Raw genomic sequence first — 72,089 nt, forward strand, 5'->3', positions numbered from 1 at the left:
TCCCCGAGGCAGGAAGAGGATTAGTGCCAATTAACTGCCTGTTAATAGGTAGTTAACAGGCAGTTTTTAGCCTAATCCCTATTTTCATTAGTGAAATGTGGGATTCCCGACAGCTCCAAACCACGCCAAGTTAGCGAGGAGGGCCGTCGGGCTGAAGGGCTTGGAGGGGTCGAGATGTCCGGTGTTCAGGTGAGTGATGGGTGCATGACTGCAGAGGTAAGTGTGTTTGGTGTGTGTAAAGTGTTTAAAGAAGTTTTACTCACCTTTACAGCCTTCCTTCCTTCAGGTCTTGGGAGTCCCTCATCTTACCGGCACAGAAAGCAGAATGGCCGCGATCTGTCAAAAATTGCAGCATTCAGCTTTCTGTTCCGGAGAGATCTCTAAATCATCCTGAGAGGAAGGAATTAACTTGGAGTACAGATTGTCAGTGTTTGACAGCTTCAAACAGCTGTCAAATGCTGATATTTCACCTGTCAAAAGGCCTTGACAAATGAAATGTCAATCTGTGACGTCACCTGTTGCCGGGTGGCCCTTAATTGGCCTGCTGAGCCCGCTGGGCAGGCTCAACAAGGTAAATCAAGTCAAAATCGCATGGGTTGGTTAGAACTCGATGGAGGCAGGACTACAACCCCAAAAGTTGTAGTCCCGCCTCCTACCCACCTCCTCAATGAAAGGGTCCACTGGTTAGTTAAGCACACAAGAGTACCTGGTAGGGTTTAATCGAATAATTCTGCACGCCTCACATACACCAGTGGCATTATTAATAAAGGAACAAATTAAGGGAGTGTCCATGGTGCGATGGAGTAGATGTGATTATGGAGTTACAGAGTAAAGACATTACTACTGTGCAATCTCATGACTAGCAATGGGCTAGTGTGCTGCAGTGTGAAGGAGCCCCACCTACTTGCAAGCTAGAAGAGGCCGTATCCAGCGGGCCTATTCAAGCCACATCACTGTCAGACTCCACTAAGGTTTGTGTGGATGGGTCTCGGTTCTATCAAGAGGGACGGTGTCATACTGGTGCTGCGTATTGGATACCATGTGATGACCATAGTATCCTCATCAAATGCCCACCACAATATTCAGCCCAAAAGGCTGAGCTTATTGCTTGCTCACAGCCCTTCAAACTGTCACCAATAACATCACCATCTATTCTGACAGCTCCTTTGATTGTAATTCCCTCACGGAATGTCGCCCTACCTGGCAAAAAGGCGGCTTCTGCACAGCAGAAGGGAAACTGCACACCCACCGCTCAGAACTCCAAATGATTTGGCACATCGCTGTGTCCTAGGCCCAACCATCTTCAGCTGCTTCATCAATGACCTTCCCTCCAACATAAGGTCAGAAATGGGGATGTTCGCTGATGACTGCACAGTGTTCAGCGCCATTCACAACTCCTCAGATAATGAAGCAGTCCATGCCCGCATGCAACAAGACCTGGAAGACGTTCAGGTTTGGGCTGATAAGTGGCAGGTAACATTCGCGCTGCAGAAGTGCCAGGCAATGACTATCTCCAACAAGTGAGAGTCTAACCATCTCCCCTTGACATTCAACGGCATTACCATCACCAGATCTCCTACCATCAACATCCTGGGGGTCACCATGAACCAGAAACTTAACTGGACCAGCCACATAAATACTGTGGCATCGAGCAGGTCAGAGGCTAGGTATTCTGCGGTGAGTGTCTCACCTCCTGACTCCCCAAAGCCTTTCCACCATCTACAAGGCACAAGTAAGGAGTGTGATAGAATACTCTCCACTTGCCTGGATGAGTGCAGCTCCAACAACACTCAAGAAGCTCAACACCATCCAGGACAAAGTAGCCAATTTGATTGGCACCCCATCCACCACCTTAAACATTCACTCCCTCCACCACTGGCATACCGTGGCTGCAGTGTGTACCATCTACAAGATGCACTACAGCAACTCGCCAAGGCTTCTTGGGCAGCATCTCCCAAACCCGCAACCTCTTCCACCTAGAAGGACATGTAAGATTTGCAAAATTTCTACATTTCCCCAAAGGTTGTTATTAATAAACGGGACTCTGCGTGGACATTTTAAATCAAAAAGGGTACCCAAGATGGCGTCCGTGCCTCGTAGCAGAAAGCCTGTGAGATTTTAAAATGGACTCTGCAATGCAGACAGCTTGTGGATCGAAACCAAAGCTGCAGTGTCTGTGAAGAGACCAAACAGGACTCTGAATTATGCATTAGACCGAATTGGAGACAAATCTAAAATCAGTTTTGGGCCTATAGTTAAGGCCATCAAGCAGTCTACATATATAATTGGAAACAGATTAAGAGAGCCATCGAGGCTGGACAGGCCCATCAAGGAACTTTCATGACAATACAAGTCGATTATCGGGCCAGTAGATGCGATTACCGGCCATCTAAAAGCAGTTAATATGGATTGCTACCATTATTTAAAATAGCCCGCCAAGATTAAGACAAAGAACTAACCAGATTTGGCGCGCAGATAAGGGTTTTCGAAAAGAGTATAATTGAAGGCCCCCGGGTAGCAATCGCTCTCTTCTCTTCTCTTCTCTCTCCGCTCTTCGACCCCTCGCCCTCGTGGCTGTCGCTCTTTCCCCGTCCCGCGCTTACCCCCTGGCCTTTGCCCGTGCCTTTCCCCACTCCATCTGGAATCGTCCTGGCACCGGGTCGGGCGAACACGGACAATTCAGGCCAGGCGAGGTGGGATGCAACGAGCGGAGGAGGGAAGACCAGCTGAGGAAGACCAACTGAGGAGACGAACTGAGGAGATGGGCTGAGGGTAGGCTTCAAATTATTGGGCTTTCAGCCTTGGCCGACCTGCGAATATCTGCACACCAACTCAAACTGTCGGCTGGCGACGAAGAACCATCCCTGCAAGGTAAAGTACCCAAACAGAGTTTAACTTTGGGGTACTTGAACCTGGACAACGCCCTTGCAGTGCCCGGAGACCACGTGACGACGGCAGGCTCCAGAGAACACCAAGAGCGAACCCCGTACCCCGCTGCTGTTTTGAGTCCAACAAACCCTTTTGATTGGTGAGCATGAAGTTCTGACCCCTCATAGCTGAACCTAGTTAGGTATAGCGGGTGGGATAAGGATAAGGGGATTGTTAAGATAGTTGTTTTCCCTCGATGTGCCATGTGTTCCCCATTCCCTGTATAAGTATATTATTCTTTTGTATTTTTTTTTGCCTGTAGAAGTGTACACGAGTAATTTTCCATAAGATTGTATCCATTTTTCCTCTTCAATAAAATCTTGTTTTTTGTTTACATCCAATCACCTGTCTACTCGAGTCTTCTCTGTACCGCCGCCTTGTACCCAAGTCCGGTGTCTAGAACCCAGGGGCGTGGGAGTGATTCGAACCGCTCACAACACAGTCAGAGGCATAACTGACTGCAGGCCACCCCCTACAGACAAGGGCAGCAGGTGCATGGGAACACCACCACCTCCAAGTTCCCCTCCAAGTCACACACCATCCTGACTTAGAAATTTATCGCCGATCCTTCATCGTCGCTGGATCAAAATTCTGGAACTCCCTCCCTAACTGCACTGTGGGAGCACCTTCACCACACGGACTGCAGCGGTTCAAGAAGGCAGCTCACCACCAGCTTCTCAAGGGCAACTAGGGATGGGCAATAAATGCTGGCATTGTCAGCGATGCCCAGATCCGATAAGTGAATTTTTAAAAAGCGCCCAGGACAAATTGCCGTTTGTAAGGGGAAGGCCCATCAGCGGGCAGAGGGCGATGGTACTAACCAGACAGACTTACTAGCCAGAGAAGCTGCTGTAGAGGGGGTCCCATGGGATCCACTCACAGCACAACTGGTGGCACCGGTACGACAGACTCCGGTTATACCTGATTTAAAACCCTGTCAGGACACTGACCCTGAGGTGGTGCTGGCCAAACAGGCCACACGCCAAGGGATAGATTTTCCTCCCTCCCTCGCTTCAAATAAGGACTCACTTGTCCTACATGAGGAGGTCCTGTATCATAAGGACGGCCCTAATTTGACTTGGGTTGCACCTCCATTCCTCAGAGAAGAATTGATTTTGTATATGCATCAAATTGGGGGGGGCCATACCTCCGCTTCCCGGGTAACTGATATGCTACGTAGCTGTTATTGGTGGCCAATGATGCAACAGGCTGTCCAGCACCACCTGGAACTGTGTCTCATCTGTGCCCAAACAAAAGGCCCCGATGGGCACGCCCCATCAGAATGATGGCCCGTGGGAAACATTGCAGATTGATTATACAGAACCCCTACCCACAGCAAAAGGAGGGTATCGGTATACCCTGGTACTCATAGATATGTTTACCCGGTGGAGTGAAGCTTTCCCAACCCGCAAAAAATGATGCGCTGAACAGGGCTAAAGTTTTGTCGGAACGGATCTTTAGTAGATGGGGCTTTCCAAAAAGAATAGAGAGCGATAACGGCTCGCAATGTGCGGCATATGCAATGCAACAGCTCTGCCATCTTGTCGGGGTGAAACATCCCCTCGCACCCGGAGTCCAGTGGGATGGTGGAGCGTTTTAATTGCTCTATTAAAACAGCCCTGAAAAAAGCCTTCTTGAAGGAAGCTGATGAGCTGGTCAAAATCTCAGCCTATTACCATCTCGTCTAGCTTCTAATCTCTTTTACTTCTTTTGTTTCTTTTATTCTTTTGTCCGATCGCAGCCCTGCCTTCGATCTAGTTTCTTTTCTTTCCAGTTTTGAAGAAGGGTTCGACCAGAAACGTCAACTCAAATTTCTCTCCACGGATGTTGCCTGACCTGCTGAGTTTTTCCAGCATTTTCTGTTGTTATTTTGGTCAAAATTAATGATTGGGTCACTGCTTTACCCGGTGTCTTAATGGCCATTCATGCCACGCCTGTTCGCTCCACCGGTCACAGCCCATTTGAACTCATGATAGGTCGATAAATGTAGATTGCCCACCCCACTGGGGTCCCACTCCCCACTGCCACCCGTCAGACTCACGACCAGTTCCTCCAGAATCTCCAACAAACCTCGGAATCCTCCCTGCTACATGCAGCGGAGACGATGGGGGCTGCCCATCTTAACACCACCAGGGACAACCACCCCACCCGTTATGTAATTGGCGATCGGGTCATGCTTAAATTATTTTTCAGAGTGGGTGCCTGGGAGGCTAATTGGGAAGGTCCGTACGAAATCATGGACAAGTATGGAGAAACAAACCTTAAATTGGCCATTCCGAAACGTGGGGTGAAACCGCAATATGTGCGGTATCATGGAGATCAGTGCAAACTGTACAGGAAAAAGAGGTCAGATAAATCGACAGAGAATAAACGCTGCATTCGATTTTATTTCCACAGGAACAGGGTGTGGATAGTCGTTGTACGACTGCTGATCTCTGCTAGTGCGAGACAACGACCGGAGAGAAGATGGAACTGGGTAACATACCCAGTCGGTCTGGATGGAACCAGCGATGAAAGCAGCTGGATGGCGCAAGTACCAGATGGGTACGCCCCATCTGAATGATGGCCCGTGGGAAACATTGCAGATTGATCATACAGAACCCCTACAGAACCCATTTCCTAATGGGTTACAAATACGATGTCATTGTCTGGGAATTAATACTCTCGGTGTAACTGAGATCACTTTTAAATGGATTAAAACTCAAGGACCTATCAGCAGCAAAATAAGGAACTTGGGGATCCCGTATAAGGGAGCCTTAATAATTAATGATAATTACAGTAAGTTGAAGCAAACACTGAACAGGCCGAGAATCTGGAAACATATCTTTTCTGAGGACGCAGTAGGAGCGGGACACTCCGTGATGGACAGCACACACCGTTTAACTGCAGTAACCGGAAACTTTGTCTATATTAATGTAACAGGTGTTGAGGAAAAGCCTGAACACTTGCCCAGCTCACGCCCACCTCAACGACCAAACCGAAATAAAAACGGACTCAAAGTAATCGAATCCGGGACTGTACTCTATAATGATGTCCGTTTTGAGATTGTACAGGAAATTCTCATTTAAACGGAATTCTCTATTAACCGGCAAAATTCATACTCCGAAAACAACACCTCAATAACCGGAAATGTTGCTGAGTCCGACTCCTGCGGTGGTCCAGTTAGTCAGTGGGGGTAGTTCTCCAAACTGCCACTACTCGGCTTCTTGGCGCTGTCGGAAGTCCAAACGCCTCAATAACAGGAGTCTGACTCTCCCGCGCTGTATACAGTCCTTTACTGTATAAGTTTTGTTTTACTGTTAAGTAATTAAAGAGTTATGGATTACCCTCAACTGGCAGTACTGTACTTAATCAAGCATCATCCACCATCCATTTAACACAACATTCTGTAGGTGAGTACCCAATTACTGTATATGGCACATTTCTTGATTTTTTTATTTTTGTTTGTTAAAAATAGCCTCAGTAGATAACCCTCTCCGTCATCCGGAATTTTTAATCAACCGGCACCATCCCGGTCCCGTCGCTGCCGGATACCAAAGCGTTTCCTGTACCAGTGTTATTGAATATGAAATTGGACATAGCCAAAAAGCTCTGTCATTGTAGTTATTCACATACGTTGCATAGAATGTTGCAAGCCTTAGTGGAGAAGGAGGGAGAGGAGCGCAAGGGATTAGAAGAGTCAGATTGGTGGGAAGGTCGGCACAAGGAGGATAAGAAACGAAGGAAGAGGGGGCTAATGGAATGGATGGGCATCGGGGCAACAGCAACTTTGTCTGGGAGGAACCGAGCCAATATAGAGGGAATGTGGGAACATGATGAGGTGATGAGAAAGCAATTGAAAGACATTTTATCCAAAATGAACCAAGAGAGAGATGATTTAGTTAAACAACAAGGCACCTGATTATCTACTGAGGAGTTAGTGAGAGAATTGGGCACCGTACAGAAGAGAATTAATGAATGAATAGATAATAATAGAGGCCAATGAAAAGCAGGAGACAACGAGAGGTATTATGTGTAGCCTGTGTGCGGCTTTTGTGATGAACTTAATCCAGAAAGGAATGGACCAAATAAGGAGATGTGAGGTGCCCCTGTTTATTCATGAGAAACAATTGAAAAGGTGCTTTAACAACAAGAATTCAGAGGATGAATTAGACTGTGGTATGATGCAACAAATGGGAGTGGCGTTTCTGGCCCCTGGGGAAGGGGAAAACAATGAAGATATCCGACCGGTGATTTTGGTTTTACCCTTGTTAAAGAAAAATGGAAATGAAACGAAACTTTGGAGGGTGTATAGGGTCGAATCGATTGGAATGTTGGAAGACTCTGAGTTGGGTCCGATCCATAAACAGTAGGAGGAATATCCGTGATATCTGATTAAGAAGGGAGGGACTTGGATAATGTCAGATATGCAGTGTTGTACTCTGAAAGGGATAACATGGGTTTGTAGATGTGACGTAATCCATCAACGTACTGTTCCAGCTTGTGGGTTCACCCTCGACAAGGAATTACCAAAATGCCAGGTTGGTGGCAAAAACAGGAAGACAGATTATTATCTGAACGGCAATAGATTGGGAGAAGGGGAAGTGCAACGAGACCTGGACGTCCTTGTGCACCAGTCGCTGAAGGTGAGCATGCAGGTGCAGCAGGCGGTTAAGAAGGCAAATGGTATGTTGGCCTTCATAGCGAGAGGATTTGAGCACAGGAGCAAGGATGTCTTGCTGCAGTTGTACAGGGCCTTGGTGCGACCACACCTTGAGTATTGTGTGCAGTTTTGGTCGCCTTATCTGAGGAAGGATGTTCTTGCCATGAAGGGAGTGCAGCGAAGATTCACCAGACTGATACCTGGGATGGCAGGAATGACGTATGAAGAGAGATTGGGTCGATTGGGCTTATACTCGCTGGAGTTTAGAAGAATGAGAGGGGATCTCATTGAAACTTATAAAATTCTAACAGGACTAGACAGACTAGATGCAGGAAGGCTGTTCCTGATGGCGGGGGAGTCCAGAACCAGGGATCACAGTCTAAGGATAAGGGGTAAGCCATTTAGGACTGAGATGAGCCAGAGGTGTGCCAGAGATGCATCCATCTGCAGCTACTAGCAGACCGCATTGAGGCGCTGGAGCTGCGGGTGGATGGGTTGTTGAGCATTCACGATGCTGAGAGGGTCGTGGATAGCACGTTTAGTGAGTTGGTCACACCGCAGGGAAGGGCTGCACAGGAAGACAGGAAATGGGTGACCACCAGGTGGAGCAATAGAAGCAGGCAGGTAGTGCAGGAGACCCCTGTGACCATTCCCCTCTCAAACAAGTATACCGCTTTGGATACTGTTGAGGGGGATGACTCACCAGGGGAAGGCAGCAGCAGCCAACTTCCTGGCACTGGGGGTGCTCCTGCTGCCCAGGAAGGGGGGAAAAAGAGTGGGAGAGCAATAGTGGTAGGGGATTCTATAGTAAGGGGAACAGACAGGCGTTTCTGTGGCCGTAGACGTGAATCCAGGATGGTTTGTTGCCTCCCTGGTGCCAGGGTCAAGGATATCACTGAGCGGCTGCAGGGCATTCTGGAGGGGGAGGGTGAACAGCCAGAGGTCGTGGTCCACATTGGTACCAACGACATAGGTAAAAAGAGGGATGAGGTCCTGCAGCAAGAATTTAGGGAGCTAGGTGAAGGATTAAAGAGCAGGACCTCAAAGGTTGTAATCTCTGGATTACTCCCGGTGCCACGTGCTAGTGAGTATAGAAATAGGAAGATAGAACAGATGAATGCATGGCTAAAGGGATGGTGCAGGAGGGAGGGCTTTAGTTTCCTGGATCACTGGGTCTGCTTCTGGGAAAGGTGGGACTTGTACAAGTCGGACGGTTTACACCTGAACCAGAGGGGAACCAATATCCTTGCGGGGAGGTTTGCTAGCACTGCTGGGGGAGGTTTAAACTAACTTGGCAGGGGGATGGGGTACAGAGTGGAGCTATAGTAGGGGGTGATTTACAGCCAAATACAGAGGAAAAAACAAGTCAGCTGGGAAGGCAGAGCAAATATGTGAAGGCAAAAGGGAGTATGGCAGGGCTGGAAGGCATTTATTTTAATGCAAGGAGTCTTGCAAATAAGGTGGATGAACTGAAGTTGTTGTTGAACACATGGGAGTACGATATTGTTGCCATCACGGAGACATGGTTGAGGGAGGGTCAGGACTGGCAGCTCAATATTCCGGGGTATAGAATCTTCAGGCGAGACAGAGGGGGGTGTAAAAGGGGAGGGGGTGTTGCAATATTAATTAAGGAGTCAATTGCTGCTGTAAGGAGGGATGATATATTAGCGGGTTCCTCAAATGAGGCCATATGGGTAGAACTTAAAAACAAAAAGGGGGCAAGCACTTTGCTGGGAGTGTACTATCGGCCCCCAAACAGTCAGGGGGAGATAGAGGAACAGATATGTAGGCAAATCTCAGAGAAGTGTGAAAATAATAGTGGGGGATTTCAACTTCCCCAATATAAATTGGGATAGTCAGAGTGTGAAAGGCTTAGAGGGTGCAGAATTCTTAAAGTGCATCCAGGAGAGCTTTTTGAGCCAACATGTAGAAAGTCCTACAAGAGAGGGGGTGGTACTGGACCTAATTCTGGGGAATGTAGCCGGGCAAGTGGTGGAAGTATCAGTAGGAGAGCATTTTGGCGACAGTGACCATAATTCGGTGAAATTTAAGGTGGTCATGGAAAAAGACAAAGACGGCCCGGAAATAAGGGTTCTAAATTGGGGGAAGGCCGATTTTAATATGATAAGGCAGGATCTGGCCAAAGTGGACTGGGAGCAGCTACTTATAGGAAAATCCACATCAAAACAGTGGGAGACTTTCAGAAGGGAAATAGAGAGAGTACAGCGCCAACATGTTCCTGTAAAGGTCAAGGGTGGGACCAACAAGCAAAGGGAACCTTGGATGACAAGGGAGATACAAAAATGCATTAGAAATAAAAGGGGGGCTTTTGGCAGTTACAAAAGACTAAAGACGGAAGAAGCCCTAGAGGAGTATAAAAAGTGCAGGGGCATACTTAAAAAAGAAATTAGGAGGGCGAGGAGGGGCCATGAAATAATACTGGCGAGCAAAATAAAGGAAAATCCTAAGATGTTTTATAAGTATATTAAGGGCAAGAGGATAACCAGGGAAAGGGTAGGGCCCATTAGGGACCAAAGTGGCAATCTGTGTGTAGAGCCAGATGATGTAGGCGGGGTTTTAAATGAATTTTTTGCATCTGTGTTCACTATGGAGAAAGACGATGCAGACATAGAAATCGGGCAAGGGGACTGTGACATACTTGAACATATTAGCATCGAGAGGGAGGAGGTGCTAGCGGTTTTAGCAGGCCATAAAGTGGATAAATCCCCAGGCCCGGACGAGATGTATCCCAGGCTGCTGTGGGAGGCAAAGGAGGAGATTGCAGGGGCTCTGACACAAATTTTCAGAACCTCTCTGGCCACAGGGGATGTACCAGAGGACTGGAGGACAGCTAATGTAGTACCATTATACAAGAAGGGTAGCAGGGATAAACCAGGGAATTACAGGCCAGTGAGCCTAACATCTGTGGTAGGGAAATTATTGGAAAAAATTCTGAGGGACAAAATTAGTCTCCACTTGGAGAGGCAAGGATTAATCGGGGATAGTCAGCATGGCTTTGTCAAGGGTAAATCATGTCTGACAAATCTGATTGAATTTTTCGAGGGGGTGACTAGGGAGGTGGATGAGGGAAATGCTGTGGATGTGGTTTACATGGACTTCAGTAAAGCTTTTGACAAAGTCCCGCATAGGAGACTGGTCAAGAAGGTAAGAGCCCATGGGATCCAGGGTGCCTTGGCGCGTTGGATCCTAAACTGGCTGAGTGGCAGGAGGCAGAGGGTGATGGTCGAAGGTTGCTTTTGTGACTGGAAGCCTGTGTCCAGTGGGGTACCTCAGGGATCGGTGCTGGGTCCCTTGTTGTTTGTGATCTACATAAATGATTTGGATGAGAATGTAAAAGGGATGATCAGTAAGTTTGCAGATGACACGAAAATTGGTGGGGTGGTAAATTGCGAGGAGGAAAGCCTCAGGCTACAGGACGATATAGACGGGTTGGTCAGTTGGGCGCAAAAGTGGCAAATGGAATTTAACCCTGAAAAGTGCGAGGTGATGCATTTTGGACGGACAAATAAGGCAAGGGAATACACAATGAGTGGTAGGACCCTAGGAAGTACAGAGGGTCAAAGGGACCTTGGTGTACATGTACATAGATCTCTGAAGGCAGCGGAACAGGTAGATAAGGTGGTTAAAAAGGCATATGGGATACTTGCCTTCATTAGCCGAGGCATAGAATATAAGAGCAGGGAGGTTATGATGGAGCTGTACAAAACGCTGGTGAGGCCACAGCTGGAGTACTGTGTGCAGTTCTGGTCGCCTCACTATAGGAAGGATGTGATTGCTTTGGAGAGGGTACAGAGAAGATTCACCAGGATGTTACCTGGGATGGAGCGCCTCAGCTATGAAGAAAGACTAAACAGGCTGGGGTTGTTTTCCTTGGAGCAAAGAAGGCTGAGGGGGGACCTGATTGAGGTGTACAAAATGATGAGGGGCATAGATAGGGTAGACAAAGAGGAACTTTTCCCCTTAGTAGGGGGGTCAATAACAAGGGGGCATAGATTCAGGGTAAGGGGCAGGAGATTTAGAGGGGATTTGAGGAGGAACTTTTTCACCCAGAGGGTGGTTGGAATGTGGAACTCAATGCCTAAAAGGGTGGTAGAGGAAGGAACCCTCACAACATTCAAGAAGCATTTGGATGAGCACTTGAAATGCCATTGCATACAGGGCTATGGACCAAATGCTGGAAAATGGGATTAGACTGGACAGGGATGGATGGGCGGCGCAGACACGATGGGCCGAAGGGCCTCTTTCTGTGCTGTAAAACTCTATGGGCTAGATTTTCAGTATAGACAGTTTTGGGGCGCTAACCTTAGCGCCCGCCCGAAGTTAGCGCCCGCCCCAAAGTAGCGCCCCGTTGCCAAAAATTCAGTGGCTTCGCCCTAAGAGGTTGGTGGAGCGCTAAAAGAGGCGTTCCACTACTATCTTTAGGCGCTAAGCCGGCGGTTCAGAGCGCAACGCCCGAGCTCGGGCGCAGCGCACGGCAGACACTCTGGTGCCAGTGAGCTCTTAAAGGGGAAGGGTGCATGTGTTCTTTTCAAAAGCAGAGTCTGGGGGGGAAATGATGATGATGATGATGATGATGAGAGGAGGAGGAGGAGGAGGAGGAAGAGGAAGAGGAGGAGGAGGAGGAGGAGGAGGAGGAGGAGCCCGGAGCCCGGAAACATAAATACACCGTTCACAACAACACACTGGATCCTTCCACACAACACATGCAGTCTGCCGTTTATAGTGCATGAGGAGTGCCCTTTAATTTGCGCTCCCCAGGGTCTGTTGCGTTCCATTTTACAAACGCTCTGGACGCCAGCCGCACAATGGGGCGGTCCGACTGAAGTTTGGATTCGGGGCGGCCAAAGGGCGTTGCACGAGGATGTGATGTCATTTTCTGCGCGCGCATCCGGGCGGCCGCCAAACTTTGCGCCGGCGCTAACGGGCAACTTAATTTGGGGCGGGGCGCAAGCTGCGCTGCGCCCGGGCACTACACGCATAGCGCCCGAAAATCACTTCTCTTAAGGCGCTAACTGCTGGCGCAAGCAACTGAAAATCTAGCCCTATGACTCTATGAATTTCTTCACCCAGAGAGTGGTGAACCTGTGGAATTCTCTACCACAGAAGGCAGTAGAGGCCAAATCATTAAATATATTCAAAAAGGAGTTAGATATATTTCTTAAGGCTAAAGGGATCAAGGGATATGGGGAGAAAGCAGGGACAGGGTACTGAATTTGAATGATCAGCCATGATCTCATTGAATGGCGGAGCAGGCTCGAGGGGCCAAATGACCTACTCCTGCTCCTATCTTCTATGTTTCTATGTTTCTATGAATAAGTAAATGGGGTGAAGACCAAACTAATACTGTGTACAAAGGAAAAGGACAATATTGTGTGACTACTACTGCCACTTATATGACTGTGGGTTCAACCTGCTGTCCCATACTAGAATGCCAGTTTTTTTTGACTCCAACAAGAAACACTTGTGTCGGTGCCAAATCACCATAACACCATTATCTGCAAAGGAAACTGCCTCTGAAAGATGAAGCCATTCGAGCCATTCCACATATGGGACACTATATACCTCCCCTGTCTCTGGCTTTAAAGGCTATAATTGAGAGAACTCGGACATTCCAGAAACATATTTTTTTTTAAAAAATTGTTTTTATGGGATGTGGGCATCGCTGGCAAGGCCAGCATTTATTGCCCATCCCTAATTGACCTTGAGAAGGTGGTGGTGAGCCGCCTTCTTGAACCGCTGCAGTCCGTGTGGCGAAGGTGCTCCCACAGAGCTGAAGATTGGAGTTAAAGAAAGAAAGGCTTGCATTTATACAGCGCCTTTCATGACCACTAGATGTCTCAAAGCGCTTTACAGCCAATGAAGTATTTTTGAAGTGCAGTCACTGTTGTAATGTAGGAAATGCAGCAGCCAATTTGCGCACAGCGATCTCCCACAAACAGCAATGTGATAATGACCAGATCATCCGTTTTTGTTTATGTTGGTTGAGGGATAAATATTGGCCCAGGACACCAGGGAGAACTCCTCTGCTCTTCTTCCAAATAGTGGCCGTGGGACTTTTTACATCCACCTGAGAGAGCAGACGGTGCCTCGGTTTAACGTCTCATCCGAAAGACGGCACCTCCGACAGCGCAGCACTCCCCCAGTTGAGGTCGAAGACCAGCCATGATCTTATTGAATGGCGGAGCAGGCTTGAGGGGCCGTATGTCCGACTCCTGCTCCTATTTCTTATGTTCTTATGTAGGTAACTCCTACCACAGTCTTGCACCCTTTGCGTGCCTTAACTCTCCCATTACTGTTTCCACTGCCCGACCACCCTTAGTGAAACCCTTCATTCTGCTGCTGGTAACTCTGTCTTTTATCAATATTGCTACACCCACTTCTTTCCCAATTTCTGTGTCCTTTCTAAAGATCCTGCAGTCTGGAACATTCAGCTCATGCTCAGGTTACAGGGCTCTGTAATGCCTATTACATATTGTCAGTTTCCTTCATAATCTTTCAACTTTCAGATCACCTCAATGTTGCTTCCCTTCTAATACAGGAAACTTTCTGATATCCGGCACTGACGGGACCGAGCTGGTGCCGTACCATCAAAAGTGCTGGACATACCAGCGTTAATGTTGAAACATACGGAACTGAAAAGCTCCGTGTGAATCAACAAACCCTGTTGCATAGCAACAGCTTCAAAACAGTCGGCTGCAGCTGCAAGCGTCTCTAGCTGAAGCTGTTGCTATAGCTACAGACCTTGCAGTGCCTGACTGGGAAAAAAAAAGCAACGAGAACTAAAAAAACTGATAGAAAACGGCTTCTGATTTTTGCCGTTAGATCGAGTATTCCAGACATATAACCTCCGGATAAACCAAAGTTTCCTGTAACTGGATCCCAACATCCACAACATTTCATCATAGCTTAAATTCCTCACATTCGGAATTATCTCGATTGCTCAATGGGAATGAAACACTTGAGAGGTTTGATATTTGCTTGCGTTTATTTGTAATGAGCAGTGACAGAGAGCTGGCCCTGCCTTCGATCTAGTTCCTTTTCTCTCCAGTTTTGAAGAAGGGTCAAACCCGAAACGTCAACTCAAATTTCTCTCCACGGATGTTGCCTGACTTGCTGAGTTTTTCCAGCATTTTCTGTTGTTATTTTTGGTTCCTTTCCTTACTGGGTTCCCAGCAGTCGCAGCAATGCAGAGCTAGCTACTGAAGAAGTCATTTTCCACAGTTAACAAAATGTGCAATAGGGTACATAACACATGGGTGAGGCTGGTGAAGCAAGGGTAGAGCTAACTACTGAAAGCGTCACATGCTGTGATGAGTCTGAAGCGAGCGGGCCTGAGCAACAGGATCTCCTCCATCTTTACCAGAAGCATAAGAACGTGTAATATTCGATCCACTTCCCTTTGCAGTTCTCGACCCAGCTGTTCCTGCAAAACCAGAGCGTCAGACACAGGCGATCAGTCAGAGAGAATCACAAGAGCTCAAGTAATAAATGTATTTATTATTTATTGACGTGAGGTACAGAGGTCACATATCCCTGCACCTCAAAGTTTCCCCCCCTCCTCTCCTGAAGGTCCTGACTCTTACTAGTATACGGCCGCTCCCACTTACCCCACCCAGGGGCCATTCCCCATGTGTGTGCCTGTTACAAATTCTTGGACTGCACTAGAAATTCTCCTGTACTGGGCTTCAGCAGCCTCACCCATGAGTTATGTAGCCTATTGCACGTTTTGTTAACTGTGAAAAATGACTTCTTTATCACTGTATACCTGTGCTGCCAAATATCTAGTCATACCATGCGGTGACCTGGGATTGGTGCATAATAATGAAGCTGCTCAATGTGTGTGCTGGATATTGTAATCTCACATGTGTAACTCGTGTCTTCTAGAAGGTGGACTGATGAACATGCTAGTGAGACGAGGCCAATTATAAACCAGTAGGCTGATTTATTTTAATTATAATACATTAATAGAGTAATGTTTACAGTGAAATTTCCACTATTGTGTAGTGCTCCTTGTAACACATAATGTAACAAAATATGCCACACTCTCCCTGTTAGTACTTTTTAGACCGATAATTTCTCCGGTCAGTACCACATTTAAGCAGTGTTAGGTCACTTACATATATAACTGAGAAGTCTAACGCATGTTTGAGGCCCCCAGTATTAGAGCTATCCAATTAGTTCCACGACCCTGCTCTTTCACCACAGCCCAGTAAATTTTTACTTTTTTCTTCTGAAAGTTGATGAGCTGGAAAAATTTCTATGACACATTCATCACTGGAATACAAGGTATAACACACCCCTTCACTGTAATACACTGTATAACACACCCCTCACTGTAATACACTGTATAACACACCCCTCACTGTAATACACTGTATAACACACCCTTCACTGTAATACACTGTATAACACACCCCTCACTGTAATACACTGTATAACACACCCCTCACTGTAATACACTGTATAACACACCCCTCACTGTAATACACTGTATAACACACCCCTCACTGTAATACACTGTATAACACACCCCTCACTGTAATACACTGTATAACACAGCCCTCACTGTAATACACTGTATAACACACCCCTCACTGTAATACACTGTGTAACACACCCCTCACTGTAATACACTGTATAACACAGCCCTTCACTGTAATAAACTGTATAACACACCCCTCACTGTAACACAATGTATAACACACCCCTCACTGTAACACACTGTATAACACACCCCTCACTGTAATACACTGTATAACACACCCCTCACTGTAATACACTGTATAACACACTCCTCACTGTAATACACTGTATAACACAGTCCTTACTGTAATACACTGTATAACACACCCCTCACTGTAATACACTGTATAACACACCCCTCACTGTAATACACTATAACACACCCCTCACTGTAATACACTATAACACACCCCTCACTGTAATACACTGTATATCACAGACCTTACTGTAATACACTGTATAACACACCCCTCGCTGTAATACACTGTATAACACAGCCCTCACTGTAATACACTGTATAACACACCCCTCACTGTAACACACTCTATAACACACCCCTCACTGTAATACACTGTACAACACAGCCCTTCACTGTAATAAACTGTATAACACACCCCTCACTGTAATACACTGTATAACACACCCCTCACTGTAACACACTGTATAACACACCCCTCACTGTAATACACTGTATAACACACCCCTCACTGTAACACACTGTATAACACACCCTTCACTGTAATACACTGTATAACACACCCCTCACTGTAATACACTGTATAACACACCCCTCACTGTAATACACTATAACACACCCCTCACTGTAATACACTGTATAACACACTCCTCACTGTAATACACTGTATAACACACCCCTCACTGTAATACACTATAACACACCCCTCACTGTAATACACTGTATAACACACTCCTCACTGTAATACACTGTATAACACAGTCCTTACTGTAATACACTGTATAACACACCCCTCACTGTAATACACTGTATAACACAGTCCTTACTGTAATACACTGTATAACACACCCTTCACTGTAATACACTGTATAACACACCCCTCACTGTAATACACTATAACACACCCCTCACTGTAATACACTGTATAACACACCCCTCACTGTAATACACTGTATATCACAGCCCTTACTGTAATACACTGTATAACACACCCCTTGCTGTAATACACTATAACACACCCTGACTGATCGCTGAAATGCCTGTTTATCGCGAGCTGTTTGTGTGGGTCCACAGTGTCATTGCAGTATTTGTAACCTCGATATAGAAACCAGCAGCCCTTCATCACTCAATTACAAATTCAGCACTCAAATTCTCAGAGAGATCGAAAAGATCGAGGCTTCAACATACCAGGCCTCCATTCCTTGTTCGCCCACTATTTTTGCTGCACAATCCATGTCAGGTTGCAAATTATCGCCCAATAACTCTGCAGTGAGAAAAGAAATGTGATATTAGATCAGTTAGACCTTTGAAAGTTCTAGGACAAAGGTCCCAAGGGTGCAGGGTACTGGGTGCTTTAAATGTTGTTGCTTGTGGCATTAAAATCCAGGGTTTCTGTGCCGTATATCCTATGTAATCCTCTGTAATCCTCTGTAATTTAGGTTTCCACATGGACAACAAGGTCCACAAGCTGCCATGAGGAACATGGCCCGTTAATCTGTCCTATGTGTGGTATGTTCCGACACAGAGTTAGAAGGGCCTAGGATGGAAGGCGCTTGGTAATTTATATTATTAGGGTCTAAATTCACCATCTCAGCAGGGTGTTGGTGTGGGGCGGGGGGCAGGCGTGAATGTACATGGAAAATGTTACCGAAAGGGTAACACAGAGGGAAGAAGAGACAGTGTCACCCCGCCTCAGACGCTCTCAATCTCAGTCGCTTTGCAGCTGAAAGAAAGAAAAATAATTGTCTTTCTTTAACACAACTTATCACATCTCTCAGGAAATCCCAATGTCATTTTACACACAGTCGCTTGCTCTGGGATGCAATCAGTCTTGTCGGGTCGGTGACCATGTCAGCCATTTTACATAGAGCAAGGTTCCACAAGCACCAATGAGATGAAGACCTGTTAATCTGTCTATTTCTCATTGGTTGACAGGAGAATGTTAGCCAGGCCACTGTGATGAATTATCACATGGTTTAGTATGAGCATGCTCAGTTTGCTTTGGCCTAATAAAGCAAGCACCTGGACTGGCAACTCATCCTGTCTCTGTCCTTCCATTCGTTCTACCCACATTTTTGGTGACGAGGATGGTGTTAAGTCTGTGTGTCCCAGTTATGCTTATTATAAATCACTGGACACAGACCACAAGAATAACTTTAACAGGTCTTTACTATTCGGAGGTCAGGGCGGAACTGCCCAGCAAATCCCTACACAACACTTATATACCGGTGTGGTCACCACCGGTATTACAGTATACAGCAGCCAAGAGAAAGTAGTACATCTCTTAAGGTAGTTCTCTTAAGGTGGAACAGGTTACATACACCACAATCCTCCCTTTTTAGCTTAACAGTTATATCCCCATTTAACATAACATAATAACATATATATATACAACTTCATGCAAAACAGTTCAAAGATTCAGTCTATGAGGAGGCCTCCTGATTCGAGTTGGATAACGCCTTTCAGGGGTCTCTGATTCTCGTTGCTGGGGTGACTCATCTAGTTGGTCTCTTATGGATTGGACATCATCATCAGGTACATTCACTTCTGAGGTAGATGCTTCAGGTTCACTAACTTCTTCCACGGTTGTCTCTGCCGTAACCATGGGTTCGGCCCTTGTTCTCGATTCTACCAGTTGGTCAGCATGACGCCGTATTACATTTTCACCAATATCTACCGTGTACGTCAGGGGTCCTTGTCTGGCCCGAATTGTTCCAGATTGCCACTTCTCGTTTTTATAGTCCCGGGCTAACACTGGTTGTCCTATTTCGAAACTCCGAGTGGTCTTGTTGTTTATATGCTGGAACTGTTTGTTTTCAACTTCCCTCCGCACATTTGGTTTTAACAAGTCCAACCTGGACCGCAACCTCCTGTTATAGAACATCATGGCAGGACTTTGGTTTGTCACTGCATGAGTGGCGTTTCGATATGCCAGTAGGAATTTGTCCACCTTGTGTTGTAGTGGAATCTGATCTTCGCTCATGGCCTTTATTGCTTTTTTGAATGTTTGTACAAATCTCTCGGCCAACCCGTTTGTAGCCAGATGATATGGGGCAGAGGTATAATGTTTCACCCCATTCTTCTTCATGAATTTCTGGAATTCTTCTGACACGAACTGCGGTCCGTTGTCTGAACATATTTGTTCTGGCAATCCATTTCTTGCAAATATCGTTCTTAGCACCGCGATCGTCTTTTCCGAGGTAGTGGTAGTCATCTTAATCACTTCTGGCCATTTAGAATGTGCGTCCACCGCAATTAAAAACATGGAGTCCATGAATGGACCAGCAAAGTCAATATGTACATGTTGCCATGGGGTTGAAGGCCATTCCCATGGATGCAGCGGTGCAATCGGAGGTGCATTTTGCACTTTTTGGCACCCTGAGCAGCTTTTCGTCAGATCCTCTATCTGTTGGTCGATACCCGGCCACCACACATAAGCCCTAGCAAGGCTTTTCATCTTGACTCCCCCCAGATGACCTTCATGCAGTTCCTTTAGAACTCTCTCTCTTAACTTAGGAGGAATAATCACCCTTGTTCCATACAACAATGTTCCTTGACAGACGGACAGCTGGTCTCGTCTTGCTGAGAATGCCGGTAACAGTGGATCACCATGTGCTGGCCATCCCTTCACTGTCACTTCGTAGACCCGGGACAGTGTCGGGTCGTTCCTGGTTTCTCTTTCAATACTTGCATTGGTGACTGGTAAACATTCGATGATGGTCGAGTGAAATAACTCAACAGGGTCAACCGTCGGTGCCTCCTCCTCTGTAGGTAGTGGCAGGCGCGACAGCCCATCAGCATTACCATGCTGCTTTGTACCTTTGAATTCGATCTGATATTGATGTGCCCCTAGGAAAAGGGACCATCTCTGGAGTCTCTGTGCTGTCATCACCGAAACACCCTTCTTAGGGTTAAAAATGGATACCAACGGCTGGTGGTCTGTCAGAAGCGTAAACTTTTGGCCCTGCAGGTAATGATTAAACTTCTTTACTCCCCACACAAGGCTGAGAGCCTCCCTATCTATCTGAGCATAGTTGCGCTCAGCGGAGGTCAATGATCTGGATGCGAACGCGACTGGCCTCTCCAGGCCATTTGGCAACTTGTGTGAGAGTACTGCCCCAATACCATATGGAGAAGCATCACAAGCCAAACGAATAGGCAGCGTTGGGTTGAAGTGAGCCAACACTTCCTCTGAGGTGATCAATGCCTTGCTTTTGCGAAAGGCCCTCTTACAGTCCTCGCTCCACTTCCATGGTACTCCCTTCTGCAAAAGAGCGTTCAGCGGGTGCAGCACCGTGGATAAATTTGGCAGAAACTTATGCTAATAGTTAATCAACCCTAGGAACAACCTCAACTGGGATACATTATCCGGAGCGGGAGCCTTCACAACAGCTTCGATCTTGTCAGGAGACTTATGAAGCCCCTCCTGGTCAATGACATGACCACAGTACGAGATCCACTTCTGAAAGAACTCACATTTCTGGCGATTAACTCGAAGTCCATATTCTTTCAATCTGGTGAGCACCAGTTCCAAATTTGCAAGGTGTTCCTCGTCATCATCTCCTGTAATCAGAATATCGTCCAGGTAACATTGTGTGCCTGGAATTCCCTGTAATACCTGCTCCATGGCCCTCTGCCAAATTGCTGGAGCCGATGCCACTCCAAAAACCAGTCTATTATACCGGTACAAGCCTCTATGCGTGTTAATCGTGAGATACTGGCGTGACTCTTCCTCAACTTCCATCTGTAAGTACGCCTGCGCCAGGTCTATCTTGGTGAAGTGTTTCCCGCCAGACAACAAAGCGAAGATATCCTCAATCCGCGGAAGCGGATACTGCACCGTGTGAAGCACCGGATTAACAGTGATCTTGAAATCTCCACAGATGCGAACCTTCCCCGGTTCCCCCGGCTTGTTGCTCAATGAACGCTTCATGACGGGGACAATGGGCATGGCCCACTCACTCCAGTCTACCTTAGACAGTACTCCTGAACGTTCTAGCCCTTCCAGCTCAGCTTGCACAGCAGGTCGTATCGCATAAGGTACCGGTCTGGCTTTGAAAAATTTCGGGTTTGCATGTTCTTCAACCTTGATGTTTGCCGTAATTCCTCTCAGTGTTCCCAGTCCCTGTTGGAACACCTCTTTAGCATCGTCCAATATTCTAGATAATCGTTTAGGTTTGACATCTTTTTTACCGGAATCTACCGTTAGTGCTTTTAAGGAATGCCAGTCCATATTTATTTTCCTAATCCACTCCCGTCCCAGTAGTGGTGGACCTCCCTCAGGTAGCACATATAAGTCCATTCCTTGGCTTTCTTTGCCCTTGTGGACCACCTTTACCTCTATCTTCCCGATGGGGTATACTCTTTGCCCCGTGTATGTTTTCAATACAATCTCCGTATCCCGTAGGGGAATATGTGGGAATAACCTTTTGTAATCTTGCTTATTCATGACCGTCAATGCCGATCCAGTATCCAGTTCCATCTTCACTTGGACTCCTGCTATCTGAAGTGTGACCCAGATTGTTTGGAGGTCTGCTTCATTACCAACATTGTGTACTCTTAGACTACCCAGTTCATTACTGCTGGAGTCTGAATTTGACTTCTGTTCGTTCGAACTGTTCTCTGTCACCTTGTGTACCTTTCTGTACTTTTCCTGCGGTGACTTTTTGTTGCTGGTCTTCTTTCCTGACCGGCATACTTTAGCTATGTGACCAAGCCTGCCACATTTTCTGCATTCCTGATTTTTGAACCAGCACTGGTTCTGATCGTGCGTTGTCTTTCCACAACGATAACATTTTACTGTACCCAAGACCATTTGATTGGTGCTGAGTTCCAGTGACCGTAGCTGCATTTCCGCAGTGCCTCTCACTGCGGCTTCGTGCGATGCTGCAATAGTGACAGCTTTATCAAGCGTAAGATCATTCTCCTCAAGCAGTTGCTTTTGTGTTCCTTCTTTTAACAATCCACACACAAATTTATCTCTCAGCGCATCTGCTAGTCCTGTTCCAAACTGACAGTACTTTGATAGCTTACGCAGTTCAATTAAAAATTCAGCGTTGCTTTCGTCTTTCAGCTGCGTTCTTCTGTAAAATTTAAATCATTCCGCTATCATCAGCGGCGTGGGGTTTAAATGATTTTTCAGGACAGTAACAATATTCGCGAAAGTCTGATCCGCCGGTTTATCTGGTGACAGAAGGTGCTTCAATAGCCCGTATGTCTTCGCACCCATTGAGCTTAATAAGGTTAGTGCTTTCTCATCATCTGGTACCTTATTTGCTTTACAATAAACTTCCATGCGTTCTATATACGTGGTCCAATCTTCGATATCGCTATCAAAGGTATTAATGTTCCCATGTTTAGGCATCCTTGCAAGTTTTTTAAATTTTTCTTTTTCTCAAAATGGCGGCTTCCCGCGCTTGTCTTCTTCCCCCACCTACTAAAATGGCGGCTTCCCGCGCTTGGCGGTCTTTCCCGACGCTGCTTTTACTCCCCCGCGGTTCCTGTGGGCATTCACGCTTCCCCTGCTGTTGCGCCTCTCAGCCCCGCATGCAGCCCGGTCCTTTACACCGGCTGCGTTTGAGTTCTCCGCGGCTCTCGTGCCTTAAGCTGCCCCAGTCGCTGCACCTCTCGGCCTCGATTGCAGCCCGGCCCTTTTCACCGGCCGTGGTCGAGTTCTCCGCCCTTTTTCCTCCATTTTCCCTCCCCCACTCCACAGTCAACACGGCCGACTTTCTGCTCGTGTCGCTGATCGGCTTACCCACCACCGTGGTAGAAGGGATGATCACTGCCTGTCGCTGATGGAGGGCTTCGTGGTCAGAATTTTTCTTTTTTAACCCGGGTTCTCGATGCCTCCCGTGCGATGGTGCTCAGCAGGATGATGAGGGCGGATGCCTCTTCTCGACGCCCGTTCTGAGGACGAAGCTGCCTTGGATGTAAAACTGCCGCAGGGTAAGATCGGACTCGTCGCCACTGTTAAGTCTGTGTGTCCCAGTTATGCTTATTATAAATCACTGGTCACAGACCACAAGAATAACTTTAACAGGTCTTTACTATTCGGAGGTCAGGGCTGAACTGCCCAGCAAATCCCTACACAACACTTATATACCGGTGTGGTCACCACCGGTATTACAGTATACAGCAGCCAAGAGAAAGTAGTACATCTCTTAAGGTAGTTCTCTCAAGGTGGAACAGGTTACATACACCACAGATGGGATCCCAAAGCCATTTTTAGGGATCATGGGAGGACACAGTGTTCAACCTTCGAGTGGAAACGTTTAAGATGAATTTGTGACTCCTAAACTGAATTTCTGCGATGTTTTACTGTTAAAACTCAAGCTGAATCGTCTGTGCTTCACCTTCGCGTGTATGTATACACAGCAATAGCAGTGTGGATTCTCACATGTGCAGAGGTACCGTGTTGAGTTACTGTTCGACGGGATCGGAACAATCATGGCCGCGCCTACAGGATTTATTGGAAGACTCGGCATGTATGACCGAGCTTGTGAGCCATTCAGTTCTTACATTGAGCAGATGGCGATGTTTTTAAGGTTAATAACATTATTGAGACCGAAGGTGCAGATGAGAATGTTCAAGCTCAAAATAAAGTAATTTGTGAACGGAAGAAAGCAATTTTTCTAACAGTGAACAGGCCAGATGTCTACAGATAATTAACAAACCTACTCTCGCCAAGGAAAATAAAGGATGCGTCGTTTGAAAACATTGTCGAGAAACTCGAGGACCATTTCGACCCAACGCCATTAGAAATAGCAGAGAGCTATAAGTTTGGTACCAAAAATGAAAAAAAAAATAAAACCTGAGTGAGTACATTGTAGCCCTTAAGAACATGTTTTTGCATTATAACTTTGGCACATTTTTGGATCGTGTGTTGTGAGATAAGTTTGTGTGTGGACTGGTGGATGAGCGCACACAGTCCATGTTACTGAACACTCCGAGCACATGGACTACCAACTCATCGTGTCTCTGTCCTTCGTCTGTTCAACCCAAGTATATTACAGACGCCAAGGGGGGGAATTTTCACTCTTATCGAGTGGCAAAACCCAGGTGATATTGAATCAACGGCTCATATTACACCACCGTAGATTTTCTTTTCCTATTTAATTCAATGACAGAGAAAATCGGGCGAGCTGTAAACTGGGTTAGTGATTCACAATCACTTCATACTTCTCTGCGTTAAGTTGCATCTGCAAATAAATAAATATGAGATTAATATTATATTGGTTCACGTACCACTACATTTCATCCCACAGCCATTTACAGAGCCCGGAGTCTTTCCATCGTCACACCACCATTTACTGTTGATCTGCAAGATCCCATAGTCTGATGACCAAGTGTTTCCATTCCTTGTCTGATGACCGATTTCATCGGTGTTGAATCGACTCTCGTGCCAAGCCAGGCACACCCCTAAAATTAAAATGAAGACAAGACACTGTAGTTTGTAACACACGACCAACACAAATGTGATTCACACTGCGCCCCGCAGACCGGAGACAGTCTACAGCGAGGTTTGTCTTTGCAGCAACCTCGGGGTGAATTTCCTCGGAGCTTCTCACGCTCCACCGCCGTCACTTAGACGTAAACGGGGGGACCAAAGTGAGAGGAAGAATGAAAGAGGGAACTAGCAGCACAGAACAGGATACTGACACTCACTTATCTCCAGTCCGTTCAGCGGAAGGCAGTGATTGTGGGAATTGGAGCTGTGTACAAGGTGGGACTTCATTTTGCTGATTGTCCCTCCTGCTCTCCTGGTGGTGCTGAGTCTCGCTGGGGCTCAGTTCATGGGCACCTGTAACTATTACCGTGATTGAGTCCAGACTGTTAGAGATGGAAGACTATTCTCTCTTAGAGAGCATCACAGCCAAACCAATCCCACCCGTGTTAAAGACAAAATACTGCAGATGCTGGAAATCTGAAATATATCAGCATCTGCTGAGTATTTCCAGCATTTTCTGTTTATATTCCACCCTTGTTAACACATGCATCTGTGATAAAGATGAAGCTGTTCAGTCTGGTTTTCGTTTAGTAACAGACCCTCTAATTCAGACACAATACATAAGAGTTTAAGATCCATCTCCACAGCCTTAGCCTATGTTGTGACATATGTTGCAAAGGTTTAATTTTATAGTCTTCTTGGTAACAAGCTTGCGAGAAAGTCTAACACCATGTCAAAATTGTGACTGGTTCAGCTATTTTTTGAATGAGACTAGCAGTTAGGATTTTATAACAAGCTTTCACAACACACATTGAACAGGGAAATGGTGTTAGGGAAATTGACGGGATTGAAGGCCGATAAATCCCCAGGGCCTGATAATCTACATCCTAGGGTACTTAAGGAAGTGGCCCTAGAAATAGTAGATGAATTGCTGGTCATCTTCCAAAATTCGATAGACTCTGGAACTGTACCCATGGATTGGAGGTTAGCTAATGTTACTCCACTATTCAAAAAAGGTGGTAGAGAGAAAACGGGGAATTATAGACCGGTAAGCCTGACATCGGTAGTGGGGAAAATGCTAGAGTCCATTATAAAAGATGTAACAGCAGAGCACTTGGAAAACAGTGACAGGATCGGACAAATTCAACATGGATTTACAAAAGGTAAATCGTACTTGACTAATCTACTGGAATTTTTGAGGACATAACTGATACAATTGATAAGGGAGAACCACTGGATGTGGTGTATTTGGACTTTCAGAAGGCTTTCGATAAGGTCCCGCATAAGACATTAGCGTGTAAAGTTAAGGCACATGGGATTGGGGGCATGGTATTGACTTGGATAGAGAACTGGTTGGCAAACAGAAAGCAAAGAGTTGGAATAAACGGGTCTTTTTCCGAGTGGCGGGCAGTGACTACTGGGGTACCGCAGGGATCGGTCCTGGGACCCCAGCTATTCACAATATATATTAATGATCTAGACGAGGGAATTGGATGTAATATCTCCAAGTTTGCAGATGACACAAAGCTGGGTGGGAGTGTGTGCTGTTATGAGGGTGCCGAGAAACTCCAGTATGATTTGGACAGGTTGGGTGATTGGGCAGAAGCATGGCAGATACAATATAATGTGGATAAATGCGAGGTTATCCACTTTGGTATCAAAAACAGGAAGGCAGATTATTATCTGAATGGCAATAGATTGGGAGAAGGGGAAATGCAACAAGACCTGGGTGTCCTTGTGCACCAGTCGCTGAATGTAAGCATGCAGGTGCAGCAGGCGGTTAAGAAGGCAAATGGTATGTTGGCCTTCGTAGCAAGAGGGTTCGAGTACAGGAACAAGGATGTCTTGATGCAGTTGTACAGGGCCTTGGTGCGACCACACCTGGAGTATTGTGTGCAGTTTTGGTCACCTTATCTGAGGAAGGATGTTCTTGCCATGGAGGGAGTTCAGCAAAGATTCACCTGGGCTGGCAGGAATGACGTATGAGGAGGGATTGGGTCGATTGGGCTTATACTCGCTGGAGTTTAGAAGAATGAGAGGGGATCTCATTGAAACTTATAAAACACTAACAGGACTAGACAGACTAGATGCAGGAAGGATGTTCCCGATGGCCAGGGAGTCCAGAACCAGGGGTCACAGTCTAAGGATAAGGGGTGAGCCATTTAGGACTGAGATGAGGAGGAATTTCTTCACCCAGAGAGTGGTGAACCTGTGGAATTCTCTACCAGAGAAGGCAGTAGAGGCCAATTCATTAAATGTATTCAAGAAGGAGTTGGATATATTTCTTAAGGCTAAAGAGATCAAGGGATTTGGAGAGAAGGCAGGGACGGGGTAATGAGTTTGGATGATCAGCCATGATCACATTGAATGGTGGAGCAGGCTCGAGGGGCCGAATGGCCTACTCCTGCTCCAATCTTCTATGTTTCTATGTTTCTAGTGTAAAAAATAATGAACGTGAGAACTGTTGTTTGAGTGCAGTGGATTGGAATTGACCAAACTTGTTATTTCGTATGATGGGCAAAGCTTATAATGGGATGTCTGGTTTGGCTCTCCATTCGCTGGCCTCCTGAGATGCCGTGTGGAGAAATGAGGTGCCTCCTGCAACAGATCTCAGTGGGCAGGTTGATGTGATGTGTTCCATGGTCTGGGACTCATGGCCACAGTCCCACTCCGGGTCGTCCCTCATCTTCCACTTGTGGAGCAGGTGGCCGCAGTGTCCATGACCAGTGCGGATTGGATTGTGCGCCGTCCACTGTCTTCGAGGGAGGTCGAAGCCAGAGACATCCCGGTTTGAGAAGCATGAAAACATTGACCAAACTGAAACCAATTTTAAGGAGACAAAGAGCCGGGCTGTGTTTATAACAGATGTTTGTAGAGAAAGGTGTAGGGTGTAGATCACAGACATTTTTTCCCTTTCAAATAGATGATAGAATTATTACCATAATTTCTGCTACATTGTTCAATTTATTTAATAATTTAAAAGGGGATAGAGGCCTGGTGTGACATTCTATCCCTTATTGAAGACTGTAGATAGATCTACTAACAGCTAGAAATAATTCTGGTAGCTTAAAACCTGATTGCACAGAGCTTTCTAATAGTTGTCCTGTGCACATTATTACATTTTTACATTGTAAAGCTAGTGAAGACACTCTCAGTGGCATAAGGACTTGTGACTCACGGGGATATTGATCTCCGATGCTACAGTCAAAAATTCTAAGACAAGTCCGCAAAACTGACTTAGTAGTTAGCAAAACTGAAGATTAAAGGGACAGTGTCAGCATGGGTCCGAAATTGGCTCAGAGACAGAAAACAGAGAGTCGCGGTGAACGGTTGTTTTTAAGACTGGAGGGAAGTATACAGTGGTGTCGGTATTAGGACCATTGCTCTTTTTGATGCATATTAAGGATCTGGACTTGGGTATATAGGGCAGAATTTCAAAGTTTGCAGAGGACATAAAATTTGGAAATGTACTAACCAGTGCTGAGGATAATAACAGACTTCAGGAGGGCGTAATGGGCAGGCTGGTGAAATGGGCAGACAGATAGCAGATGCAGTTTAATGCAGAGAAGTATGAAGTAATGTATTTTGGTAGGAAGAATGACAAGAGGCAATATAAAGTAAATGGTACAATTTTATAGGGGGTGCAGGAACAGAGAGACCTGTGGGGGGTGTATGTACTCAGATCTTTGAAGGTGGCAGAAGTTGAGAATGCGGTTAGAAAGTATATGGGATCCTTGGCTTTATAAACAGAAGCAAAAGCAAGGTACTAATGAGGAACCTTTATAATCACTGGTTATACTCGCAGGGCTATGGGGAAAGCGCGGGGAAGTGGGACTAATTGGAGAGCTTTTTCAAAGAGCCGGCACAGACACGATGGGCTGAAGAGACTCTTTCTGTGCTGTATTATTCTATGAACATAACACAGCAGAGTTCAGAGGGCAGTGATCAAGGGTAAGGACCCTGGACGATTTTCCCTGCCCCACTCCGTCCTCGAGACCAATTGTCGCTTGGCTAAGATCGTTGTACTCAGTCCGGACCAGGCTCAGGCATTCCCTAGCCCCACCAACTTAACATGCATTTACCCACTGACTGAGCGAGTGGAGCAGAGAGAGGGTTTAGGATATGGAAAGGTCTGTCGATTTATGGGCAATTGTATCTTCAAATTAAAAAAGGTTTGAATGGAATGCTCAAAACATCCAACTTTGGCACGTTTACAAAATAAATATTGTGCAATTTATTTATTTTTAATAAATTATTTTTAATAAGAGGAAAACACAGCCACAATCTGCACCTACATTCGGCAGCTTAATTAGGACAGGGAAAGTGTTACTCACAGTCGGCCACGCTGTATTCGGTGAATTGACTCAGTTTAGACTGCTTTACAATTTTAGCAAACTGACATCTTCCAAAGATCTTGGCGCTGGCGACCGTGAGCAGGATACTGAGAACAACGAGAGTCTTCATCTTGCCTGTAGGCGATGATTCCGGGTCTGGTAACAGTCAAGCTTTTATACAGGATCGTGCCTGTGGTTATCAGTTCCACATATCTAATCAGACTGGAAAAAAACAAGTGCAAACTATGTTTGTCAGATTAAGTTCCTGAATGACATGCTGTGATTTAACAAACACTGCGATACGAGGGGAGGGAGTAAAGACTTTTAGGACGGACTTCACTAATTTTACTCCTGGAGTAGAGGTGTGGAGAAAGGGTGAGGTTTGAACAATTCAGGCATCTACAGTAACATCAGTCACATTACAGAGGGTTCTCTGCAAGATACAGATACGACACATTGGCCAGGAAAGCCCAGCAGTGAGGGTGCTGATACCGTGTGAGAGTGAGGATTGGAGATGAGGAGAAGACCCCAATCAGCTGAATCACTGGGACATTGCAGGGTAGTGTAGGCTGATTGCTGAGTTGTCTGAAGTCATTCAGATTAACAAAGGGCCCAGCATTAGTGCTGGCCTGATCAGTGGAAGAGAAATGGAGCCAGTGCTCATGTTGAACATTGGTGTTTCCATGAAGCTGATTGCAGCAGACAAGTTACAGTAGGTAGATTCAGGCTGCAATGGCAGGTTTGGTGGCGAACAGCGTTAATTGGACTTTCTTGATCACCGCTGACATGGCGCTATATTTGCACCGCCAATGGCTGTGACGTTGATTCGGTAACGGCGCAGCGATGTCAATGTCGCCTCTGGGACCTCGAGAACATCGCGCCCAATGGCTTATCTCCCTGACCAATGAAAGAAAAGGATAGAGAAAGAAACAATGCGAAAGACGGTGAAGGAAATAGGACCAATCAGAGTCAAACAAAATATAGCGACTGAGATAGGAATAATGAGAGGGAAAGAGAGAGAGAAAAGTGACAAAGGAAAAGTAAGAAAAAATTAACAACAAGCAGAAGAGGAGGGCATTGTAAGCCAGTTGTGTTTGGGAATTGCTCTATTGGTCCTTGGGAAGGTAATGAGCGCTGACCCCTGACCAAGAGCACCCAAGCCCCAGTGAGGAATGACAGGTGGCAACTGAATTTGAACAAGTCTGTAAGACTTTGCATCATTATTTAAACTTGTCCCGTGTGTCCAAAGGTCATTTAACTCCCTGATGATGTGTGATTTAGATACTGGATGTTAGGCTATTTGTAACTGTTCCCTGCGGTTTCTTCACACCCTCATAACAAACAAAACATTAAATGTATTTTTGTTTGCAAGCAATCCAATGTGTTTAATACAAAAGGTATTTTTGAGGTGATATTTGTGCTGGCAATGCAACGCCCTCTGGAAACAAACCATATCAGTTCATTTCTGATTCACGTACCATCCTGACTTGGATGTATGTCGCAGTTCCATCATCGTCGCTGGGTCAAAAGTCCTGGAACTCCCTCCGTAACAGCACTGTGGGAGCACCTTCACCACACGGACTGCAGCGGTTCAAGAAGGCGGCTCACCACCACCTTCTCAAGGGCAATTAGTGATGGTCATTAAATGCTGGCCTTGCCATCGACACCCACATCCCAAGAAGGATAAGAAAATATTTTTTAAAGTTGATGAGGAAGGGTGGTATTCAAAGTGAAATCCAGTGTTACTGTACCAGGCACTGAATATACCCAGGTGAGACTGTACTAAATGCTCAATGTATCCATGTGATTCTGTACTAAATGCTCAATATCTCTGGTATACTGTCCTAAATGCTCACTATATACATGTCAGCAAGCTGCCATCTAATAAAGTTTATGTTGAGAACCAATCCTGATTAACCATTTGAATCCAAGTGGGCTAATTGAGTGGGTAGTTCACTCAATTCTTTGCCCCCGACCCTCCTCCCGAAGACATTGCCTCCTGCTGGGGTACAGTTCCATGGGTGTTGGAACCCAGCATCATGGAGTGGGTCTGTGTGCCTCATTAATTGGCATCAGTTACAAATGAATGTTCATTGTTCCTACCCCCTGCACCTAGGAACATAAAGTGTGGAATAAGGAAAGGGGCCGTCGGCCCAGGGAACCTGCCTCTCCTTGTAGGTAACGTTGAATTTCTCACATCAAAACAGTGATCGCACTTTGCACAATGGATTAATTTTTGAAGTGCTGCTTGTGGGATCTTGCTGTGTGCAAATAGTCTGCCGCATTTCCCTACATTGCCACAGTGACTACACTTCAAACAGTACATGGCCGTATCAGACATTGGGCCATTCTGAGGTTGTGAAAGGCATTATATAAATGCATGTCTTCCTTTCTTTAACTGTGGTGACTGTTATTATGTTGGTAAACAGATCTTTCTATCCCAGCAACATCCCACACGTAGCAAAGGAATGGTTCGCTCAATCTGTTTCCTTTGTGAGGGAGGAATGTTGACCAGAAGACTGGGAGAACTTCCTCCTCTTCATTGAACACGACCACAGGATCTTCAGCCTTCACCTGAGCCGCTGGAATAGGCAGATAGGGCCTCGGTTTCACACCTCTGCCCAGGGCACAGGACGCATGAGAGAATTGGAAGGTGGTCATGTGGCTGAACCCAGGACGCCCGACTCAATTTAAGAAAAACTGCAGCTATAATGGAAAGACGATAGGGTTGGGATTCTGGAAGGTTTTCTTTATAGAGTCATACAGTCATAGAGTCATACGGCACAGAAGGAGGCCATTCGGCCCATTGAGTTTGTGCCAGCTCTCTGTAGAGCAATCCAGTCAGTCCCATTCTCCCGCTCTATCCCTGTAGCCCTGCAAGTTTATTTCCCTCAAGTGCCTATCCAGTCTCCCATTGAAAACATTGAGTGTCTCCGCTTCCACCACTTCCGTCGGCAGCACATCCAGGTCCTCACCACTCGCTGCGTTAAAAAGTTTTTCTCACATCCCCCCCGTATTTCTTGCCCAAAACCTTGTAGAATTCGCAAAATTGAACATTGTCCTATAAGGGTCTATTGGCAGAAAAGGCCTTAACTTTTAAAAACTGTTTTAAAAGAAGCCCAGAAAAAGGGACACACAATATGGCCACCAGACCCCGTGACCAGCTTTTGGGACACTTTAAAATGGTTCCTGCAGTCCCCAGACAGCTTTTTGTGGATTCAGCCAGTAGGTTCTGGAAGGCAGTTTCAGGGAAAACGAAACCAGACAGAGCCCCATACATATAGATTGGATGCAGATCCGATCAGATCGGCCTGTAGATAAAGGCCATCAAAATGTTTACCCAGACAAATGGAAACAGTTTCATATTCATAGGGGGAACATCAAGCACCATTTAAGACATCAGAAGGACATTAAAGACAATACAGGGTCGTTGCAGACCTGAGATGGCAGTTACCGGCCATCCGAAGATACTTTAAAAACAAAGACTACCCCGCCGTGCTACAAGCCCGCCAAAAGTTAAACAAAGACTAACCTTGATTTGGCGGGAGATAAGGGCCTCCATGGAAAAGTATAACTGGAGTCCCGGGGTAGCCATCGGTAGCTTGTAGCTTGGAGCTTTTGCAGCTTTATCGGTAGCTTTTGAGCTAGCTTGTTTTTTTGAGAACCGTGGAGGAACGTCGATCCGGAGACCAGCCAAGAAGGTGATTCGAGTCTGTGTCCCGCCCCGGGGTAACCATCGGGAGATCATCGACAAACCCCGGGCCGTTGACGAGACAAAGGACAGCAGCCCTTCAGAAAACCTATCTGAAAATGGTAAACCAGCTGGGCTCTGCGAAGAAACCTATTTGACCATGATGAAATAGGTGGTCTCCGTCCACGCCGCTGTCCAGGCCTGCCAGCATCCAGCCTGTCCGTGACCTTCACCTCGAGGAAAAAGAGAGAGAGTCGCAGCCCGCAGCGTTGACCACGTGGAGACAGGACGCCTGAAAGGATCAAAACGCAGACTTTTCAAAATCTTATACTTTCTCATTGGATTGGTGAGCATGTTTCTGGCCCCTCATAATCTGATCTAGCTAGGCTTAGGGGGTGGACATTTTGGGTATAATGAATTATGAGTTGTTATCCCTTGATGATCCGTGTGTTTCCCCATTTTGAGATGATTTTTGTAAAGTATAACATGCCTGTATATATGTTGGTTAGTCCTGTATTATGATTTGTTTTTCCCTCCCATGTACCTTATTGGCTTACATTCAATTTGTTCCTTTATGCAATAAAATTTCATTTCGTTTTCATTAAACCTGATCTATAGAGTATTCTCTACATTGTAGTTCCTGCCTCAAAGTCCAGTGTATAGAACCTAAGGGGCGAGTGGGTCGAACCACTCAAGGTTTTACAGTGCAAGAGAGAGAGGCCTCTAGGGAGAGAAACCTCTGTGATCTAAAAAAAACCCTTACAACCTTAAATCTGTGTCCCCTAGCCCTTATACCATCAACTAGTGGGAACAGCCTTTCCCCATCTAGCCTATCCAAAACCATCATAATCTTATACACTTCTATAAAATCACCCCTCAACCTCCTTTGCTCTAATGAAAACAAATCCAGCTTCTCCAACCTGTCCCTGGAACCATTCTGGTATATCTCCTCTGCACCCTCTCAAGGACCTTCACATCCTTCCTAAAGTGTGGTGACCAGAACTAGATGCAATACTCCAGTTGTGGCCTAACCAGTGCTTTATAAAGGTTCAGCATAACTTCTCTATTTTTGTACTCAATACCTCTATTTATGAAGCCCAAGATCCCATATGCTTTGCTAACCACTCTCTCAATATGTCCTGCCACCTTCAGGGACCTATGCACATTAACTCCCATGTCCCTCTGTCCCTGCACACTCTTTAAAACTGTGCCATTAAGTGTATATTGCCTCTCCCTGTTCCTTCTGCCAAAATGCATCACCTCACACTTCTCTGTATTAAATTCCATCTGCCACTTGTCTGCCCGTTCTGCTAGCCTTTCTATGTCCTTTGCAGTCGATTGGTATCATCCTCATTGATTGCCACTCCCCCAAGTTTGGTGTCATCTCTGAATCGATTCAGTGATCCTGTAAAAGAAAATCTATTGCTCTATCAATGAACCCAACCCTTCCCCCCTCTGATACAGAGGAAATGATAACCGATCTTCCCCCCACATACGCCAACCTCATAGTTCCCCAACCCCGCACAGCCCGCTTCTACCTCCTTCCCAAGATCCACAAACAGGATTGCCCTGGTAGGTCCATCGTTTCAGCCTGTTCTTGCCCCACGGAACTTATCTCTTCCTATCTCGACTCTATTTTTTCTCCCCTTGTCCAGTCTCTTCCCACCTGCATCCGTGACTCTTCCGACACCCTCTGCCACTTTAACAGTTTCCAGTTTCCAGGCCCCAACCGCCTCCTTTTCACTATGGACGTACAATCCCTCTAAACCTCCATCCCCCACCAGGATGGCCTGAGGGCGCTCCGCTTCTCCCTTGAACAGAGGCCCAACCAATCCCCATCCACCACCACCCTCCTCCGCCTGGCTGAATTTGTTCTCACATTGAACAACTTCTCCTTTGACACCACTCATTTACTCCATATCAAAGGTGTTGCTATGGGAACCCGCATGGTCCTAGCTATGCCTACCTTTTCATGGGATATGTGGAACACTCTTTGTTCCAGTCCTACTCAGGTCCCCTCCCTCATCTCTTTTTCCGGTACATTGATGACTGTATCGGTGCCGTTTCCTGCTCTCGCCCTGAACTAGATAATTTCATTCACTTTACTTCCAATTTCCACCCTTCCCTGACCTTCACAAGGTCCATCTCCGACTCTTCCCTTCCCTTCCTCGACTTCTCCGTCTCCATCTCTGGGGATAGGTTATTGACAAACATTCACTACAAACTCACTGACTCCCACAGCTACCTGGACTACAGTTCGTCCCACCACACCTCCTGTAAGGACTCTATTCCATTCTCCCAGTTTCTCTGTCTCCGCCGCATCTGCTCTGACGATGCCACCTTCCATACCAGTGCTTCTGACATGTCTTCCTTTTTCCTCAACCAAGGATTCCCCTCTACTGTGGTTGACACGGCCCTCGACTGTGTCTGTTCTATCTCCCGCACTTCTGCCCTCACCCCTGCCCCTCCCTCCTGGAACCACGATAGAGTTCCCCTTGTCTTCACCTTTCACCCCACCAGCCTCCACATTCAACGGATCATCCTCCGCCATTTCTGCCACCTCCAGCGAGATCCCACCACCAAACACATCTACCCCTCAACTCCCCTTTTAGCATTCCGAAGGGACCGCTCCCTTCGCGACACCCTGGTCCACTCCTCTATCACCCCCAATACCCCTTCCCCTTTGCCTGGCATCTTCCCATGCAAGCGCAGGAGATGCAACACATGCCCTTATACCTCCCCCCTTCCCACTGTCCAGGGCCCCAAACACCCCTTCCAGGTGAAACAGTGATTTACTTGTACTTCTTGCAATTTAGTATACTGTATTCGCTGCTCACGATGTGGTCTCCTCTACATTGGGGAGATCAAAAGCAGATTGGGTGACCGCTTTGCGGAACACCTCCGTTCAGTCTGTAAGGGGGACCCTGAACTTCCGGTCGCCTGTCACTTTACTTCTCCGCTCCACTCCCACTCAGACCTCACCGTCCTCGGCCTCTTGCATTGTTCTACTGAAGCTCAGCGTAAGCTCGAGGAACAGCACCTCATCTTTCGATGAGGCACTTTGCAGCCTTCTGGACTCAACATCGAGTTCAACAATTTCAGATCATAACCTCGGCCCCTATCCTATATGTATTTTTTATCCACGCCTTCTGTTTGTGTCATTTGTTTCTGTTTGACAGCGGCGGACCTGGGAGTGGATTGAGGAGCGCGGCGGAGGATAAAAGCGGCGGCAGTGAGCAAGACCCGACCACAGTGGCGGACCTGGGAGTGGATTGAGGAGCGCGGAGGAGGATAAAAGCGGCGGCAGTGAGCGAGGCCTGACCACAGCGGCGGACCTGGGAGTGGATTGAGGGGCGCGGCGGAGGATAAAAGCGGCGGCAGTGAGCAAAACCCGACCACAGCGGCAGACCTGGGAGTGGATTGAGGAGCGCAGCGGAGGATAAAAGCGGTGTCAGTGAGCGAGGCCCGACCACAGCGGTGGACCTGGGAGTGGATTGAGGAGCGCAGCGGAGGATAAAAGCGGTGGCAGTGAGCGAGGCCCGACCACAGCGGCAGACCTGGGAGTGGATTGAGGAGCGCGGCGGAGGATAAAAGCGGCGGCAGTGAGCGAGGCCCGACCACAACGGCGGACCTGGGAGTGGATTGAGGAGCGCGGCGGAGGATAAAAGCGGTGGCAGTGAGGGAGGCCTGACCACAGCGGCGGACCTGGGAGTGGATTGAGGAGCGCGGCGGAGGATAAAAGCGGTGGCAGTGAGCGAGGCCCGACCACAGCGGCGGACCTAGGAGTGGATTGAGGAGCGCGGCGGGGGATAAAAGCGGCGGCAGTGAGCGAGGCCCGACCAATTCAGCAGCGGGAGAGAGAGGTAAAAAGTAATCAAAGTGTGACATCACCAGAAAGCAGGTAAGTGATTAGTTGATGAGTATTTCTCTCTTTTTAAACTTTGACTCTGTGGTTTATAGTTACTAAGGTCTCTCTGGTTTAGCGGGGACTGTTTCTAAACCATTTAACTGTAGTGTAATTAGTCGGATTGATTGATTTAATTTAAATTCAATTAATTAAAGGGTAAGTCATGGCAGGACAGCCCGACCATGTGGTATGCTCCTCCTGCGATATGTGGGAACTCAGGGACACTTCCTATATCCCTGACAACTATGTGTGCAGGAAGTGCATCCAGCTGCAGCTACTGACAGACCGCATTGCGGCGCTGGAGCTGTGATTGGATGCATACTGGAGTGTTCGCAATGCTCAGGACGTCGTGAATAGCACATTTACGGAGTTGGACACACCGCAGATAGAGGTTGAACAGGCGAAAAGGGAATGGGTGACCAACAGGCAGAGTACTAGGCGCAGGCAGGTAGTGCAGGGATCCCCTGTGGACATCCCCCTCTCAAACAGATACACCACTTTGAGTGCTGTTGGGGGGGATGGCTTACCAGAGGAAAGCAGCAGCAGCCAACTTCCTGGCACCAGGGGGGGGTAGAGCTATAGTAATAGGGGATTCTATTGTAAGGGGAATAGATAGGCATTTCTGCGGCCGCAAACGAGACTCCAGGATGGTGTGTTGCCTCCCTGGTGCAAGGGCCAAGGATGTCTCAGAGTTGCTGCAGAACATCTTGGAAGGGGAGGGTGAACAGCCAGTTGTCATGGTGCATATAGGCACCAACGATATAGGTAAAAAGCGGGATGAGGTCCTAAAAGCGGAGTATAGGGAGTTAGGAGGTAAATTAAAAAATAGGACCTCAAAGTTAGTAATCTCAGGATTGCTACCAGTGCCACGTGCTAGTCAGAGTAGAAATAGAAGGATATTTCAGATGAATACGTGGCTAGAGGAATGGTGCAACGGGGAGGGATTCAAGTTCCTGGGACATTGGAACCGGTTCTGGGGGAGGTGGGACCAGTTCAAACCGAACGGTTTGCACCTGGGCAGGGCTGGAACCGATGTCCTAGGGGGAATGTTTGCTAGTGCTCAGGGGGAGAGTTTAAACTAAAATGGCAGGGGGTTGGGAACCTGAGCAGGGAGACAGAGGAAAGGGAAACAAGGATAAAAGCAAGAGATAGGAAGGAGAAAAACAAAAGTGGAAGTCAGAGAAATCAACGGGTTAAATCAAATGTGGCCACAGTAAATAATAATTCTAATAGGTCTAAGAACATTAAAAAAGCAAGCCTGAAGGCTTTGTGTCTTACTGCGAGGAGCATTTGTAATAAGGTGGATGAATTGGCTGCGCAAATAGAGGTAAACGAATATGATTTGGTTGGGATTACGGAAACGTGGCTCAAGGATGGCCAAGGCTGGGAACTCAACATCCAGGGGTATTCGATATTCAGGAAAGATAGGCAAAAAGGAAAGGGGGGTGGGGTAGCATTACTGGTTAAAGAAGGGATTAACACAATTGTAAGGAAGGATATTAGCTCTGATGATGTGGAATCTGTATGGGTAGAATTGAGAAATACTAAGGGGCAGAAAACGTTAGTGGGAGTGGTATATAGACCTCCAAACAGTAAGGCGGAGGTTGGGGATGGCATTAAAAGGGAAATTAAAGAAGCGTGCAATAAGGGCACAGCAGTCATCATGGGTGACTTTAATCTACATATAGATTGGGCTAACCAAATTATTAACAATACTGTGGAGGAGGAATTCCTAGAGTGTTTACGGGATGGTTTCCTGGACCAATATGTCGAGGAACCAACCAGAGATCAGGCCATCTTAGACTGGGTATTATGTAACGAGAAAGGATTAATTAGCAATCTTGTTGTACGAGGCCCCTTGGGTCGGAGCGATCATAATATGATCGAATTCTTCATTAAGATGGAGAGTGAAGTAGTTGACTCAGAGACTAGGGTCCTAAATTTAAATAAAGGAAACTACGATGGTCTGAGGCATGAGTTGGGTAGGATTGATTGGGGAATGTCACTCAAAGGGTTGACAGTGGATAGGCAATGGCAAACATTCAAAGACCGAATGGATGAACTACAGAATTTCTTCATCCCAGTTTGGCATAAAAATAAAACAAAAAAGGTGACTCAACCGTGGCTAACAAGGGAAATTAAGGATAGCATAAGATCCAAGGAGAGGACATATGAATTGGCCAGCAAAAGCAATAATCCTGAGGATTGGAAGCAGTTTAGGATTCAACAAAGGAGGACAAAGGGATTAGTTAAGAAGGGGAAAATAGAATATGAGAGTAAGCTTGCAAGGAACATAAAAACTAACTGTAAAAGCTTTTATAGATATGTGAAGAGAAAAAGATTGGTGAAGTCAAGCATAGGTCCCTTGCAGTCAGAATCAGGGGAATTTATAATGGGGAACAAAGAAATGGCAGACCAACTAAATACATATTTTGGTTCTGTCTTCACAAAGGAGGACACAAATAACCTCCCAGAGATGCCGGGGAACATAGGGTCTGAAGGGTGGAACTGAGTGGAACTGAAAGAAATCAGCATTTGTAGGGAAATGGTGTTAGGAGAATTGATGGGACTGAAGGCCGATAAATCCCCAGGGCCTGATAATCTACATCCTAGGGTACTTAAGGAAGTGGCCCTAGAAATAGTAGATGCATTGCTGGTCATCTTCCAGAACTCGATAGACTCTGGAACAGTACCCATGGATTGGAGGGTAGCTAATGTTACCCAACTATTCAAAAAAGGTGGTAGTGCAAAAGCGGGGAATTATAGACCGGTAAGCCTGACATCGGTAGTGGGGAAAATGCTAGAGTCTATTATAAAAGATGTAATAGCAGAGCACTTGGAAAGCAGTGACAGGATCGGACAAAGTCAACATGGATTTACAAAAGGTAACTCGTGCTTGACTAATCTACTGGAATTTTTTGAGGATGTAACTGGTAAAGTAGATAAGGGAGAACCAGTGGATGTGGTGTATTTGGACTTTCAGAAGGCTTTCGATAAGGTCCCGCATAAGAGATTAGCATGCAAAATTAAGGCACATGGGATTGGGGGCAAGGTATTGACTTGTATAGAGGACTGGTTGGCAGATAGAAAGCAAAGAGTTGGAATAAATGGGTCATTTTCTGAGTGGCAGGCAGTGACTAGTGGGGTACCGCAAGGATCGGTCCTAGGACCCCAGCTGTTCACAATATATATTAATGATCTGGACGAGGGAATTGGATGTAATATCTCCAAGTTTGCAGACGACACATAGCTGGGTGGGAGGGTATGCTGTGAGGAGGATGTCGTGAAACTCCAGTACGATTTGGACAGGTTGGGTGATTGGGCAGAAACATGGCAAATGCACTATAATGTGGATAAATGTGAGTTTATCCATGTTGGTGGCAAAAACAGGAAGTCAGATTATTATTTGAATGGCAATAGTTTGGGAGAAGGGGAAGTGCAAAGAGACCTAGGTGTTCCTGTGCACCAGTCACTGAAGGTAAGCATGCAGGTGCAGCAGGCGGTTAAGAAGGCAAATGGTATGTTGGCCTTCGTAGCAAGAGGGTTCGAGTACAGGAACAAGGATGTCTTGCTGCAGTTGTACAGGGCCTTGGTGAGACCGCACCTTGAGTATTGTGTGCAGTTTTGATCGCCTTATCTGAGGAAGGACATTCTTGCCATGGAGGGAGTGCAGCGAAGATTCACCAGGCTGATACCTGGGATGGCAGGAATGACGTATGAGGAGAGGTTGTGTTGATTGGGCTTATACTCACTGGAGTTTAGAAGATTGAGAGGGGATCTCATCGAAACCTATAAAATTCTGACAGGCCTGGACAGACTAGATGCAAGAAGGATGTTTCTGACGGCAGGGGAGTCCTGAACCAGGGGTCATAGTCTAAGGATAAGGGGTAAGCCATTTAGGACTGAGATGAGGAGGAATTTCTTCACCCAGAGAGTGGTGAACCTGTGGAATTCTCTGCCACAGAGGGCGGTGGAGGCCAGTTCATTAATATATTCAAGAAGGAGTTAGATATATTTCTTAAGGCTAAAGGGATCAAGGGATATGGGGAGAAGGCAGGGACAGGGTACTGAATTTGGATGATCAGCCATGATCTCATTGAATGGCGGAGCAGGCTCAAGGGGCCGAATGGCCTACTCCTGCTCCTATCTTCTATGTGTCTTTTCTTCTCCCCCACATGGCAGCTGTCTTTCATTCTGCCAGCGCAATTTACACTTCATCTGGAGCCATCCTTTGTTTCTTAACCTGTCCCATTACCATCTCCTTTCGCCTTGAATATCTCTTAATGCTTCTCTAGCTCTCTTTCCTCCTTCAAGATGCTCCTTAAAACCTACCTCTTTGACTACTAAAGCAGGGACTGAGATGGGTGATATTACGGAGGTGAAAGTAGGCAGTCTTGGTGATGGGGTCGAACGTTCAACTCAGGATCAACTCAGGGCACCAAGGCTGCGAGTGGTCTGGTTCAGCCTCAGACAATGGCCAGGGAAGGGAATGGAGTCAGTGGCTAGGGAACGGAGTTTGTCGTGGGGACCGAAGACAATGGCTTCGGTCTATCCAATACTCAATTGGAGGAAATTTTTGCTCATCCAATACTGGATGTCGGACAAACAGTGTGACAAATCAGAGACATGCGGTCCTCGCCATTAATACTGCAGTTCCCTTTCAATTAAAATAAGTCTCCTGAGTTTCCTGCTTTAAGCCAGTGCAGCGGTTTGCGTGCAGTGGTTATCTTTCGTAACCCCGAGGTAGGGAGAGGTAAACTACTGTAGGATCCGCAAAATTAATATTGTACTATAAGGGTCCTGTGGCAGAAGAGGCCTTTACTTTTAAAGACTGTTTTAAAAGAAGCCCAGAAAAGGGACACATAAAATGGCCACCAGACCCCGTGACTAGCTTTTGGACACTTTAAAATGGTTCCTGCAGTCCCCAGACAGCCTTTGTGGATTCAACCCACAGTATGTTCTGGAAGCTGTTTCTGAGTAAACGAAACCAGACACGAACCCCATACATATGGATTGGATGCAGATCCAGTCAGATCGGCCTGTAGATAAAGGCCATCTAAATGTTTACCCAGACAAAGGGAAACAGTTTAATATTCATAAGGGGAGCGTCAAAGACCCATTAAAGACATTAAGAAGACATTCAAAACAATGCAGGGTCATTTCAGACCAGAGATGCCCATCACCGGCCATCCCGAAAGCAGTTTAAATATAATAACTACCCCGTTGTGATACAAGCCCGCCAAAAGTTAAACAAAGACTAACCTTGATTTGGCGGGAGATAGCGGCTTCTTTGAGACGTATAACTGGAGTCCCGGGGTAGCCATCGGTAGCTATCAGGAAGCGATCAGGAGGCTCATCATCCCCCTTCACAGATCACCAGCTCGGAAGGATTGAAGAAGAAGAAGAATGAGGCAGCCATCAAGAAGGTGATTCAAGTCTGCATCCCACCCCGGGGTAACCATCAGGAGATCGTTGACAAACCCCGGGCCGCTGACGAGATAAAAGGGCAACAGCCCTACAGAAGAAACCCATGTGAAAATGGTAACCAGCTAGAGACCTCTCCAACCGTGGTCAAACAGATGGTCTCCGTCCCCGCCGACGTCCAGGCCTGCCAGTGTCCAGCCTGCCCGTGGCCTTCACCTCGAGAGAGAGAGAGAGAGAGAGAGAAGTGTGGCGCAGCTCGCTGTGGCTCCACTGACCACGCGGAAACAGGACGCCTGAGGGGATCAAAACACAGACGTGTTTCAAAACTCTATAATTTTCCAACTGGATTGGTGAGCATGTTTCTGGCCCTTCATAATCGGATCTAGATAGGTTAAAGGGGGTGGGCATTTTGGGTATAATTAACATGAGTTGTCCCTCGATGTTCCGTGTGTTTCCCCATTTCATGATGACTTTTGTAAAGTATAATATGCCTGTATCTATTTTAGCTAGTACTGTATTGTTATGATTTGTTTTTCCCTCCCATGTACCCTCTTATGTGCTTGCATTTGATTTGTTTTTCCTTATGCAATAAAATTTCATTTCGTTTCACTAAACTTGGTCTATAAGAGTATTCTCTGCATTGTAGTTCCTGCACCTAAGTCCAGTGTCTAGAACCTAAGGGGTGAGTGGGTCGAACCACTCAAGGTTTTACTGTGCAAAAGAGAGAGAGAGGCCTCTGGCGAGAGAAACCTCTGCGACCTCGGAGAGAGAAAACCCCTTACACCAGCCAGGGTTATTGGTGCTGACTATAATCCAGTGACTCCTGTTGCTCAGATGATGAGTGGGTATTAGATGGGTGCTGACCCCTGACCAAGAGTACCCAAGCCCCAGCGAGGAATGACAGGTGACAACTGAATTTGAACAAGTCTGTAAGACTTTGCATCATTATTTAAACTTGTCCCGTGTGTCCAAAGGTCATTTAACTCCCTGATGATGTGTGATTTAGATACTGGATGTAAGGCTGTTCCCTGTGGTTTCTTCACACCCTCATAACAAACAAAACATTAAATGTATTTTTGTTTGTATGCAATCCAATGGCCTAGAAATTCAGTTCGGGGCGCCCAGCTCGCCTGGGCGCCGGAATTACCGCTGCGCGCGGAGCCACTTGCGCCAGCGGGAAATTCAGTTTCAGCGCCCCAAGTTGAAGCCGGCCGCTAAACAAGGGTTTCGGTGCCCCGCTTGGAGCGCTGAAACTGAATATCGGCGTGTAAAGTGCCGCAGCGCCACCCGCTGCGGTACGGCAGCCTGCGGTACTGCAGGCCTTCCTCTAATTCTTAAGGGGGAGGTGCCTGCAACAGCGCGATCCCCGCTCGCGAGTGCCGGCAAATGAGCCCGGCACCAAGGAGAAGTGCCGGGCTCTCTGGAAACAGCCGGCAATGCCGCGGGCGGGGGGGGGGGGGTGTAGGAGGCCGGGGAAGGAGGTGCGGGCAGGCGGCCGCCGAAAAAGCGGCCGGCCGCACCTCCACCTTAAATCGCCCCACTACCGGCACAGGTAGGCCCCGTGTACCGGTCGCTGTTTGCGGCCGGCGCGGGGGAGGCGGCAGCAACCAAATGTGGCCAGCGGGGCGATAGCGGGGTGCTGCGCGCACCGATGACGTCATCGGTGGCGGCGCAGCGCTACTGGCTAATGCCGCCATTAGCGCCCCGCTAAATATCGCGGTAGGTTTGCAAAGTGGCGCAAAAGCCCTCTTTGGGCGCAAACTGGTGGTGCAGGCCACTGAATTTCTAGGCCACTGTGTTTAATACAAAAGGTATTTTCAAGGTGATATTTGTGCTGGCAATGCAACGCCTTCTGGAAACAAACCATATCAGTTCATTTCTGACTCACGTACCATCCTGACCTGGACATATGTTGCAGTTCCATCATCGTCGCTGGGTCAAAATCCTGGAACTCCCTCCCTAACAGCACTGTGGGAGCACCTTCACCACACGGACTGCAGCAGTTCAAGAAGGCGGCTCACCACCACCTTCTCAAGGGCAATTAGGGATGGTCAATAAATGCTGACTGTTGAGTCTGTGTTTTTAAATGTAGTTATGCTGAATAGCAGGACACAGACTACAGAAGTAATTAAACAGGTCTTTAGTGATTGAGGGTCAGGGCTGAACTGGGATACACTTTGCTCCGCAGGGTTTATATACCGGTGTGGTCACCACCGGTACTACAAGGTACACAAGGTGGCTGAGAAGAGTTCAGATGAACAGAATTCGGATTCAGACCCGAACGGCCAGGAACTGGGTAGTCTGAGAATTTACAATGTGAGTAAGGAAGCTGACCTACAAACTATCTGGGTCACACTAAAAGTAGCCGGAGTCCAAGTGAAAATGGAATTGGACACAGGATCAGCCCTATCAGTCATAAATCGAAAGGATTACAACCGGCTATTTTCACATATACACTTGAGAGATACCAAGATCGTATTGCAGACATACACGGGGCATAAAGTATACCCCATGGGAAAGATACAAGTCAAGGTGAGAGACAGGGGCAAAGAACACCAAGGAATGGACTTATATGTGCTACCTGAGGGAGGTCCACCACTTCTGGGACGGGAGTGGATCAGGGAAATAAACATGGAATGGCACTACCTAAAGGCAATAACGAGTGAGAACTCGGTGAAGACAATCAGCTCAGACTCTGAAACGGATGACGACAAGACCAGCCCAGGTGCGAAAGACAAGTCTAAAATGGACTTGCTGACTAAGGTTGGAAAAACGAAGGAGTGCATAAATACTGATGCTTCAAAGGAGAACAAAGTTTCAGAACAGAATTCCACTGAACAAAAACAACATAGTTTGGCAGAGAATTCTGAGTCTGTCCAGTTTACAGATATGCACAAGTCTGAGGAACACCGAGCTTGAACTCAACTCCATTTCAAATTACAACAGCAATTAGAACAATTGAGTTGCCGTCTCGAGCAAGAGATAAAAGCAATGAAAACGTTCTTTGACACAGAGTGGGAGAATCTGGAAAGACAACAGAAACAGCTGAGGGAGAAAAGGGAGCAGGAGCACACAAACCGTCTGCGCAAGGAGGCCAAACGAATCAAAGCTGATTCGGTTTCTGAAGGTGCGTGCTCTAATCTGGTGGAGCAAGATGTTCAGCAACTGAAGGCGCTTGTTAGCAGATTGCAGGCAGAAAAGGCTGATTTGGTCGCCATGAATTCCGAGCTCCTACTGAAGTTGGGTGCAGCATCACCGGACGATTCAAGTGGGGAAATTCGAATGGTGGAGGCTGCGGATGATGGCGAAGTAGAAACAACAAAGGAGCCCCAGGGCAAGGTTATAAACAGCCCTGCAGCTACTGGGAAACGGATGAGGTCAGAAGAGCCAACGGTCAGCCAACTCCTTCATATGCTGAGGGACAAGACTCTGAAATGGGAACAATTTGGACAGGAGTCTAAATCTTCAAAGGAGAGGGGTTTGGAGCTCCCAAAAGTTATTGGAATAGCTGAGGTTGCAACACAGACTGAGAAGATGGCAGCAGAGCAAACCTTGGATGCCAAAAGTACGCTGATTCACGTCAATGTTGAACAACAGAATGCTGAAACAGCTGCTCCAGTAGAGGGATTGAATAATACAATCAATCCATCTCCCAATGAAGTTGAAGTATTGAAATCATGAATGAGGTCATTAGTAAAAGACTTGCAGGAAGCCCAGAAAAAGCTGGATGAAACTGAACGCATGAAGAAGTCTCTTCAGGAAAGATGTCTGGATTTGGAACAAAAGCTGGCTAATGTCCAGCTGGGTATGGAAGAAATAGAAGACCCTCTCGCTGGCCTAGCTCAGGACGACACCGAATAGTACCATGACTTGTTGGACGACACCGAATATTACGATGACCTGCTCTGCCCAGCTTGTGATGAAAACTCCCAAAGTGCAGAAACCATGAAGAATCACCTAAAGTCTAAGGAACATCGGGAGATGGTGGCGCTACTACGGAAAAAGGAGGACGAGAAGGAGGAACGGTGCATGCAGCTGGCAGCTGACAGTGGAGCCCAGAGAGTCTCCAAGAAGCAGAAAAGGAAAAGACGAAGCAGAAGATGATGACCATCTGAACCATTATCACCTCTACCAGGTCACGCACGTGGTCTCTCCGTATGGAGCCAAATCAGTTTGGAAGTAGAAAAACTTCCCAAGGTACTCAAGCTTTTAAAAGTCAACAACGCTGGTTCAGAACTGACGGAAGTTCAAGCTGTTAAGTCCAGTGAAGGACTATTGGATGAGTCACTCCAGCAACGTGAACCGACTACACCGAGACTGAATCTGTGAACTGTTTCCCGCAGAGACTGAATCTGTGAACTGTTTCCCGCAGAGACTGAATCTGTGAACTGTTTCCGCAGAGACTACATCTGTGAACTGTTTTTACATGAAGCTGGATATATGTTATGTTTAATGGGGAATAAGTATGTTGTAAGCTAAAAAGGGAGGATTGTAGTGTATGTAACCGTTCTACCTTTAAGAGAACTATTGTATGTAACCGTCCACCTTTAAGAGAACTATTTTAGGTGTTGCACTACTTTATCTTGGCTGCTGTATACTGTAATACCGGGAGTGACCACACCGGTATATAAGTGCTGTGTAAGGATTTATTGGGCAGATTCGCCCTGACCTTCGAATAGTAAAGTCCTGTTAAATTTACTCTTGTAGTCTGTGTATTAATTCACCATATAACCCACAGACTTTACAGGCGCTGGCGACCGTGAGCAGGATACTGAGAACAACGAGAGTCTTCATCTTGCCTGTAGGCGATGATTCCGGGTCTGGTAACAGTCAAGCTTTTATACAGGATCGTGCCTGTGGGTATCAGTTCCACATATCTAATCAGACTGGAAAAAAACAAGTGCAAACTATGTTTGTCAGATTAAGTTCCTGAATGACACGCTGTGATTTAACAAACACTGCGATACGAGGGGAGGGAGTAAAGACTTTTAGGACGGACTTCACTAATTTTACTCCTGGAGTAGAGGTGTGGAGAAAGGGTGAGGTTTGAACAATTCAGGCATCTACAGTAACATCAGTCACATTACAGAGGGTTCTCTGCAAGATACAGATACGACACATTGGCCAGGAAAGCCTAGCAGTGAGGGTGCTGATACCGTGTGAGAGTGAGGATTGGAGATGAGGAGAAGATCCCAATCAGCTGAATCACTGGGACATTGCAGGATAGTGTAGGCTGATTGCTGAGTTGTCTGAAGTCATTCAGATAAACAAAGGGCCCAGCATTAGTGCTGGCCTGATCAGTGGAAGAGAAATGGAGCCAGTGCTCATGTTGAACATTGGTGTTTCCATGAAGCTGATTGCAGCAGACAAGTTACAGTAGGTAGATTCAGGCTGCAATGGCAGGTTTGGTGGCGAACAGCGTTAATTGGACTTTCTTGATCACCGCTGACATGGCGCTATATTTGCACCGCCAATGGCTGTGACGTTGATTCGGTAACGGCGCAGCGATGTCAATGTCGCCTCTGGGACCTCGAGAACATCGCGCCCAATGGCTTATCTCCCTGACCAATGAAAGAAAAGGATAGAGAAAGAAACAATGCGAAAGACGGTGAAGGAAATAGGACCAATCAGAGTCAAACAAAATATAGCGACTGAGATAGGAATAATGAGAGGGAAAGAGAGAGAGAAAAGTGACATAAAGGAAAAGTAAGAAAAAATTAACAACAAGCAGAAGAGGAGGGCATTGTAAGCCAGTTGTGTTTGAGAATTGCTCTATTGGTCCTTGGGAAGGTAATGAGCGCTGACCCCTGACCAAGAGCACCCAAGCCCCAGTGAGGAATGACAGGTGGCAACTGAATTTGAACAAGTCTGTAAGACTTTGCATCATTATTTAAACTTGTCCCGTGTGTCCAAAGGTCATTTAACTCCCTGATGATGTGTGATTTAGATACTGGATGTTAGGCTATTTGTAACTGTTCCCTGCGGTTTCTTCACACCCTCATAACAAACAAAACATTAAATGTATTTTTGTTTGCAAGCAATCCGATGTGTTTAATACAAAAGGTATTTTTGAGGTGATATTTGTGCTGGCAATGCAACGCCCTCTGGAAACAAACCATATCAGTTCATTTCTGATTCACGTACCATCCTGACTTGGATGTATGTCGCAGTTCCATCATCGTCGCTGGGTCAAAAGTCCTGGAACTCCCTCCGTAACAGCACTGTGGGAGCACCTTCACCGCACGGACTGCAGCGGTTCAAGAAGGCGGCTCACCACCACCTTCTCAAGGGCAATTAGTGATGGTCATTAAATGCTGGCCTTGCCATCGACGCCCACATCCCAAGAAGGATAAGAAAATATTTTTTAAAGTTGATGAGGAAGGGTGGTATTCAAAGTGAAATCCAGTGTTACTGTACCAGGCACTGAATATACCCAGGTGAGACTGTACTAAATGCTCAATGTATCCATGTGATTCTGTACTAAATGCTCAATATCTCTGGTATACTGTCCAAAATGCTCACTATATACATGTCAGCAAGCTGCCATCTAATAAAGTTTATGTTGAGAACCAATCCTGATTAACCATTTGAATCCAAGTGGGCTAATTGAGTGGGTAGTTCACTCAATTCTTTGCCCCCGACCCTCCTCCCGAAGACATTGCCTCCTGCTGGGGTACAGTTCCATGGGTGTTGGAGCCCAGCATCATGGAGTGGGTCTGTGTGCCTCATTAATTGGCATCAGTTACAAATGAATGTTCATTGTTCCTACCCCCTGCACCTAGGAACATAAAGTGTGGAATAAGGAAAGGGGCCGTCGGCCCAGGGAACCTGCCTCTCCTTGTAGGTAACGTTGAATTTCTCACATCAAAACAGTGATCGCACTTTGCACAATGGATTAATTTTTGAAGTGCTGCTTGTGGGATCTTGCTGTGTGCAAATAGTCTGCCGCATTTCCCTACATTGCCACAGTGACTACACTTCAAACAGTACATGGCCGTATCAGACATTGGGCCATTCTGAGGTTGTGAAAGGCATTATATAAATGCATGTCTTCCTTTCTTTAACTGTGGTGACTGTTATTATGTTGGTAAACAGATCTTTCTATCCCAGCAACATCCCACACGTAGCAAAGGAATGGTTCGCTCAATCTGTTTCCTTTGTGAGGGAGGAATGTTGACCAGAAGACTGGGAGAACTTCCTCCTCTTCATTGAACACGACCACAGGATCTTCAGCCTTCACCTGAGCCGCTGGAATAGGCAGATAGGGCCTCGGTTTCACACCTCTGCCCAGGGCACAGGACGCATGAGAGAATTGGAAGGTGGTCATGTGGCTGAACCCAGGACGCCCGACTCAATTTAAGAAAAACTGCAGCTATAATGGAAAGACGATAGGGTTGGGATTCTGGAAGGTTTTCTTTATAGAGTCATACAGTCATAGAGTCATACGGCACAGAAGGAGGCCATTCGGCCCATTGAGTTTGTGCCAGCTCTCTGTAGAGCAATCCAGTCAGTCCCATTCCCCCGCTCTATCCCTGTAGCCCTGCAAGTTTATTTCCCTCAAGTGCCTATCCAGTCTCCCATTGAAAACATTGAGTGTCTCCGCTTCCACCACTTCCGTCGGCAGCACATCCAGGTCCTCACCACTCGCTGCGTTAAAAAGTTTTTCTCACATCTCCCCCGTATTTCTTGCCCAAAACCTTGTAGAATTCGCAAAATTGAACATTGTCCTATAAGGGTCTATTGGCAGAAAAGGCCTTAACTTTTAAAAACTGTTTTAAAAGAAGCCCAGAAAAAGGGACACACAATATGGCCACCAGACCCCGTGACCAGCTTTTGGGACACTTTAAAATGGTTCCTGCAGTCCCCAGACAGCTTTTTGTGGATTCAGCAGTAGGTTCTGGAAGGCAGTTTCAGGGAAAACGAAACCAGACAGAGCCCCATACATATAGATTGGATGCAGATCCGATCAGATCGGCCTGTAGATAAAGGCCATCAAAATGTTTACCCAGACAAATGGAAACAGTTTCATATTCATAGGGGGAACATCAAGCACCATTTAAGACATCAGAAGGACATTAAAGACAATACAGGGTCGTTGCAGACCTGAGATGGCAGTTACCGGCCATCCGAAGATACTTTAAAAACAAAGACTACCCCGCCGTGCTACAAGCCCGCCAAAAGTTAAACAAAGACTAACCTTGATTTGGCGGGAGATAAGGGCCTCCATGGAAAAGTATAACTGGAGTCCCGGGGTAGCCATCGGTAGCTTGTAGCTTGGAGCTTTTGCAGCTTTATCGGTAGCTTTTGAGCTAGCTTGTTTTTTTGAGAACCGTGGAGGAACGTCGATCCGGAGACCAGCCAAGAAGGTGATTCGAGTCTGTGTCCCGCCCCGGGGTAACCATCGGGAGATCATCGACAAACCCCGGGCCGTTGACGAGACAAAGGACAGCAGCCCTTCAGAAAACCTATCTGAAAATGGTAAACCAGCTGGGCTCTGCGAAGAAACCTATTTGACCATGATGAAATAGGTGGTCTCCGTCCACGCCGCTGTCCAGGCCTGCCAGCATCCAGCCTGTCCGTGACCTTCACCTCGAGGAAAAAGAGAGAGAGTCGCAGCCCGCAGCGTTGACCACGTGGAGACAGGACGCCTGAAAGGATCAAAACGCAGACTTTTCAAAATCTTATACTTTCTCATTGGATTGGTGAGCATGTTTCTGGCCCCTCATAATCTGATCTAGCTAGGCTTAGGGGGTGGACATTTTGGGTATAATGAATTATGAGTTGTTATCCCTTGATGATCCATGTGTTTCCCCATTTTGAGATGATTTTTGTAAAGTATAACATGCCTGTATATATGTTGGTTAGTCCTGTATTATGATTTGTTTTTCCCTCCCATGTACCTTATTGGCTTACATTCAATTTGTTCCTTTATGCAATAAAATTTCATTTCGTTTTCATTAAACCTGATCTATAGAGTATTCTCTACATTGTAGTTCCTGCCTCAAAGTCCAGTGTATAGAACCTAAGGGGCGAGTGGGTCGAACCACTCAAGGTTTTACAGTGCAAGAGAGAGAGGCCTCTAGGGAGAGAAACCTCTGTGATCTAAAAAAAACCCTTACAACCTTAAATCTGTGTCCCCTAGCCCTTATACCATCAACTAGTGGGAACAGCCTTTCCCCATCTAGCCTATCCAAAACCATCATAATCTTATACACTTCTATCAAATCACCCCTCAACCTCCTTTGCTCTAATGAAAACAAATCCAGCTTCTCCAACCTGCCCTTATAGCTAAGATACCCCATCCCCGGAACCATTCTGGTATATCTCCTCTGCACCCTCTCAAGGACCTTCACATCCTTCCTAAAGTGTGGTGACCAGAACTAGATGCAATACTCCAGTTGTGGCCTAACCAGTGCTTTATAAAGGTTCAGTATAACTTCTCTATTTTTGTACTCAATACCTCTATTTATGAAGCCCAAGATCCCATATGCTTTGCTAACCACTCTCTCAATATGTCCTGCCACCTTCAGGGACCTATGCACATTAACTCCCAGGTCCCTCTGTCCCTGCACACTCTTTAAAACTGTGCCATTAAGTGTATATTGCCTCTCCCTGTTCCTTCTGCCAAAATGCATCACCTCACACTTCTCTGTATTAAATTCCATCTGCCACTTGTCTGCCCGTTCTGCTAGCCTTTCTATGTCCTTTGCAGTCGATTGGTATCATCCTCATTGATTGCCACTCCCCCAAGTTTGGTGTCATCTCTGAATCGATTCAGTGATCCTGTAAAAGAAAATCTATTGCTCTATCAATGAACCCAACCCTTCCCCCCTCTGATACAGAGGAAATGATAACCGATCTTCCCCCCACATACGCCAACCTCATAGTTCCCCAACCCCGCACAGCCCGCTTCTACCTCCTTCCCAAGATCCACAAACAGGATTGCCCTGGTAGGTCCATCGTTTCAGCCTGTTCTTGCCCCACGGAACTTATCTCTTCCTATCTCGACTCTATTTTTTCTCCCCTTGTCCAGTCTCTTCCCACCTGCATCCGTGACTCTTCCGACACCCTCTGCCACGTTAACAGTTTCCAGTTTCCAGGCCCCAACCGCCTCCTTTTCACTATGGACGTACAATCCCTCTAAACCTCCATCCCCCACCAGGATGGCCTGAGGGCGCTCCGCTTCTCCCTTGAACAGAGGCCCAAACAGTCCCCATCCACCACCACCCTCCTCCGCCTGGCTGAATTTGTTCTCACATTGAACAACTTCTCCTTTGACTCCACTCATTTACTCCATATCAAAGGTGTTGCTATGGGAACCCGCATGGTCCTAGCTATGCCTGCCTTTTCATGGGATATGTGGAACACTCTTTGTTCCAGTCCTACTCAGGTCTCCTCCCTCATCTCTTTTTCCGGTACATTGATGACTGTATCGGTGCCGTTTCCTGCTCTCGCCCTGAACTAGATAATTTCATTCACTTTACTTCCAATTTCCACCCTTCCCTGACCTTCACAAGGTCCATCTCCGACTCTTCCCTTCCCTTCCTCGACTTCTCCGTCTCCATCTCTGGGGATAGGTTATTGACAAACATTCACTACAAACTCACTGACTCCCACAGCTACCTGGACTACAGTTCGTCCCACCACACCTCCTGTAAGGACTCTATTCCATTCTCCCAGTTTCTCTGTCTCCGCCGCATCTGCTCTGACGATGCCACCTTCCATACCAGTGCTTCTGACATGTCTTCCTTTTTCCTCAACCAAGGATTCCCCTCTACTGTGGTTGACACGGCCCTCGACTGTGTCTGTTCTATCTCCCGCACTTCTGCCCTCACCCCTGCCCCTCCCTCCTGGAACCACGATAGAGTTCCCCTTGTCTTCACCTTTCACCCCACCAGCCTCCACATTCAACGGATCATCCTCCGCCATTTCTGCCACCTCCAGCGAGATCCCACCACCAAACACATCTACCCCTCAACTCCCCTTTTAGCATTCCGAAGGGACCGCTCCCTCCGCGACACCTTGGTCCTCTCCTCTATCACCCCCAATGCCCCTTCCCCTTTGCCTGGCATCTTCCCATGCAAGCACAGGAGATGCAACACATGCCCTTATACCTCCCCCTTCCCACTGTCCAGGGCCCCAAACACCCCTTCCAGGTGAAACAGTGATTTACTTGTACTTCTTGCAATTTAGTATACTGTATTCGCTGCTCACGATGTTGTCTCCTCTACATTGGGGAGATCAAAAGCAGATTGGGTGACCGCTTTGCGGAACACCTCCGTTCAGTCTGTAAGGGGGACCCTGAACTTCCGGTCGCCTGTCACTTTAATTCTCCGCTCCACTCCCACTCAGACCTCACCGTCCTCGGCCTCTTGCATTGTTCTACTGAAGCTCAGCGTAAGCTCGAGGAACAGCACCTCATCTTTCGATTAGGCACTTTGCAGCCTTCTGGACTCAACATCGAGTTCAGCAATTTCAGATCATAACCTCGGCCCCTATCCTATATGTATTTTTTATCCACGCCTTCTGTTTGTGTCATTTGTTTCTGTTTGACAGCGGCGGACCTGGGAGTGGATTGAGGAGCGCGGCGGAGGATAAAAGCGATGATAGTGAGCAAGACCCGACCACAGTGGCGGACGTGGGAGTGGATTGAGGAGCGTGGCGGAGGATAAAAGCGGCGGCAGTGAGCGAGGCCCGACCACAGCGGCGGACCTGGGAGTGGATTGAGGAGCGCGGCGGAGGATAAAAGCGGTGGCAGTGAGCGAGGCCTGACCAATTCAGCAGCGGGAGAGAGAGGTAAAAAGTAATCAAAGTGTGACATCACCAGAAAGCAGGTAAGTGATTAGTTGATGAGTATTTCTCTCTTTTTAAACTTTAACTCTGTGGTTTATAGTTACTAAGGTCTCTCTGGTTTAGCGGGGACTGTTGGTAAACCATTTAACTGTAATGTAATTAGTCGGATTGATTGATTTAATTTAAATTCAATTAATTAAAGGGTAAGTCATGGCAGGACAGCCCGATCATGTGGTATGCTCCTCCTGCGAAATGTGGGAACTCAGGGACACTTCCTATATCCCTGACAACTATGTGTGCAGGAAGTGCATCCAGCTGCAGCTACTGACAGACCGCATTGCGGCGCTGGAGCTGTGATTGGATGCATACTGGAGTGTTTGCAATGCTCAGGACGTCGTGAATAGCACGTTTACGGAGTTGGACACACCGCAGATAGAGGTTGAACAGGCGAAAAGGGAATGGGTGACCAACAGGCAGAGTACTAGGCGCAGGCAGGTAGTGCAGGGATCCCCTGTGGACATCCCCCTCTCAAACAGATACACCACTTTGAGTGCTGTTGGGGGGGATGGCTTACCAGAGGAAAGCAGCAGCAGCCAACTTCCTGGCACCAGGGGGGGGTAGAGCTATAGTAATAGGGGATTCTATTGTAAGGGGAATAGATAGGCATTTCTGCGGCCGCAAACGAGACTCCAGGATGGTGTGTTGCCTCCCTGGTGCAAGGGCCAAGGATGTCTCAGAGTTGCTGCAGAACATCTTGGAAGGGGAGGGTGAACAGCCAGTTGTCATGGTGCATATAGGCACCAACGATATAGGTAAAAAGCGGGATGAGGTCCTAAAAGCGGAATATAGGGAGTTAGGAGGTAAATTAAAAAATAGGACCTCAAAGGTAGTAATCTCAGGATTGCTACCTGTGCCATGTGCTAGTCAGAGTAGAAATAGAAGGATATTTCAGCTGAATACGTGGCTAGAGGAATGTTGCAACTGGGAGGGATTCAAGTTCCTGGGACATTGGAACCGGTTCTGTGGGAGGTGGGACCAGTTCAAACCGAACGGTTTGCACCTGGGCAGGGCTGGAACCGATGTCCTAGGGGGAATGTTTGCTAGTGCTCAGGGGGAGGGTTTAAACTAAAATGGCAGGGGGTTGGGAACCTGAGCAGGGAGACAGAGGAAAGGGAAACAAGGATAAAAGCAAGAGATAGGAAGGAGAAAAACAAAAGTGGAAGTCAGAGAAATCAACGGGTTAAATCAAACGTGGCCACAGTAAATAATAATTCTAATAGGTCTAAGAACGTTACAAAAACAAGCCTGAAGGCTTTGTGTCTTACTGCGAGGAGCATTTGTAATAAGGTGGATGAATTGGCTGCGCAAATAGAGGTAAACGAATATGATTTGGTTGGGATTACGGAAACGTGGCTCAAGGATGGCCAAGGCTGGGAACTCAACATCCAGGGGTATTCGATATTCAGGAAAGATAGGCAAAAAGGAAAGGGAGGTGGGGTAGCATTACTGGTTAAAGAAGGGATTAATACAATTGTACGGAAGGATATTAGCTCTGATGATGTGGAATCTGTATGGGTAGAATTGAGAAATACTAAGGGGCAGAAAACGTTAGTGGGAGTGGTATATAGACCTCCAAACAGTAAGGCGGAGGTTGGGGATGGCATTAAAAGGGAAATTAAAGAAGCGTGCAATAAGGGCACAGCAGTCATCATGGGTGACTTTAATCTACATATAGATTGGGCTAACCAAATTATTAACAATACTGTGGAGGAGGAATTCCTGGAGTGTTTACGGGATGGTTTCCTGGACCAATATGTCGAGGAACCAACCAGAGATCAGGTCATCTTAGACTGGGTATTATGTAACGAGAAAGGATTAATTAGCAATCTTGTTGTACGAGGCCCCTTGGGTCGGAGCGATCATAATATGATCGAATTCTTCATTAAGATGGAGAGTGAAGTAGTTGACTCAGAGACTAGGGTCCTAAATTTAAATAAAGGAAACTACGGTGGTCTGAGGTGTGAGTTGGGTAGGATTGATTGGGGAATGTCACTCAAAGGGTTGACAGTGGATAGGCAATGGCAAACATTCAAAGACGAATGGATGAACTACAGAATTTCTTCATCCCAGTTTGGCATAAAAATAAAACAAAAAAGGTGACTCAACCGTGGCTAACAAGGGAAATTAAGGATAGCATAAGATCCAAGGAGAGGACATATGAATTGGCCAGCAAAAGCAATAATCCTGAGGATTGGAAGCAGTTTAGGATTCAACAAAGGAGGACAAAGGGATTAGTTAAGAAGGGGAAAATAGAATATGAGAGTAAACTTGCAAGGAACATAAAAACTAACTGTAAAAGCTTTTATAGATATGTGAAGAGAAAAAGATTGGTGAAGTCAAGCGTAGCTCCCTTGCAGTCAGAATCAGGGGAATTTATAATGGGGAACAAAGAAATGGCAGACCAACTAAATACATATTTTGGTTCTGTCTTCACAAAGGAGGACACAAATAACCTCCCAGAGATGCCGGGGAACATAGGGTCTGAAGGGTGGAACTGAGTGGAACTGAAAGAAATCAGCATTTGTAGGGAAATGGTGTTAGGAGAATTGATGGGACTGAAGGCCGATAAATCCCCAGGGCCTGATAATCTACATCCTAGGGTACTTAAGGAAGTGGCCCTAGAAATAGTAGATGCATTGCTGGTCATCTTCCAGAACTCGATAGACTCTGGAACAGTACCCATGGATTGGAGGGTAGCTAATGTTACCCCACTATTCAAAAAAGGTGGTAGCGAAAAAGCGGGGAATTATAGACCGGTAAGCCTGACATCGGTAGTGGGGAAAATGCTAGAGTCCATTATAAAAGATGTAATAGCAGAGCACTTGGAAAGCAGTGACAGGATCGGACAAAGTCAACATGGATTTACAAAAGGTAAATCGTGCTTGACTAATCTACTGGAATTTTTTGAGGGTGTAACTGGTAAAGTAGATAAGGGAGAACCAGTGGATGTGGTGTATTTGGACTTTCAGAAGGCTTTCGATAAGGTCCCGCATAAGAGATTAGCATGCAAAATTAAGGCACATGGGATTGGGGGCAAGGTATTGACTTGTATAGAGGACTGGTTGGCAGATAGAAAGCAAAGAGTTGGAATAAATGGGTCATTTTCTGAGTGGCAGGCAGTGACTAGTGGGGTACCGCAAGGATCGGTCCTAGGACCCCAGCTGTTCACAATATATATTAATGATCTGGACGAGGGAATTGGATGTAATATCTCCAAGTTTGCAGACGACACATAGCTGGGTGGGAGGGTATGCTGTGAGGAGGATGTCGTGAAACTCCAGTGCGATTTGGACAGGTTGGGTGATTGGGCAGAAACATGGCAAATGCACTATAATGTGGATAAATGTGAGTTTATCCATGTTGGTGGCAAAAACAGGAAGTCAGATTATTATTTGAATGGCAATAGTTTGGGAGAAGGGGAAGTGCAAAGAGACCTGGGTGTTCCTGTGCACCAGTCACTGAAGGTAAGCATGCAGGTGCAGCAGGCGGTTAAGAAGGCAAATGGTATGTTGGCCTTCGTAGCAAGAGGGTTCGAGTACAGGAACAAGGATGTCTTGCTGCAGTTGTACAGGGCCTTGGTGAGACCGCACCTTGAGTATTGTGTGCAGTTTTGATCGCCTTATCTGAGGAAGGACATTCTTGCCATGGAGGGAGTGCAGCGAAGATTCACCAGGCTGATACCTGGGATGGCAGGAATGACGTATGAGGAGAGGTTGTGTTGATTGGGCTTATACTCACTGGAGTTTAGAAGATTGAGAGGGGATCTCATCGAAACCTATAAAATTCTGACAGGCCTGGACAGACTAGATGCAAGAAGGATGTTTCTGACGGCAGGGGAGTCCTGAACCAGGGGTCATAGTCTAAGGATAAGGGGTAAGCCATTTAGGACTGAGATGAGGAGGAATTTCTTCACCCAGAGAGTGGTGAACCTGTGGAATTCTCTGCCACAGAGGGCGGTGGAGGCCAGTTCATTAATATATTCAAGAAGGAGTTAGATATATTTCTTAAGGCTAAAGGGATCAAGGGATATGGGGAGAAGGCAGGGACAGGGTACTGAATTTGGATGATCAGCCATGATCTCATTGAATGGCGGAGCAGGCTCAAGGGGCCGAATGGCCTACTCCTGCTCCTATCTTCTATGTGTCTTTTCTTCTCCCCCACATGGCAGCTGTCTTTCATTCTGCCAGCGCAATTTACACTTCATCTGGAGCCATCCTTTGTTTCTTAACCTGTCCCATTACCATCTCCTTTCGCCTTGAATATCTCTTAATGCTTCTCTAGCTCTCTTTCCTCCTTCAAGATGCTCCTTAAAACCTACCTCTTTGACTACTAAAGCAGGGACTGAGATGGGTGATATTACGGAGGTGAAAGTAGGCAGTCTTGGTGATGGGGTCGAACGTTCAACTCAGGATCAACTCAGGGCACCAAGGCTGCGAGTGGTCTGGTTCAGCCTCAGACAATGGCCAGGGAAGGGAATGGAGTCAGTGGCTAGGGAACGGAGTTTGTCGTGGGGACCGAAGACAATGGCTTCGGTCTATCCAATACTCAATTGGAGGAAATTTTTGCTCATCCAATACTGGATGTCGGACAAACAGTGTGACAAATCAGAGACATGCGGTCCTCGCCATTAATACTGCAGTTCCCTTTCAATTAAAATAAGTCTCCTGAGTTTCCTGCTTTAAGCCAGTGCAGCGGTTTGCGTGCAGTGGTTATCTTTCGTAACCCCGAGGTAGGGAGAGGTAAACTACTGTAGGATCCGCAAAATTAATATTGTACTATAAGGGTCCTGTGGCAGAAGAGGCCTTTACTTTTAAAGACTGTTTTAAAAGAAGCCCAGAAAAGGGACACATAAAATGGCCACCAGACCCCGTGACTAGCTTTTGGACACTTTAAAATGGTTCCTGCAGTCCCCAGACAGCCTTTGTGGATTCAACCCACAGTAAGTTCTGGAAGCTGTTTCTGAGTAAACGAAACCAGACACGAACCCCATACATATGGATTGGATGCAGATCCAGTCAGATCGGCCTGTAGATAAAGGCCATCTAAATGTTTACCCAGACAAAGGGAAACAGTTTAATATTCATAAGGGGAGCGTCAAAGACCCATTAAAGACATTAAGAAGACATTCAAAACAATGCAGGGTCATTTCAGACCAGAGATGCCCATCACCGGCCATCCCGAAAGCAGTTTAAATATAATAACTACCCCGTTGTGATACAAGCCCGCCAAAAGTTAAACAAAGACTAACCTTGATTTGGCGGGAGATAGCGGCTTCTTTGCGACGTATAACTGGAGACCCGGGGTAGCCATCGGTAGCTATCAGGAAGCGATCAGGAGGCTCATCATTCTCCTTCACAGATCACCAGCTCGGAAGGATTGAAGAAGAAGAAGAATGAGGCAGCCATCAAGAAGGTGATTCAAGTCTGCATCCCACCCCGGGGTAACCATCAGGAGATCGTTGACAAACCCCGGGCCGCTGACGAGATAAAAGGGCAACAGCCCTACAGAAGAAACCCATGTGAAAATGGTAACCAGCTAGAGACCTCTCCAACCGTGGTCAAACAGATGGTCTCCGTCCCCGCCGACGTCCAGGCCTGCCAGTGTCCAGCCTGCCCGTGACCTTCACCTCGAGAGAGAGAGAGAGAGAGAGAGAAGTGTGGCGCAGCTCGCTGTGGCTCCACTGACCACGCGGAAACAGGACGCCTGAGGGGATCAAAACGCAGACGTGTTTCAAAACTCTATAATTTTCCAACTGGATTGGTGAGCATGTTTCTGGCCCTTCATAATCGGATCTAGATAGGTTAAAGGGGGTGGGCATTTTGGGTATAATTAACATGAGTTGTCCCTCGATGTTCCGTGTGTTTCCCCATTTCATGATGACTTTTGTAAAGTATAATATGCCTGTATCTATTTTAGCTAGTACTGTATTGTTATGATTTGTTTTTCCCTCCCATGTACCCTCTTATGTGCTTGCATTTGATTTGTTTTTCCTTATGCAATAACATTTCATTTCTTTTCATTAAACTTGGTCTATAAGAGTATTCTCTGCATTGTAGTTCCTGCACCTAAGTCCAGTGTCTAGAACCTAAGGGGTGAGTGGGTCGAACCACTCAAGGTTTTACTGTGCAAAAGAGAGAGAGAGGCCTCTGGCGAGAGAAACCTCTGCGACCTCGGAGAGAGAAAACCCCTTACACCAGCCAGGGTTATTGGTGCTGACTATAATCCAGTGACTCCTGTTGCTCAGATGATGAGTGGGTATTAGATGGGTGCTGACCCCTGACCAAGAGCACCCAAGCCCCAGTGAGGAATGACAGGTGACAACTGAATTTGAACAAGTCTGTAAGACTTTGCATCATTATTTAAACTTGTCCCGTGTGTCCAAAGGTCATTTAACTCCCTGATGATGTGTGATTTAGATACTGGATGTAAGGCTGTTCCCTGTGGTTTCTTCACACCCTCATAACAAACAAAACATTAAATGTATTTTTGTTTGTATGCAATCCAATGGCCTAGAAATTCAGTTCGGGGCGCCCAGCTCGCCTGGGCGCCGGAATTACCGCTGCGCGCGGAGCCACTTGCGCCAGCGGGAAATTCAGTTTCAGCGCCCCAAGTTGAAGCCGGCCGCTAAACAAGGGTTTCGGTGCCCCGCTTGGGGCGCTGAAACTGAATATCGGCGTGTAAAGTGCCGCAGCGCCACCCGCTGCGGCACGGCAGCCTGCGGTACTGCAGGCCTTCCTCTAATTCTTAAGGGGGAGGTGCCTGCAACAGCGCGATCCCCGCTCGCGAGTGCCGGCAAATGAGCCCGGCACCAAGGAGAAGTGCCGGGCTCTCTGGAAACAGCCGGCAATGCCGCGGGGGGGGGGTGTAGGAGGCCGGGGAAGGAGGTGCGGGCAGGCGGCCGCCGAAAAAGCGGCCGGCCGCACCTCCACCTTAAATCGCCCCACTACCGGCACAGGTAGGCCCCGTGTACCGGTCGCTGTTTGCGGCCGGCGCGGGGGAGGCGGCAGCAACCAAATATGGCCAGCGGGGCGATAGCGGGGCGCTGCGCAAACCGATGACGTCATCGGTGGCGGCGCAGCGCTACTGGCTAATGCCGCCATTAGCACCCCGCTAAATATCGTGGTAGGTTTGCACAGTGGCGCAAAAGCCCTCTTTGGGCGCAAACTGGTGGCGCAGGCCACTGAATTTCTAGGCCACTGTGTTTAATACAAAAGGTATTTTCAAGGTGATATTTGTGCTGGCAATGCAACGCCTTCTGGAAACAAACCATATCAGTTCATTTCTGACTCACGTACCATCCTGACCTGGACATATGTTGCAGTTCCATCATCGTCGCTGGGTCAAAATCCTGGAACTCCCTCCCTAACAGCACTGTGGGAGCACCTTCACCACACGGACTGCAGCAGTTCAAGAAGGCGGCTCACCACCACCTTCTCAAGGGCAATTAGGGATGGTCAATAAATGCTGACTGTTGAGTCTGTGTTTTTAAATGTAGTTATGCTGAATAGCAGGACACAGACTACAGAAGTAATTAAACAGGTCTTTAGTGATTGAGGGTCAGGGCTGAACTGGGATACACTTTGCTCCGCAGGGTTTATATACCGGTGTGGTCACCACCGGTACTACAAGGTACACAAGGTGGCTGAGAAGAGTTCAGATGAACAGAATTCGGATTCAGACCCGAACGGCCAGGAACTGGGTAGTCTGAGAATTTACAATGTGAGTAAGGAAGCTGACCTACAAACTATCTGGGTCACACTAAAAGTAGCCGGAGTCCAAGTGAAAATGGAATTGGACACAGGATCAGCCCTATCAGTCATAAATCGAAAGGATTACAACCGGCTATTTTCACATATACCCTTGAGAGATACCAAGATCGTATTGCAGACATACACGGGGCATAAAGTATACCCCATGGGAAAGATACAAGTCAAGGTGAGAGACAGGGGCAAAGAACACCAAGGAATGGACTTATATGTACTACCTGAGGGAGGTCCACCACTTCTGGGACGGGAGTGGATCAGGGAAATAAACATGGAATGGCACTACCCAAAGGCAATAACGAGTGAGAACTCGGTGAAGACAATCAGCTCAGACTCTGAAACGGATGACGACAAGACCAGCCCAGGTGCGAAAGACAAGTCTAAAATGGACTTGCTGACTAAGGTTGGAAAAACGAAGGAGTGCATAAATACTGATGCTTCAAAGGAGAACAAAGTTTCAGAACAGAATTCCACTGAACAAAAACAACATAGTTTGGCAGAGAATTCTGAGTCTGTCCAGTTTACAGATATGCACAAGTCTGAGGAACACCGGGCTCGAACTCAACTCCATTTCAAATTACAACAGCAATTAGAACAATTGAGTTGCCGTCTCGAGCAAGAGATAAAAGCAATGAAAACGTTCTTTGACACAGAGTGGGAGAATCTGGAAAGACAACAGAAACAGCTGAGGGAGAAAAGGGAGCAGGAGCACACAAACCGTCTGCGCAAGGAGGCCAAACGAATCAAAGCTGATTCGGTTTCTGAAGGTGCGTGCTCTAATCTGGTGGAGCAAGATGTTCAGCAACTGAAGGCGCTTGTTAGCAGATTGCAGGCAGAAAAGGCTGATTTGGTCGCCATGAATTCCGAGCTCCTACTGAAGTTGGGTGCAGCATCACCGGACGATTCAAGTGGGGAAATTCGAATGGTGGAGGCTGCGGATGATGGCGAAGTAGAAACAACAAAGGAGCCCCAGGGCAAGGTTATAAACAGCCCTGCAGCTACTGGGAAACGGATGAGGTCAGAAGAGCCAACGGTCAGCCAACTCCTTCATATGCTGAGGGACAAGACTCTGAAATGGGAACAATTTGGACAGGAGTCTAAATCTTCAAAGGAGAGGGGTTTGGAGCTCCCAAAAGTTATTGGAATAGCTGAGGTTGCAACACAGACTGAGAAGATGGCAGCAGAGCAAACCTTGGATGCCAAAAGTACGCTGATTCACGTCAATGTTGAACAACAGAATGCTGAAACAGCTGCTCCAGTAGAGGGATTGAATAATACAATCAATCCATCTCCCAATGAAGTTGAAGTATTGAAATCATGAATGAGGTCATTAGTAAAAGACTTGCAGGAAGCCCAGAAAAAGCTGGATGAAACTGAACGCATGAAGAAGTCTCTTCAGGAAAGATGTCTGGATTTGGAACAAAAGCTGGCTAATGTCCAGCTGGGTATGGAAGAAATAGAAGACCCTCTCGCTGGCCTAGCTCAGGACGACACCGAATAGTACCATGACCTGTTGGACGACACCGAATATTACGATGACCTGCTCTGCCCAGCTTGTGATGAAAACTCCCAAAGTGCAGAAACCATGAAGAATCACCTAAAGTCTAAGGAACATCGGGAGATGGTGGCGCTACTACGGAAAAAGGAGGACGAGAAGGAGGAACGGTGCATGCAGCTGGCAGCTGACAGTGGAGCCCAGAGAGTCTCCAAGAAGCAGAAAAGGAAAAGACGAAGCAGAAGATGATGACCATCTGAACCATTATCACCTCTACCAGGTCACGCATGTGGTCTCTCCGTATGGAGCCAAATCAGTTTGGAAGTAGAAAAACTTCCCAAGGTACTCAAGCTTTTAAAAGTCAACAACGCTGGTTCAGAACTGACGGAAGTTCAAGCTGTTAAGTCCAGTGAAGGACTATTGGATGAGTCACTCCAGCAACGTGAACCGACTACACCGAGACTGAATCTGTGAACTGTTTCCCGCAGAGACTGAATCTGTGAACTGTTTCCCGCAGAGACTGAATCTGTGAACTGTTTCCGCAGAGACTACATCTGTGAACTGTTTTTACATGAAGTTGGATATATGTTATGTTTAATGGGGAATAAGTATGTTGTAAGCTAAAAAGGGAGGATTGTAGTGTATGTAACCGTTCTACCTTTAAGAGAACTATTGTATGTAACCGTCCACCTTTAAGAGAACTATTTTAGGTGTTGCACTACTTTATCTTGGCTGCTGTATACTGTAATACCGGGAGTGACCACACTGGTATATAAGTGCTGTGTAAGGATTTATTGGGCAGATTCGCCCTGACCTTCGAATAGTAAAGTCCTGTTAAAGTTACTCTTGTAGTCTGTGTATTAATTCACCATATAACCCACAGACTTTACAGTGGTGACGAGGATGGGATCTTACCCTGCGGCAGCGACACACCCGAAGCAGTTAACGAGCGTTGAGAAGAGGCACCCGCCCTCGTCGTTCTGCTGAGAGAAGACTCGAGTCTGCAGAGCAAGGAAGAAGGAAGGATTCAGACACGAAGCCTTCCATCAGCAACAGGCTGTTATTGTCCCTTCTGCCACGGCGGTGAGTGAGCCGATCAGCCAAGAGAAGCAAGTCGGCCACGTTGACTGTGAGTAGGGGCAGAAATAAAAAGAAACGGAGGATAAGGGCGGTGAACTCGACCACGGTCGGGGGGAAAGGAGCCGGACAGAAGTCGGGCCCAGAGCTGCTGAGACGGGGGCAGCGTAGGGCACGGAAGCCGCGGTACAAGCGGGAACGCAGCCGGTGTGAGAGACCGGGCTACAAGCGGGAACGCAGCCGGTGTGAGAGACCGGGCTACAAGCGGGCTGGGAGACGCAACAGCGTCGGGAGACAGCTAGACCGCGACTGGCGAAAAAGGCCGGGCAGCTACCGAGGCCACGAGGCGCTGCGACCGGGATCGTAAGGCGCGGGAAGATATAAAAATAAATAAAACAGCGGAGAACTCAGCCGCAGCCGGGGGAGGAAAGGACCGGACTGCGAGAGGGCTGGGAGGCGCGATTGGAAGCCGCTGAGGGAGAGACAGAGCCCGAGTGAAGGGGGAACGGGACCGAGCGAGGGAGACCGAGCGAGATTCCGCCCAGTGGCTGGAACTGTTCGCCGCCAACGGGTTGTCCCCAGCGCCGGTTGCCGGCCGAGAAAAGGGAACAAGGAACGCACTGAAGCCGGCGCGCAGGCTGCGAACTCCGAAAGCCAGCGGTCGTCGCCCGAAGGAAAGCTTACCCCTCCCGCCAGGGGAAGAAACGCGGGAAGCCGCCAGTAGGCGGGGGAGAAGACAGAAATGGGAAACCGCCATTTTGAAAGTGGGCGGGGAAGAAGCCAAGCGCGGGAAACCGCCATTTTGAAAAAAAAAAAGTAACGAACAAATTCGTTGTGGTTTCTCAAAAAGATAGCGAAGATGCCTAAGCATGGTAACATCAACAACTTCGATTCCGAGGTGGAAGATTGGGCCACGTACGTAGAACGCATCGAGATATATTGTGAGGCCAATAAAATAGCAGATGATGATAAAGCTCTCACCTTATTAAACGCAATGGGGGCGAAGACATACGGGCTATTGAAGCATCTTCTATCACCAGCTAAACCGGCGGATCAGACTTTCGCTGATATTGTTGCTGTCCTGAAGGATCATTTGAACCCCACACCGCTGATGTTGGCGGAACGATTCAAATTTTATGCGAGTACGCAACGGAAAGAGGAAAGCAATGCGGAATACTTGGTCGAACTGCGTAGACTAGCGAAATACTGCCAGTTTGGGGAAAATCTGACAGAGGCATTGAGAGACAAGTTCGTGTGCGGGTTGTCGAAGGAAGGGACACAAAAGCGACTGCTCGAAGAGAACGATCTTACACTTGACAAGGCTGTCCTTATTGCAGCATCACACGAAGCAGCCGCGAGAGGCACTGCGGAAATGCAGCTGAAGGCAGCGGTACTCAGCATGGATCAAATGACTTCGGGTACAACAAAATGTTATCGTTGTGGGAAGACAACACACGACCAGAACCAATGCTGGTTTAAAAACCAGGAATGTAGAAAATGTGGCAAGCTTGGTCACATAGCTAAAGTATGCCGGTCAGGAAAGAAGACCAACAGGAAAAAGTCACCGCAGGAAAAGTACAGCAAGGTACACAAGGTGGCTGAGAAGAGTTCAGATGAACAGAATTCGGATTCAGACCCAAACGGCCAGGAACTGGGTAGTCTGAGAATTTACAATGTGAGTAAGGAAGCTGACCTACAAACTATCTGGGTCACACTAAAAGTAGCCGGAGTCCAAGTGAAAATGGAATTGGACACAGGATCAGCCCTATCAGTCATAAATCGAAAGGATTACAACCGGCTATTTTCACATATACCCTTGAGAGATACCAAGATCGTATTGCAGACATACACGGGGCATAAAGTATACCCCATGGCAAAGATACAAGTCAAGGTGAGAGACAGGGGCAAAGAACACCAAGGAATGGACTTATATGTGCTACCTGAGGGAGGTCCACCACTTCTGGGACGGGAGTGGATCAGGGAAATAAACATGGAATGGCACTACCTAAAGGCAATAACGAGTGAGAACTCGGTGAAGACAATCAGCTCAGACTCTGAAACGGATGACGACAAGACCAGTCCAGGTGCGAAAGACAAGTCTAAAATGGACTTGCTGACTAAGGTTGGAAAAACGAAGGAGTGCATAAATACTGATGCTTCAAAGGAGAACAAAGTTTCAGAACAGAATTCCACTGAACAAAAACAACATAGTTTGGCAGAGAATTCTGAGTCTGTCCAGTTTACAGACATGCACAAGTCTGAGGAACACCGGGCTCGAACTCAACTCCATTTCAAATTACAACAGCAATTAGAACAATTGAGTTGCCGTCTCGAGCAAGAGATAAAAGCAATGAAAACGTTCTTTGACACAGAGTGGGAGAATCTGGAAAGACAACAGAAACAGCTGAGGGAGAAAAGGGAGCAGGAGCACACAAACCGTCTGCGCAAGGAGGCCAAACGAATCAAAGCTGATTCGGTTTCTGAAGGTGCGTGCTCTAATCTGGTGGAGCAAGATGTTCAGCAACTGAAGGCGCTTGTTAGCAGATTGCAGGCAGAAAAGGCTGAGTTGGTCGCCATGAATTCCAAGTTCCTACTGAAGTTGGGTGCAGCATCACCGGACGATTCATTTGTGGAAATTCGAATGGTGGAGGCTGCGGATGATGGCGAAGTAGAAACAACAAAGGAGCCCCAGGGCAAGGTTATAAACAGCCCTGCAGCTACTGGGAAACGGATGAGGTCAGAAGAGTCAACGGTCAGCCAACTCCTTCATATGCTGAGGGACAAGACTCTGAAATGGGAACAATTTGGACAGGAGTCTAAATCTTCAAAGGAGAGGGGTTTGGAGCTCCCAAAAGTTATTGGAATAGCTGAGGTTGCAACACAGACTGAGAAGATGGCAGCAGAGCAAACCTTGGATGCCAAAAGTACGCTGATTCACGTCAATGTTGAACAACAGAATGCTGAAACAGCTGCTCTAGTAGAGGGATTGAATAATACAATCAATCAATCTCCCAATGAAGTTGAAGTATTGAAATCACGAATGAGGTCATTAGTAAAAGACTTGCAGGAAGCCCAGAAAAAGCTGGATGAAACTGAACGCATGAAGAAGTCTCTTCAGGAAAGATGTCTGGATTTGGAACAAAAGCTGGCTAACGTCCAGCTGGGTAGGGAGGAAATAGAAGACCCTCTCGCTGGCCTAGCTCAGGACGACACCGAATAGTACCATGACCTGTTGGACGACACCGAATATTACGATGACCTGCTCTGCCCAGCTTGTGATGAAAACTCCCAAAGTGCAGAAACCATGAAGAATCACCTAAAGTCTAAGGAACATCGGGAGATGGTGGCGCTACTACGGAAAAAGGAGGACGAGAAGGAGGAACGGTGCATGCAGCTGGCAGCTGACAGTGGAGCCCAGAGAGTCTCCAAGAAGCAGAAAAGGAAAAGACGAAGCAGAAGATGATGACCATCTGAACCATTATCACCTCTACCAGGTCACGCACGTGGTCTCTCCGTACGGAGCCAAATCAGTTTGGAAGTAGAAAAACTTCCCAAGGTACTCAAGCTTTTAAAAGTCAACAACGCTGGTTCAGAACTGACGGAAGTTCAAGCTGTTAAGTCCAGTGAAGGACTATTGGATGAGTCACTCCAGCAACGTGAACCGACTACACCGAGACTGAATCTGTGAACTGTTTCCCGCAGAGACTGAATCTGTGAACTGTTTCCCGCAGAGACTGAATCTGTGAACTGTTTCCGCAGAGACTACATCTGTGAACTGTTTTTACATGAAGTTGGATATATGTTATGTTTAATGGGGAATAAGTATGTTGTAAGCTAAAAAGGGAGGATTGTAGTGTATGTAACCGTTCTACCTTTAAGAGAACTATTGTATGTAACCGTCCACCTTTAAGAGAACTATTTTAGGTGTTGCACTACTTTATCTTGGCTGCTGTATACTGTAATACCGGGAGTGACCACACCGGTATATAAGTGCTGTGTAAGGATTTATTGGGCAGATTCGCCCTGACCTTCGAATAGTAAAGTCCTGTTAAAGTTACTCTTGTAGTCTGTGTATTAATTCACCATATAACCCACAGACTTTACAGGCGCTGGCGACCGTGAGCAGGATACTGAGAACAACGAGAGTCTTCATCTTGCCTGTAGGCGATGATTCCGGGTCTGGTAACAGTCAAGCTTTTATACAGGATCGTGCCTGTGGGTATCAGTTCCACATATCTAATCAGACTGGAAAAAAACAAGTGCAAACTATGTTTGTCAGATTAAGTTCCTGAATGACACGCTGTGATTTAACAAACACTGCGATACGAGGGGAGGGAGTAAAGACTTTTAGGACGGACTTCACTAATTTTACTCCTGGAGTAGAGGTGTGGAGAAAGGGTGAGGTTTGAACAATTCAGGCATCTACAGTAACATCAGTCACATTACAGAGGGTTCTCTGCAAGATACAGATACGACACATTGGCCAGGAAAGCCCAGCAGTGAGGGTGCTGATACCGTGTGAGAGTGAGGATTGGAGATGAGGAGAAGATCCCAATCAGCTGAATCACTGGGACATTGCAGGATAGTGTAGGCTGATTGCTGAGTTGTCTGAAGTCATTCAGATAAACAAAGGGCCCAGCATTAGTGCTGGCCTGATCAGTGGAAGAGAAATGGAGCCAGTGCTCATGTTGAACATTGGTGTTTCCAAGAAGCTGATTGCAGCAGACAAGTTACAGTAGATAGATTCAGGCTGCAATGGCAGGTTTGGTGGCGAACAGCGTTAATTGGACTTTCTTGATCACCGCTGACATGGCGCTATATTTGCACCGCCAATGGCTGTGACGTTGATTCGGTAACGGCGCAGCGATGTCAATGTCGCCTCTGGGACCTCGAGAACATCGCGCCCAATGGCTTATCTCCCTGACCAATGAAAGAAAAGGATAGAGAAAGAAACAATGCGAAAGACGGTGAAGGAAATAGGACCAATCAGAGTCAAACAAAATATAGCGACTGAGATAGGAATAATGAGAGGGAAAGAGAGAGAGAAAAGTGACATAAAGGAAAAGTAAGAAAAAATTAACAACAAGCAGAAGAGGAGGGCATTGTAAGCCAGTTGTGTTTGAGAATTGCTCTATTGGTCCTTGGGAAGGTAATGAGCGCTGACCCCTGACCAAGAGCACCCAAGCCCCAGTGAGGAATGACAGGTGGCAACTGAATTTGAACAAGTCTGTAAGACTTTGCATCATTATTTAAACTTGTCCCGTGTGTCCAAAGGTCATTTAACTCCCTGATGATGTGTGATTTAGATACTGGATGTTAGGCTATTTGTAACTGTTCCCTGCGGTTTCTTCACACCCTCATAACAAACAAAACATTAAATGTATTTTTGTTTGCAAGCAATCCAATGTGTTTAATACAAAAGGTATTTTTGAGGTGATATTTGTGCTGGCAATGCAACGCCCTCTGGAAACAAACCATATCAGTTCATTTCTGATTCACGTACCATCCTGACTTGGATGTATGTCGCAGTTCCATCATCGTCGCTGGGTCAAAAGTCCTGGAACTCCCTCCGTAACAGCACTGTGGGAGCACCTTCACCACACGGACTGCAGCGGTTCAAGAAGGCGGCTCACCACCACCTTCTCAAGGGCAATTAGTGATGGTCATTAAATGCTGGCCTTGCCATCGACACCCACATCCCAAGAAGGATAAGAAAATATTTTTTAAAGTTGATGAGGAAGGGTGGTATTCAAAGTGAAATCCAGTGTTACTGTACCAGGCACTGAATATACCCAGGTGAGACTGTACTAAATGCTCAATGTATCCATGTGATTCTGTACTAAATGCTCAATATCTCTGGTATACTGTCCTAAATGCTCACTATATACATGTCAGCAAGCTGCCATCTAATAAAGTTTATGTTGAGAACCAATCCTGATTAACCATTTGAATCCAAGTGGGCTAATTGAGTGGGTAGTTCACTCAATTCTTTGCCCCCGACCCTCCTCCCGAAGACATTGCCTCCTGCTGGGGTACAGTTCCATGGGTGTTGGAACCCAGCATCATGGAGTGGGTCTGTGTGCCTCATTAATTGGCATCAGTTACAAATGAATGTTCATTGTTCCTACCCCCTGCACCTAGGAACATAAAGTGTGGAATAAGGAAAGGGGCCGTCGGCCCAGGTAACCTGCCTCTCCTTGTAGGTAACGTTGAATTTCTCACATCAAAACAGTGATCGCACTTTGCACAATGGATTAATTTTTGAAGTGCTGCTTGTGGGATCTTGCTGTGTGCAAATAGTCTGCCGCATTTCCCTACATTGCCACAGTGACTACACTTCAAACAGTACATGGCCGTATCAGACATTGGGCCATTCTGAGGTTGTGAAAGGCATTATATAAATGCATGTCTTCCTTTCTTTAACTGTGGTGACTGTTATTATGTTGGTAAACAGATCTTTCTATCCCAGCAACATCCCACACGTAGCAAAGGAATGGTTCGCTCAATCTGTTTCCTTTGTGAGGGAGGAATGTTGACCAGAAGACTGGGAGAACTTCCTCCTCTTCATTGAACACGACCACAGGATCTTCAGCCTTCAGCTGAGCCGCTGGAATAGGCAGATAGGGCCTCGGTTTCACACCTCTGCCCAGGGCACAGGATGCATGAGAGAATTGGAAGGTGGTCATGTGGCTGAACCCAGGACGCCCGACTCAATTTAAGAAAAACTGCAGCTATAATGGAAAGACGATAGGGTTGGGATTCTGGAAGGTTTTCTTTATAGAGTCATACAGTCATAGAGTCATAGAGTTTTACAGCACAGAAAGAGGCCCTTCGGCCCATCGTGTCTGCGCTGCCCATCCATCCCTGTCCAGTCTAATCCCATTTTCCAGCATTTGGTCCATAGCCTTGTATGCAATGGCATTTCAAGTGCTCATCCAAATGCTTCTTGAATGTTGTGAGGGTTCCTGCCTCCACCACCCTTTCAGGCATTGAGTTCCACATTCCAACCACCCTCTGGGTGAAAAAGTTCCTCCTCAAATCCCCTCTAAATCTCCTGCCCCTTACCCTGAATCTATGCCCCCTTGTTATTGACCCCCCCACTAAGGGGAAAAGTTCCTCTTTATCTACCCTATCTATGCCCCTCATTATTTTGTACACCTCAATCAGGTCCCCCCTCAGCCTTCTCTGCTCCAAGGAAAACAACTCCAGCCTGTCCAGCCTCTCTTCATAGCTGAGGCGCTCCATCCCAGGTAACATCCTGGTGAATCTTCTCTGCACCCTCTCCAAAGCAATCACATCCTTCCTATAGTGAGGCGACCAGAACTGCACACAGTACTCCAGCTGTGGCCTCACCAGCGTTTTGTACAGCTCCATCATAACCTCCCTGCTCTTATATTCTATGCCTCGGCTAATGAAGGCAAGTATCCCATATGCCTTTTTAACCACCTTATCTACCTGCTCCGCTGCCTTCAGGGATCTATGTACATGTACACCAAGGTCCCTCTGTACTTCCTAGGGTCCTACCACTCATTGTGTATTCCCTTGCCTTATTTGTCCGTCCAAAATGCATCACCTCGCACTTTTCAGGGTTAAATTCCCTTTGCCACTTTTCCGCCCATCTGACCAACCCGTTTATATCTTCCTGTAGCCGGAGGCTTTCCTCCTCGCAATTTACCACCCCACCAATTTTCGTGTCATCTGCGAACTTACTGATCATACCTTTTACATTTTCATCCAAATCATTTATGTAGATCACAAACAATAAGGGACCCAGCACCGATCCCTG

The 72,089-nt window shown here is 47.0% G+C and overlaps 1 protein-coding gene across 1 annotated transcript; it reads right to left on the reverse strand.

The window, feature by feature from the left end:
* Window positions 1–14,563: 14,563 nt before the first annotated feature.
* Window positions 14,564–29,336, reverse strand: LOC147107899 (lysozyme C-like). Its single transcript, XM_086007285.1, has 4 exons — window positions 29,094–29,336; window positions 24,558–24,731; window positions 17,499–17,574; window positions 14,564–15,014 (listed from the first exon to the last, which is right to left on the reverse strand). Exons 1-4 carry the CDS (start codon window positions 29,221–29,223, stop codon window positions 14,948–14,950), a joined length of 447 nt encoding a protein of 148 aa, XP_085863411.1. The 5' UTR covers window positions 29,224–29,336; the 3' UTR covers window positions 14,564–14,947.
* Between the last annotated feature and the right edge of the window lie 42,753 nt (window positions 29,337–72,089).

This window comes from Somniosus microcephalus, chromosome 14, assembly GCF_052327205.1.
Source record: "Somniosus microcephalus isolate GS21.2 chromosome 14, FLI_Smic_1.0, whole genome shotgun sequence".
In the NCBI taxonomy this organism is placed as follows: domain Eukaryota; kingdom Metazoa; phylum Chordata; class Chondrichthyes; order Squaliformes; family Somniosidae; genus Somniosus; species Somniosus microcephalus.

Coding starts and splice junctions, on each gene's coding strand:
- LOC147107899 (XM_086007285.1), bottom strand. CDS start 29,223: ATGAAGACTCTCGTTGTTCTCAGTATCCTGCTCACGGTCGCCAGCGCC. Junction 24,732..29,093: donor CGAATACAGCGTGGCCGACT/GTGAGTAACACT, acceptor TTTTAATTTTAG/GGGTGTGCCTGGCTTGGCAC. Junction 15,015..17,498: donor GAACAAGGAATGGAGGCCTG/GTATGTTGAAGC, acceptor CTGGTTTTGCAG/GAACAGCTGGGTCGAGAACT.